Raw genomic sequence first — 72,089 nt, 5'->3', positions numbered from 1 at the left:
GTCCCCTTGCGCTGTGCAGTCTCGGCCGCCCATCACGCCAACATCGCGCATGCGCAGTACCTACACCTCGATGGCGGACTCGTGCAGCACCCTGTGCTGCTGCGTCGTCATGGTCTCGCTGATGCTGCTGCTGGTCGTGCTGCTGTTCCCGCGCAGTGGGCGCGCGCACCACCACGTCCCGTGCTGGACCCAGCCGTGCCTCGACTTCGTCGCCGCACTGGCGGCCTCCATCAACGCATCGCGGGACCCGTGCCAGGACTTCCACAGCTACGTCTGCGACCGCTGGCGACCCAGCTTCGGAGGTCGCTCCATGCTGGAAGACTCGGCCATCGCCTTCCGCAGAGACGTGGGCGAACGCGCCGCCAGGACTTCGCCGCCGCGACAGTTGCAGAACAGTTACGAGAAGGCGGTCATGCTCTACAAGAGCTGTCTAGCCGAGAGCGCACAAGGAATCGACGAGTTCAAGCGGTTCCTGCGCAAACGCTACTTGCCCTGGCCAAAGGTAGACAAGCGCGTAACCATGCTGGACGTGGCTCTGGACTTGTCTTTCCACTGGCACTTCCCAATCTTCTTCTATGTTTATCGCATTTCCTCCGTGCCAGAGCCATCGACGCCATCAGTATACAAGCGGCCCTCCGTGCGACTTGTCTTTACAGGCGGCTTCCTGGGACTGGGTCCGCGCCTTCTGCTTCAGGAACGCGAGCTGCGCAAGAACAACACCGAGCATATCTGCCGCTTGCGCGACGCCCTCAAAGAGCGTGGCGACAAGGAGTCTGAGGCGGTTTCCTGCAAGCACCTTGACGAACTTCAGCGAAGGGTTCTGAGTGGTTCGATGACCGGTGGCGATGAACCTTTCGGAGACAACGACGCGTCCTGGACTACGTACGACAGCCTGGACAGCTTTGCCGAAGAACTTACGCCGTCCGTCTCTGCACAGCGCTGGCTCGAGCTTTTAAGGAAATACATGCCCCACGGAGAGAGCTTCGGTGCTGCTGGGACTTCAATTGAAGTCCATAACAAGCTGTACATGCGCAAGCTGGAGAGGTTTCTCGGCTCGGACCAGCCTCAGACTGACATGCTTCGCGTCGCGGGTCTCTGCGTGGTCCAGGGCTTGGGTCGCTTCGCCAGCAATCGTCTTGCCACTCTCATCTACGGCGACGACCACGAACGTGCCCGGCGCCACCCGGACTTGTGCTACGCAGTCGTGGATCAGGTATTGCCGCACCAGCTGTCTGCACGCTACGTAGCACTCCTGCTCCACACCGAACGCGTCGCGAAGGCCACCGAAGTGTTCAGCGCGGTGAAATCTTTCGTCGTCAAATCTCTGCGCAATGCGGCCTGGTTCAACGCGGCCGTTTCCCCGAAAGCGGTCGAAACAATCAAGCAGAGCAACCTCACGTACGAGGCTGTGCTGAGCGGCGAAGTATCGGGCAAGGAGCTGCCTTCCAATGCAGCAGCCATGAGCTTGCCAGACTTGGGTGATGACTTCCTGGAAAACCTGAGCCTCATTCCGCACTCGTACTGGGACAGCAATCACCGGGACCTGTGGATGAAGGCGCGTCCGTCGGGCTCCGAGGCCGACGGCACCGTCCGGGCCGCGCTGTCTTCGACGACCGAGGTGCAACGGCGCTGGGAGGACCTCTGGCGACAGCACGAAGTGCCGCCGTTGGCGACGGCGTCTAGCCAAGACGTTGTTCTTCCAAACCTCTACATGCTGGAGTCCGTGTTCCCGACCGGCGCGTACGAGAGCGTCAACTACGGCGTCCTAGGCTCGTTGCTGGCGCGCAGGCTTCTGGCGGTGCTGCTGATGGCGCCTGCTGCCCACAGTGCACCCAGCCACCTGTCGTGGCCGGGCCACCTCGACGCGAACGATAGCGCCCCTTGCGTGTGGAAGGCCTTCTCGCGCGATGGGCGACAGAGCGACGGCACAGCGTACAGGGACCATCCCAGAGACATGGCGGCCATGCTGGTGGCTGTCGCGTCGCTGAAGCCTCTGTTCGACGCGCTGTCCGCGAGTCCCGGATACCCGGACTGGAGCCGCGGCTTCGAAGAGTACAGCGCCGATCAGCTCTTCTTTCTGGCGCTCTGCTTTCCTAGCTGCAGGTTGCGCCAGAACGAAACGGTGCCCGTCCGAGGCGGCCCCAGCCAAGCCGCGTGGTGCAACGTTCCGCTGGGCCTCTTTCACGTTTTCGGCGAGGCATTCCGCTGCTCGGCCGGCCAGACGATGAACCCTAGCTCCAAGTGCGCCGTGTGGTGAACGTGAAGTGTTTTCCAATTATGTTCCCTGTTTTGTGTTGATTGTTCTGCATCTTCTTACGCGCTTCATATTCATCTTATTGACACTCTTTCTTGTGCCGTATGTCAGCTCCATAGCCACCGCGTAGAAATCAAGGCAGTAACTTTCCACCGCTCACTTAGGAGTTGTTGTGTTTCAAATTTTATTGGTTGTTTTTGTAATTTGTAGGAGACTCAATAGCGCTTTCTGATTTCGTGCCCGCTGATCACTAAGGAAAAATACTGCACTCCATTGGTTACTGTTACGCGTTCGATGTGGCAGCACTAATAGCGCTAGTCATTGGTTCTTATTGTGTACATCACGTGTGGGCAGTGGCGTTCTATATTTAGCTTACGGATACGCACTTAGCTATTATGCCTTATCAGTTCGTATTTGCTGCAATGCATAGAACGTCAGAGTACCACAAACTGCATCGGCTACAGTTAGGCCGGATAACGACGTGCACTGTGTCTGAGACTTAGTCGTGGCTTTCTATAGCTTACAGTGAAAACTCATGAAAACTTTACATTGCCTTTTGATGGTGGTGTCTTTGTGTACTCGCAGTTGTAGACTGGAGAGTACGCATTCGCTATAGAATTAATATAAGAGTCTGTACTGGGTTTCCAACGTGAGAGTTTACTATAGTTGAATTTGTTAATATTAGTGACTGCAGAAGGAAAATAAAGCTTTTTGTATTCGTTGTGCGCAAACAATGAGCAGTGAAAGTGTTCGAGGTTCGTGTAAGTCAATGGCACTGTTTGGTCGGCGTCGCTCTACGGAAACATTGCCGTAACAGCTGCCGCGTATTTTCAATTCAGCGTTTCCGGGCAATAACCCGTTCAAGTTGCATAAAAGATTCAGCAATTCTTTGGTTGGGTAAGCGGAGACTGTGCCCAGCCTACATTGTGAATTTTTTTTACAGCGAAACTGTCTATGGCGAGGATCTGGAAAGTGTCCGAGAGGGTGTGGGCCGATCCTGGAGATAGTGCAGAAGGTGTCCAAGCTCAGTGGCACATATTCCTGTGGGCTCGGCGATCTCTAACGCGCCCTTGAATGATCCTTGTCACACGTGGGACCCAAAGAGGTCCCAGGTACAAGGTTAAGAACAGATGTTTTTGAAAAAAAAATTGTAACTTTTTCGAAAAGGCGTGTAAAAGAATTGTCGGCGCCAACCGCGCAAACGCGCTAGTGCTGCTGCTCGCGCGTTCGTCGTCGTCGTCGTCTTCCACGGCTGGCTCCGCTGTGCACACTATCATCATCAGCAATGACTCAAGCGTTGTCTTACACAGATGGCGCTGTTGCCGCTCATTATTGCAGCGTAGAATTTATCTTCTGCTGTCGTAACGGGGAGGCCGCGTTTACGGGGGTGTGAGCCATTGCTTAAGGGGGTAGCAGTCATTAATTACCTTTCGTAGTGGACACATTTAATAACAGAGGTGTTGCATGTACGTATATCGCCATGATGACCACAGATTAGGACAACAAATATGTTCGTACTTTTGTTGTATCTTCGGGGTCACCTCTGTGTCATGCGCTGAACATCTTCGCTGCTCATCCACCTTGGCAGAGAGGAATGGATCTCAATTTTTTTTAATGAATTTAATCGGACAAGTGAAACTTGTTGGTTTAGAGACACCAGTAACAGCGGGCTGCTTTCATCTGAGACCAACCGAGAAAAGAGACACCGCGCCACGACGGCATTCGAACGCGACGTAAAACCGCAGTCCTTATTCAGTGACAATGCACCTATCATGCATTGGTATTCCGTCTCTCTTTTCGCCTTTATTTTTGGCGAGAAATGTAACCGCATCAACATCATTTTTTGTAAGGTCTGTTGAAATGTGAACTTCGAAATGGGAACTGCTCACACACACATATATGAACAAAGGGAAAGCGAGGTGCTCGATTTTTGTTAATCACAGCCGTATATAAAAAGTAAACCGTGTTCCACATTCGGCCGCCGTGGCGCTCAGTGGCGCTGGCTAACACTCCTGAGGCTAGATCTAGTAAACACAAATACCCAAATGCGGGGGGGGGGGGGGGGGACTGATAGCCGCCGCCGTAGTACAAGTGGTAGTGCAACACACGCGTAATGCGGAGGTTGTGGGTTCGGCTCCCACCAACGGCAACACAATAATAAAAAAAAAGGAAACTAAAAGTGTACGAAACGATATCTTGCTGTTGCTGGCAGCCGAACACACAACCTACGCATAACGCGCGTATATCTACACACACACACACACACACACACACACACACACACACACACACACATATATATATATATATATATATATATATATATATATATATATATATATATATTTTTTTTTTCTTGTTCTCGACGTTCGTGACAGAACTAAATTATGCGTACCGCGCCTGGCCGCATGTTGACACGGCGATGACAATTACTCGAGCCTTATGCAGGCCAAATAGTGTGCGTCTGCCCTTGTGCTACCGTAAAGCCGCCGTGGATTATTCACTGGTCTGAAAGCCACGAGAAAAGGGAGCGATTTCTTCATATATTCGCGTGAACGAGATCATCCGCTCATATAGATATAGGTTCTTCTATACATTGGATCTGTCTTGTTTACCTGCGGTGTTTCTAAATCCGAACTTCTACGCTCGCCAACTTCCACCAATCGAACTCATTTAGTGGTACCGAACCAGCAGCGTTTAAACCCATTCAAATCGGTTGTGTAAAAAGATTAATGAAACCTCTAATCTTTCAACGCAGAATGTGAAGTCAGTGAAGCACAGGAGGAGGCAAGTGTAATACTCCCCTCCCCTCTTCCCACGATATATACGCCAGTGTATTCTTACTTTCATGAGGGAACATAATGCATTTGTGCAACACCATATTCTTAGCACCATTTGTGCTAAGAATATGGGGCTCCGGACAGGCCGCCATTGGAATACGAACCTGGCAACGTTTAACGCTAGAACGTTATCTAGTGAGGCGAGTCTAGCAGTGCTATTGGAGGAATTAGAGGGCAGTAAATGGATATAATAGGGCTCAGTGAAGTTAAAAGGCCAAAAGAAGCATATACAGTGCTAAAAAGCGGTCACGTCCTGTGCTACCGAGGCTTAGCGGAGAGACGAGAACTAGGAGTCGGATTCCTGATTAATAAGAATATAGCTGGTAACATACAGGAATTCTATAGCATTAACGAGAGGGTGGCAGGCCTTGTTGTGAAACTTAAGAAGAGGTACAAATTGAAGGGTGAACAGGTCTACGCCCCTACATCCAGTCATGATGACCAGGAAGTCGAAAGCTTCTATGAAGACGTGGAATCGTCGATGGGTAGAGTGAAAACTAAATACACTATACTAATGGGCGACTTTAATGCCAAGGTAGGCAAGAAGCAGGCTGGAGACAAGGCAGTGGGGGAATATGACATAGGCACGAGAAATAGCAGGGGAGAGTTATTAGTAGAGTTTGCGGAACAGAATAATATGCGGATAATGAATACCTTCTTCCGCAAACGGCATAGCCAAACGTGGACGTGGAGGAGCCCGAATGGTGAGACTAGAAATGAAATTGACTTCATACTCTGCGCTAACCCTGGCATCATACAAGATGTGGACGTGCTCGGCAAGGGGCGCTGCAGTGACCACAGGATGGTAAGAACTCGAATTAGCCTAGACCTGAGGAGGGAACGGAGGAAACTGGTGCATAAGAAGCCGATCAATGAGTTAGCGGTAAGAGGGAAAATAGAGGAATTCCAGATCAACCTACAGAACAGGTATTCGGCTTTAACCCAGGAAGGGGACCTTAGTGTTGAAGCAATAAACGACAATGTTGTGGGCATCATTAAGGAGTGTGCAGTGGAAGTCGGTGGTAACTCCGTCAGGCAGGATACTAGTAAACTACAATGTATGAAAGCCTCTAACCTTACAGCTAGAATAGAACTGGCAGACCTTTCGAAGTTAATTAACAAGCGTAAGACAGCTGACATAAGGAAGTATAATATGGACAGAATTGAACATGCTCTCAGGAACGGAGGAAGCCTAAAAGCAGTGAAGAAGAAACTAGGAACTAGGAACTAGGCATGCGTTAAGAGACAAAGCCGGTAATATCATTACTAATACGGATGAGATAGTTCAAGTGGCTGAGGAGTTCTATAGAGATTTATACAGTACCAGTGGCACCCACGACAGTAATGGAAGAGAAAATAGTCTAGAGGAATTCGATATCCCACAGGTAACGCCGGAAGAAGTAAAGAAAGCCTCGGGAGATATGCAAAGGGGGAAGGCAGCTGGGGAGGATCAGGTAACATCAGATTTGTTGAAGGATGGTGGGTAGATTGTTCTAGAGAAACTGGCCACCCTGTATACGCAATGCCTCATGACCTCGAGCGTACCAGAATCTTGGAAGAACGCTAACATAATCCTAATCCATAAGAAAGGGGATGCCAAAGACTTGAAAAATTATAGATTGATCAGCTTACTGTCAGTTGCCTACAAACTATTTACTAAAGTAATCGCAAATAGAATCAGGGACACCTTAGACTTCTGTCAAGCAAAGGACCAGGCAGGATTCCGTAAAGGCTACTCAACAATAGACCATATTCACACTATCAATCAGGTGATAGAGAAATGTGCGGAATATAACCGACCCTTATCTACAGCTTTCATTGATTACGAGAAAGCGTTTGATTCTGACGAAACTTCAGCAGTCATGTAGGGATTACGGAACCAGGGTGTAGACGAGCCATATGTAAACATACTGAAAGATATCTATAGCGGCTCCACAGCCACCATAGTCCTCCATAAAGAAAGCAACAAAATCCCAATAAAGAAAGGCGTCAGGCAGGGAGATACGATCTCTCCAATGCTATTCACAGCGTGTTTACAGGAGGTATTCAGAGACCTGGATTGGGAAGAATTGGGGATAAAATTTAATGGAGAATACCTTAGTAATTTGCGATTCGCTGATGATATTGCCTTGCTTAGTAACTCAGGGGAGCAATTGAACTGCCTGCTCACTGACCTGGAGAGGCAAAGCAGAAGAGTGGGTCTAAAAGTTAATCTGCAGAAAACTAAAGTAATGTTTAACAGTCTCGGAAGAGAACAGCAATTTACAATAAGTAGCGAGGCACTGGGAGTGGTAAGGGAATACATCTACTTAGGGCAGGTAGTGACGGCGGATCCGGATCATGAGACGGAAATAATCAGAAGAATAAGAATGGGCTGGGGTGCGTTTGGCAGGCATTCTCAGATCATGAACAGCAGGTTGCCATTATCCCTCAAGAGAAAAGTATATAATAGCTGTGTCTTACCAGTACTCACCTACGGGGCAGAAACCTGGAGGCTTACAAAAAGGGTTCTACTCAAATTGAGGACGACGCAACGAGCTATGGAAAGGAGAATGATGGGTGTAACGTTAAGGGATAAGAAAAGAGCAGATTGGGTGAGGGAACAAACGCGAGTTAATGACATCTTAGTTGAAATCAAGGAAAAGAAATGGATATGGGCAGGACATGTAACGAGGAGGGAAGATAACCGATGGTCATTAAGGGTTACGGACTGGATTCCAAGGGAAGGGAAGCGCAGCAGGTGGCGGCAGAAAGTTAGGTGGGCGGATGAGGTTAAGAAGTTTGCAGGGACAACATGGCCACAATTAGTACATGACCGGGGTTGTTGGAGAAGTATGGGAGAGGCCTTTGCCCTGCAGTGGGCGTAATCAGCTGATGTTTATGATGATGATATAGAACAACTGCCTGCGGCTTCCGAAAGGCAACCGGGAGCATTGTCAAATACGCGCACCCCTCCGTGGTGCGTGTGGTTTGCCTCGGCAAGGCCTTATGACACGCATCTTACTTTGGCTCGAAATCCCGGGGAAAAGCAAAACGTAGCATGCCTCCATTCAGGCAGGTATGGACAGAGTTCTGCAGTCTATACAGTGTTACACGGAACACGTTATGCCAAGAAAAAAGATTGCATGTGCATGAATACCACACGTACATGCCAGATTTTACCTGTTTCTTTAAACGGGCTTTAGTGCATTCAGTACATTTAGTGGATCCAGAATGTAGCGAGCGCAGCGTTCAATGAGGATATCGGCCCTGGTCGAAAGCCCAAAGGACACAGAGGCCGATCCGGTGGACAGACGTCTAGCGTCTGTCGATGCATCAGTCATACACAGAGTGACTGAAAGAAAGTAGTTGAAATATCAGAACGGTTGGCCTGAGCTTGAGGAGGAGGAGGAGGTTCTGATGAAAGGAAAGGAGAAGAGGTCAGCCTGGAGAGCCTGGAGAGCCTGGAGAGCCTGCTACTCCTCACAGAGGTAAGGATGGTTGGAAGATACAGGCAAACAGAGACAGGTAGGTGGCAGATGACTATGATATACGTATGTAGCACGGTTAGCTAATATATACATGTCCAATACGCGTACGTACACTTTGTTGACTCACTATAATTCTCTTCGTTTCTCTACTCATCCGTGGACTTCTGCGATTAGATATCTTTTTCTATTTTATTCCATTGCGACGCTCGGGGCGTTTGTGTCACATTCACGCAGCACGTTGTCTTCGTCGCGCATAAGCGCGGTGCCGTAAACTCGCCACTGCCCTTGGCGATCGTCCATAGCAGTTTCGCGCACATCGTGACAGTCATATATGAACCCCACATGACGGGACGAAACAAGAGAATGAAACACGCACACGTAATGGGGATTATTTGGCGTTAAAGCGCATGAATCGCTTGCATCTATGACCAAAGTAGTGGACGCTAGAAGACACTATGTGCTCATTAATGTGCAGTGGGAAGAACACAAGCGGTTCAAAAAGGAAACGATTAACTGTTATACGAACGCTTCTTGTCACGGACATCCACTCACAAGGGTTACACGTGCATATACATATTATACCTTTGAGAATTAGATTCTGTGGAAGTGCTTCCACATATCTACGAGTTGGCGCGCATTGATGAGTAACGCGGAGACTGCACGAACTGACGAAAGTCAGTTAAGCACACGTAATGTTAACACCTCATGCCCCCATTTGATCTTCAAGTTTACTTTAGCCAAGCGTGAGAGCTAAGTGCCAGATTCCCACGGCGGCCGCATTTCGATGGGGGCGAAATGCGAAAACACCCGTGTACTTAGATTTAGGTGCACGTTAAAGAACCCCAGGTGGTCAAAATTTCCGGAGTCCTTCACTACAGCGTGCCTCATAATCAGAAAGTGGTTTTGGCACGTAAAACCCCATAATTTTTTTTAAAGTGCCAGATTCGGCTCTGTAGTACTTTTCACCTTGCCTGAGCGAGAACGCAACCAGTCAGTGAACCTTCCGAGATGCGCTATTGTTCTTGCATCCTGCGTCGAAAGCTGCCCGCGAGATGATCATTGCTGCTAAATACAGCTCGGGAGCCAGAGGGCCGACTGCGAACCATAAAGCCGAAGGATACGAAGGGTTTGTAACCGCGACCTGTTTTCTCCCGGCTAGGGTCATTAGTGCCTCATGAAAAGCGACGAGCCCCGTCATTTTCGCGCTTTCCGGCTCGAGCGCTGTGCTTTGCGAGCTCCCGAGCCATTGTCCTGCAAGCAACGAGTGAAGCTCGCCGTGTTGCGCAGTTGCTTGTAGACAAGCTGAAGTTAACTTTTGGAGATCTGACGCCGACCCGGTTCGCTCGCAGCTCACGTGCTATGCGCTCTGACGCTCGCACGCCTTCGTGGGGCGAAATTAGAAAAAAAAAAACGATGTGAAAAACAGTATCCTGTATCGAAATTGATCCGCTTACACGCTGCTCAGTACACAGTACTGTGCCGTTCTGCACACAACGCGAAACAAAAAATAAAAGAACGGAGCTGTGCTACTTGGCCACCGAGACAGAGAGTCTGAAGCTCTAAGGCTCGAAACTCTAGAACGCAGAGTTTGAAACCCTACGCATGCCGCTACCCCGTCGTATCCGACAGATGTCGTTCGGGTTACGAGAACCACGAGAGACGTATTGACAAGTAGCCATTTTCCTTCCGCCACGCTTACTCTCGATGCAACGAAAGCGCAAGTTGCTATTGCCTCAGAGATTTTAAGCGCGTGCTGAAGATCTTGGAAGCCATGCTCGAAATTCGCCGCGGTAGTGTAGTGGTTTTGGCGTTGCGCTGCTAAGCACGAGGTCGCGGGATCGAATCCCGGCTGCGGCGGCCACATTTCGGTGGGGGCGAAGTGCAAGAACGCCCGTGTACCGTGCATTAGGTGCACGTTGAAGAACGCCAGGTGGTCTAACTTAATCCCGAGTCCCCCACTATGGCTCGCCTCCTAATCAAGTCCTGGTTTGGGCATGCAAAATCACGACCGACCGACCGACCCTGGAAATAGAGTGAAGTACCCATTAATGCTAATCGAATTAATATTGTACCCATCGAATGGCGTGCGACGGTATAGATAGTGGTGACATGCTTTGATACTGCGCTTCAGTGTAATCTATAATGATGGAGCTCTGCATTATTTTATGTGTTGATTTGATGAAGTTTCCATTTATTTCGAAGGGTACCGGAGTGGATACGAAGCGTCTCCACCAGACGTCGCGTTATAGTGCCCGCGAATAAGCTTAAACACACCCAAAAGTTAAGAACGTGCCTTTTCATTAGGCGAACTTGCGCCCAAAACATAAAACAACGCTCGAATTACAAACATAGCCTTGAACATAGTCGTCGGTCGTCGAGTATAAAACTATGGGTGAAGCACTGTTAATACTTGACTCGCCATATACGTTCCAGACTAACCCCTATTAGTCGCACCCATTTGAGAACGCAAAACGCTATTCGGATCGTGCGCTATTTGGTTAGACAGGTCACGGTCAAGATGGAATAGACGACAGCGCCCAAAAATTACGGATACAGTGGAAGTTTATTATTTCGTGTGCGATGCAGAGCATTTTACTTACTAGAATCGTTTACTTATTACAGTTAAAGACTGGGCCTGTCGGTATAGCATACTAGAAGTCGGATTGCGTAACATTTTGACGGGACACACAGAAGAAAAATAAAAACAAAGTGTTGCGCAATCCAAGTTCTAGTACCCGTTTATTTATTTTTGTTTCGTTTATTTCTGTTTTTCTTTCTAGTTTTCTTGAGCCACCGTACCGCCCAATTCTTTGCCGATTCGCCAGAGCGGGTAGCCTCATTTCACAGAGTAACAATCAACCAACCAATACGATGAAGCGAGAGAAAAGGCTGTTTTTTTGGCAGCTTGGCGAAGCTGCGAACCACTGTAAGTTGGACAGTAGAGGCGCACCTTGCGTCGAACGATAACCTCGATAACAACTGATAACATTTGATAGTGGTTGTACGCCATCTCATACCCCTTTTTCTCTTCCCTTCTCTTTATCCCCGCACAACGCAGCAGGCAAAAGGAGTCAGCTTCATTCTAGAGACGATCGAGCATATAAGCGCGCCCCACGTAAAAAAAGTAAAGCCGGGATTTTATTAACAGTTGGGCATGGTCAACCCGCCTCCACGCGCGCGCAACCTTCCCTCCCGAAAAAGGGGGCGGGAGTCCAGACGGTAGGTGTGGCGTGAAAGCGCTGGGAAATGTGTTTTCGCGAGAACGTTTTTCTATGGTCACGTGACTCGGAGACCGGAGGTGACACGTTGGCGGGAAACTCTTAGAACTAACTCATTCCGACAACTTGGATTGTCGCGAATCTCGCCAGCCATTCTTGCTTTTGGGGCGACTTCACTGGGATCCAGCCACAGGGATGGTTTTCTCGCAGTTTACAGCTTTATTGGAGAGACATAAAAAGTACTTTGCTGAATTCTTAATATTATCAATTATTTCTATTACTTCAGTTATTTATGCGAAATTATTTGATCTCGAAGTTCTTAACAACATATTTCTTTATTTCTAAATCACATTTATTTCTTCCCACGCTCTACTATTCCCGTTTAGATTTGTTGTAACTCTAAACATACCGGAAACCACGTTCTTCTTGGCCAATCCCCCACAGTGGGTACGCGCGAGTGCTTGAAATACAAGACAAGGCCAGACGTCGGCTGGAGTGATCGGAGGAAGACGGACTGACGAAAAATTCCCTCACATACTTATTCAGCCGTAATCATAAGTGACTCCAGCCGTAATCATAACCGCTGCGGGAATCGGCCGTGCTCGAGCGTCTGCAAGCGTTACTGCACTGCCTACGCCTTCCGGATTTCTCGTCCGGATAAAGAGAAGCAACCGGTGAACTTTTTCTTTCCGCAGTTTTGATGAGATCAACTTGGACCCTCTGGTTAACGTTATACAATTGCCAGGACGGCGTCAAGCCACTAGCTTGTGTTTTGAGCTCGTGCGATTTCTTGCATGCCCTCGGTTTGCACTTGCATGCCACGAACCCTTTTCGTAAATCGATGTTGAGATGTTGTGGACACAACGCCACTACGCTGTTTGACACTGCTTTGATTTCTGTTTTATAAAGTTTTTTTTGTGTGTGTGTCATAAGTTGAAGCTGTATTTGTTCATTGCTGGCAACGAGGCAACACCTCGGCCTGTTAGTAAAACACGGACCACCTCGCTACAAACAAAAGCAAAAGCCACCGACGAAAGTTGTCAGAACTTCCCAATATCATCAAACAATTCAAATAAAATCATTCGGGCAAGTGTACGCCGGGAAGTTTCGTGCAATCGCATGTCAGAATATTCGGCATAGTGGGCGTTAGTTTCCGCCTTAAGCCCAGCATTGACGCAGTACATTTAGCCACACAAACATTAAGTTGCAATGAGTGGCCGCATGCAGTGCTTTACGCTACGTTTCACGTCGTCTTGTAATATTTTAATAATAATAATAATAATAATAATAATAATAATAATAATAATAATAATAATAATAATAATAATAATAATAATAATAATAATAATAATAATAATAATAATCAGCCTGCTTACGCTCACTGCAGGGTAAAAATTAAGGCCTCTCCCATGCTTCTCCAACTACCCCGGTCATGTACTAATTGTGGCCTTGTCGTCCCTGCAAACTTCTCAATCTCATCCGCCCACCTAACTTTCTGCCGACCCTTGCTACGCTTCCCTTCCCTTGGAATCCAGGTCCGTAACCCTTAATGACCGTCGGTTATCTTCCCTCCTCATTACATGTCCTACCCATGCCCATTTCTTTTTCTTGACTTCAACTAAGATGTAATTAACTCGCGTTTTTTCCCTCACCCAATCTGCTCTTTTCTTATCCCTTAACGTTACACCCATCATTCTTCTTTCCATAGCTCGTTGCGTCGTCTTCAATTTAAGTAGAGCCCTTTTCGTAAACCTCCAGGCTTCTGCCCCGTACGTGAGTACTGGTAAGACACACCTATTATACACTTTTCTCTTGAGGGATAATGGCAACCTGCTGTTCATGACCTGAGAATGCCTGCCAAACGCACCCCAGCCCATTCTTAGTCTTCTGATTATTTCAGTCTCATGATCCGGATCCGTGGTCACTACCTGCCCTAAGTAGATGTATTCCCTTACCACTTCCAGTGCCTCGCTACCTATCGTAAACTGCTGTTCTCTTTCGAGACTGTTAAGCATTACTTTAGTTTTGCGCAGATTAATTTTTAGACCCACCCTTCTGCTTTGCCTCACCAGGTCAGTGAGCATGCATTGCAATTGGTCCCCTGAGTTACTAAGCAACGCAATATCAGCGAATCTCAAGTTACTAAGGTATTCTCCATTAACTCTTATCCCCAATTCTTCCCACTCCAGGTCTCTGAATACCTCCTGTAAACGCACTGAGAATAGCATTGGAGAGACCGCATCTCCCTGCCTGACGCCTTTCTTTATTGGGATTTTGTTGCGTTCTTTATGGAGGACTACGGTGGCTGTGGAGCCGCTATAGATATCTTTCAGTATTTTTACATATGGCTCGTCTACACCCTGATTCCGTAATGCCTCCATGACTGCTGAGGTTTCAACCGAATCAAACGCTTTTTCGTAATCAATGAAAGCTATATATAAGGGTTGGCTATATTCCGCACATGTCTCTATCACTTGATTGATAGTGTGAATATGGTCTATTGTTGAGTAGCCTTTACGGAATCTTGCCTGGTCCTTTCGTTGACAGAAGTCTAAGGTGTTCCTGATTCTATTTGCGATTACCTTAGTAAATATTTTGTAGGCCACGGACAGTAAGCTGATCGGTCTATAATTTTTCAAGTCTTTGGCGTCCCCTTTGTTATGGATTAGGATTATGTTAGCGTTCTTTCAAGATTCCGGTACGCTCGAGGTCATGAGGCATTGTGTATACAGTGCGGCCAGTTTTTCTAGAACAATGTGCCCACCATCCTTCAACAAATCTGCTGTTACCTGATCCTCTCCAGTTGCCTTCCCCCTTTGCATAGCTCCCAAGGCGTTCTTTACTTCTTCCGACGTTACTTGTGGGATGTCAAATTCCTTTAGGCTATTGTCACTCACATTATCGTCGTGGGTGCTACTGGTACTGTATAAATATCTATAGAACTCTTCAGCCACTTGAACTATCTCATCCATATTAGTAATGATATTGCCGGCTTTTTCTTTTAACGCATACATCTGATTCTTGCCAATTCCTAGTTTCTTCTTCACTGCCTTTAAGCTTCCTCCGTTCCTGAGAGCATGTTGGATTCTATCCATATTATAGTTCTTTATGTCAGCTGTCTTACGCTTGTTGATTAACTTCGAAAGTTCAGCCAGTTCTGTTCTAGCTGTAGGGTTAGAGGCTTTTATACATTGGCGTTTCTTGACCAGATCTGTCGCCTCCTGCGACAGCTTACTGTATCCTGTCTAACGGAATTGCCACCGAATTCTATTGTACATTCCTTAATGATGCATATAAGATCGTCGTTCATTGTTTCAACACTAAGGTCCTCTTCCTTAGTTAAAGCCGAATACCTGTTCTGCAGCTTGATCGAGAATTCCCTTATTTTCCCTCTTACCACTAACTCATTGGTCGGCTTCTTATGTACGAGTTTGTTCCGTTCCTTCCTCAAGTCTAGGCTAATTCGAGTTCTTACCATCCTATGGTCACTGCAGCGCACCTTGCCGAGCACGCCCACGTCTTGTATGATGCCTGGGTAAGCGCAGAGTATAAAGTCTATTTCATTTCTAGTTTCGTCATTCGGGCTCCTCCACATCCATTTTCGCTATCCCGCTTGCGGAAGAAGGTATTGATTATCCGCATATTATTCTGTTCTGCAAACTCTACTAATAATTCTCCCCTGCTATTCCTAGGGCCAATGCCATATTCCCCCACTGACTTGTCTCCGGCCTGCTTCTTGCCTACCCTGGCATTAAAGTCGCCCATTAGTATAGTGTATTTAGTTTTGACTTTGCCCATCGCCGATTCCACGTCCTCGTAGAAGCTTTCGACTTTCTTGTTACCATGACTGGATGTAGGGGCGTCGACCTGTATGACCTTCAATTTGTACCTGTTATAAAGTTTCACAACAAGACCTGCTACCCTCTCGTAAATGATATAGAATTCCGGTATGTTAGCAGCTATATTTTTATAAATCAGGAATCCGACTCCTAGTTCTCGTCTCTCCGCTAAGCCCCGGTAGCACAAGACGTGCCCGCTCTTTAGCAATGCATATGCTTCATTTTTCCTCTTAACTTCACTGAGCCCTATTATACCCCATTTACTGCCCTCTAATTCCTCCAATAGCACTGCTAGACTCTCCTCACTAGATAACGTTCCAGCGTTAAGCGTTGCCAGGTCCAGATTCCAATGGCGGCCTGTCCTTATCCAGGGATTCTAACACCCTCTGCTTCGTCACACGTCTGACCGCCGCCGTGGTCAGTTGCTTCGTAGCTGCTGGGGACTGAGGGCCGGGGTTTGATTGTTGTATTCATATAGAAGGTTGTGGCCAAGTACTGCACCAGGGTGGCCAATCCTGCTTTGGTGAGGGAGCGCTTTACTGGTTTTGGTCACCGGGATCGGGCCACACTCCAGGCCTGTTTATGCAATTTTATTAACGCGCGGATTTTTTTTTAATCCGGTGGATAATTGCGCGGCACCGGGGATTCGAGCCATGGTCCTCTTGCACGCGAGGCGGATACTCTACTTCTACCCCACAGCTGCACCCTATTTTAGTCAGGCACATGCATAATGTGGAGACATAGGGAACAACCCGGACCTTATTTCGAAACAATCGATTTAATATCCAATTCTTCCTCTGGGACTACTACCGTCGATAACGACGGCGTGTGAGCCAATGGCGAAGGCACTGACTAGCCCAATATCTGGCCGCAGGTTTGGAACTCTGAAGTAGTATGCAGTGGTGCCATGGTACTGCATGTGACGCAAAAAGTGCTTTTGCAAATTCCGCTCGGGCTGCAGATTTCGTTTGTCCGCTTGGAATCGCAAATGCTCAATTCAGCTTGTTAAGATATGTGTGCAATCGTAAGTGGCGTCTACTGAGCCGCGTTACCATGTCTGTCGGGATTGTTTACACTGATAAAACTTCCGTAAACGCAAGGTGCTGAGGGTATATGTTAGCAATTTATGCGCAAATTATGAGTACTATCATGGTGTCCCATGCTTTGCGAAGGTGCGTAGATATGATAATTATTTGCTATAGGCCTAATCATACTTTGATCGACGACTGATGGAAGATTCTTTGTTTTATTCAAGAAGCATGTGAGTCGCGCATCAGTCTGCCCTCAGTGATATTAATGCACAGTTAGGTGTAATAATATTACAACAGAGTAATATTTTCTAAGAGCTCGCACAAGTTGCGCTTCACTGTCTCCATGTTTATTCAATTTTCTTTACTATATTTTTTTCTCCTGTCGGCACTTACCGCTTCGGAGTGGTTGGGTGGTTCCTTCTTACGTGGCAGGTAATTACTCAGGTAATTGGCATATGATCTGAATTGAAATACGTGTTTTTTTTTTTGTAATAGAGCTGTAGCTGCGAGGACCGTTTAGCACAAATTATTTGTAGACTCGGAACTCTGCCAGGTCAACTGCCAAAAACCGGCCTCGGCCGGCGTTATTCAACATGCCATACGCATGCCACAGTGGGCACAAATTCCGTTTATAGGAACCCTCGAAACTCAAAATTTAAAGAATAAAACTTAAGGGAGTAGTGAGGGAAGCGTGACTTCGCCAAGTGTTACGCCGGCATAGTCCCAGTTGTTGAAACAATCAGGCGATATTATAGGATAGACGTGTAGGCCTCACTGAAATGAACAAATAAATGTGACCTAAAGGTGCTTTACTTTGCCTACAGTTGGTTCAAGCTCTTGGATCAACGTCGGGTGCAAAGAGGCTTCGAAGCACGTGGCTGGCTCGGGCTTCTGCCAGTCATCCACTGAGTACGGGCTCGAAAGAAGTGATTATCTACCCGACTCCGTTCCTTATAGATGCATTACATTATTACCACTTCGAAAGAATTACCCTTCAGGTTATTTTTTAAAAGAAAACATTATATACTATGCGGTCTTTTGGTTACCGTTATCGTCAACATATTTCGAGAGATTATTTCTCAAGGGCCCTCACTCTGGGATCTCGAAACTGGTGTGATCCTGGAAATACATTTCGGACCGAGACGTCTTGAAAAATCACCGGCATACAATTCCTAAATTGCAATATGTGCAGTAAAGTAATTCATTATGAAGTTAATTATTCAATTTCTGTTAGTTATATGCGTTTCGATTTCTAATGCTGGTAATGTCCGCCGCTTGGAATAATTCATTTCAACGACAAGAATTATGCTATCTTCCACACGCAGTTTTTAATAAGACGGTAAAACTTGAAAAGGATCCCCCCGCATATGTATGACATTACAAAGAATATCGACTTAGCGGGGACGAAGGCGTGAGCAGTCGTGTTTGTGACGCCACTCTGTGGCTCCATTTCCACTGAGTGGCCCACGCGTAGAGCTAGAGAGGACACAAAGCTTTTAGCCAGTAACTGCCTGAATTCTACTCAGATGTTGGTGTAAAGCGCCAGCAGAGAGCTGTTCGTCCGCAGGCAGATCTTTTTCATAATTTTTCCTTGTATGGGAACACTCATGCGACAAAGAAACCTTTCTACCGCGTTGTCTCATGACAATAACTCACGAGACAATGTCTGACAGCGTTGAGGCTGTTATCCGTGTCTTGACCAACCATGTTTTCCTCAAAAAGTAGCACGTTTTACGGACAAGCCAGAAACTCCCTAATTACGAGCACTGTCTGTTTCGTGTTTGTGTTTGTAGTCAGCATCATGTTCAAACAGGAGCGCAAGACTACCCGACAGTCAGTTCTTCATAAGATATCTATCAGCACTCCGGAAATCGCGTTTATGCGATCCACACCACAGGCACGTCTTCGAAGCTCCTGGCAAGCAGCCCTGCAAGGTCATCGTGATGGTTCAAGTGGCTGAAGGTCATCCGGCCCAAGCGTGTGGCCTTTAGTCGCTCTTCCCATTTCTTAAGGGTTCGACTGCGGCATCCTTCATGCCATCGAGGTCCTGTCGAACGGGGTGATTGGGCTTGGCGAGGTAAGTCTTGATGTAGAAGTTGATGAACAAACAGAGTATCAGGAACGTCTGCAGATTCCCCACGATGATGAGTTTCCTTGGGAAGCCGCAGTCGACGAACAGCGGAACGGACATGTGAATGATTATGATCACGAACTGCACGATCTGCATGGTCGTCAGGTACTTCTTCCACCAGAGGTACTTCCGCACACCGGGCCCTAGCGTGGCGAGGAAGTAGTACGAGTACATGATGACGTGGACGAACACGTTCAGGCACATGCCCAGCGCGGGCTGGCCCTCGGGCGCGAACAGCGTGAAGAACCAGACGTTCCCTACCACGATGGTGTGGTGGATCACGTGCAGGTGGGTGATGTGGGTGAACTTCTTGCGCAGCACGAAGAAGACGGTGTCCAGGAGGTCCATGTAGCGTGACACCGTGTACACGTAACCCGTGCGGTAGTACTCGCGCATTTCGTCGGTCATGTGACCGGTGATGCCCTGGCACCAGAGGTTGTAATGGCCGCCGGGCAGGTAGGTGAACTGAAGCACTACGTAGAGGAACCGCAGGTTGATGAGCACCAAAGCCAAGTTGTAAACGCGCACGATGTTGAGGATGCGGAACGGCTCCCGATTCTTCATCAAGCGCGGGCCGGCCACCTTGACGAAGTAGAGGTAGGCGGCCACCAGCGTCACGACGAAGAGTGGGTCCATGACGAGTGGGTAGTCCCGCGTCCTAGGGTCGCCCATCTGCCGGATCTCGTGCGACAGCGTGATGGGGTTTAAGCTGAACTTCATGGCGGCACGCTTGGCTTCGTTGGTGCCGGTGTTGGAGCTCGGAAGGATTCTGCGTGAGTCAGCACACAAATAGGCTCTTATTGGCGATGTATCGAAAAAAAAAATGCAGTACGAAATCTCCTGAAAATGCATTTATCGACGAGCATACCATTGTGGCGCTGTTAAACTTTGGTGACAGGCAAATTACAAAGAAAAAAAAAGCGACTATTAAGAAAATGATAAAGCAACGAAGGCTGCCGCAGATGAAAATGTTAGCGTGAAGTAAAAAAATGGGGCTGAAAAAACCTACGCCAAACGAAAGTGAAAACACAGCGCTTAAGCATTACAAGAATACACTAAAGATTGCCAAAGATACTTGCTACTGTTACTCGCCATACATGTTTTCCACCAAAGCTGCTATTATCAGCATAACTTTAGACAACTGAAGTGTGTAAGACCATCGCTTCTGTCGCCAGCCTTTCTGCCGTGCGTGTCTGGCGGTGTGGAAAGAAGCTATTTACGTGCTTTAACCAGCTCAGATTGACCCGAAGCTAATCGCGTTTAAAGCTTACCGCATTACAAAGAGCCATGGCACTTCAGTTCATGCACTGAGGTTTTCTTTCTTCCTTTCGCTATGAAACCAAATGGCAGGCACGATCAGCCACGCATAAATGAGGGTAATGAGCGACCATTCAACGGAGATCAATCACCGAGCCACAATGCCACTGCCAGGACCACCACGATACGCGCATTAAACGCGTCTTTTAGACACTTTAGATATATTTATATCAAGCTGCCACGCGACCAGAAAGGTTGTTACGAGCCACCCGTACGTGCAGTGGCTGCAGCCACCCCCTGCACAGGTGTACATGCATCGCCGTACTTTCAGCCGCGACAATGGTTACACGAAGACATAACGCGATTCCGTTCCTGGAATACTGCCAACGTCAAGAGCCAGCCTCGCTCGTGAGAAGGAACTGTAATTTTTGTTTCACGTTTCCGCGCTATTAGTTTCAACTGGACGTTGAACACGATGGGCTCTGGGTCTCTGTCGCTACGTACTGGAGTAATTCTTTGAAGCAAAACTCCTCGACTGACTGGTTGATTGATTTGTTGGTTGATTGGGTTTGACTTCACAAAGCGAATACACACACTGTGAGAGACGCCGTAGCGGAGAACTGCTGATAAATATTCACTATCTGTGGTTTTTTGGCGTGTGCCGAAAATTTAAGTGCGCCAGCTCTTTTGCATTTCGGAATGCGGTCGCCGTGGCCGTGAGAACCTCATACCCAGGGTCAGAATACCATTTAACCACTTGGCCATCACGGATGGTTATTAAGAGATAATTTAACGTTCGTTTCACTGCTTCTGCTCGTGGCCAGTCTGTGCCTCAGCGAGTTTAATCGTGTAAGGCGTGCTTTGGTTTCCTGTACGTTGTGTTTCACTGCATGGTTCACGGGCACGCTGGCCTAGCTTTGTCCTAGCTTTCCTACCGCCCTTGTTCTTGTATTCTGCGCAGCACGTTACTTGTTCTGCACCACGTGTTACCTTCTGCAGTTCGTGTGCAGTTCTGACGCTTTTGTTGTTATATACCGTGCGTCCCACGTTAGTTGTGCCAAAATTGAAGAAAAGAAGAAAATATGCAAGCGCCAGCAGAACAGAACCAATGTGATGTTTGCCGTCGCTTGGAGCAAGTCAGACTAGTTTGTGTGTATTTCGGCTATTTACTTATTTAGTTTCAATAACAAATCAATTTCTAAATTAAGTATTATATCCAGAGCAAGAGTGTCGATAAAAAAATTGTAGACCATCCCGAAAAAATCCTGATTCAACGTTCTGTTGCTCAGTACGCCCAACATAAAAGCTTTGCCCACCCTGAAAGAACCTCGCGAAAGCCAGAGAAAAAGTGTTTCGCTTGGAAAAAACGTTTATGTAGCGCGTACTGATCAAGAGAAATCCGCATCGGGAATTTTTCAGGATGGTCTACAATTTTCCCATCGGCACTTTTGCTCTGAATATATTACTCGACAAGTTGAAAAGGTAATAATAATTAATTATGAATTAAGCGAAATGCAAAAAATATTCCGACTTGCTCCAAGCGACGGCAAACAACGTTACCTTGATTCTGTAGATCTACGCCTCGCTTGTATATTTCAACATTTTGGCAAAACTTACGTGGGACACATGGTATCTGTTCCAATGTCTTCAATGTGTTCTCGATTTTCTTGCATGTTGCATTTTCTAGTGGAAGTACAGCAGCTAAAAAAAAATTCCTGTCAAGAGCAAGAAAGGCTCCTCTTAATTAAAGCTCTCCTCCTGCATAGTATTGCAATGCTAGAACATATATAAATTTAAAGAAATGAACAGGACGTACACTTGATATGGTCTCCAGCAAAGTGAACACCTAATTATAATACCAACATCGATTACTATACTCAAATTAAACAAGGTGCGCGCAGTAATCTTTTACAGATTGATATCTAGTCCGTGATACCAGCTGCCAGTTTTCTTCAAAACGCATACTTCGTGAAATTCTGTGATATTGAATGCCACAGATTTTGGCGTGACGTTTAGGAGTGGATCGCACTGTGAAGTACTAGACGTGTTCATATAGTTGCACATGTACTACGCACGTGCTATCCCCACGTATACTATCACGCATACACCACGCAAATGAAACTGGTGCCCCGAAGTCGTGGGAAATGAAATAGAAAAACGGAAATAATGCGAACTTCGACGTATGCTTCCACCGAGAAAACAAAAGAAAACAAGAAATCTTGCTTTCGACGCAGGCGTCGCGCATTTCTGATTGGTAAATAACCCTTCGGAAGAAATCTAGAAAAGAAAAAAAAAAGACTTGTCGCTTCGAGTTACACACCTACCTAGGCTCAAGATGCCGAGAAGCGTTGAGGTGACCGGGCTCGCTTAGCCGCCGCTCCGTTGCCTGCCCCGCTACTGCTGAGTGAGCGCTGTCGCTGCGGTTTTCGCGAATGGAAGGAGCGTCGACGTGAGGGAGAAGAACGTCTCCAGCGAAGGAGGAACGAGAGGAAACGTCTTACGACGTCTCGCACTTTGTCCGTTTTTCTCGGTGCGAGCCCTCAATTAACGCACTAGCACCACGGACTCGGATGAGCCGGTTGGTGCGGGGTTAAGCGAGCGACCATTGTTGTCTGTCACCGGACACCCACCGCCCCTGCGAACCTTCAAAAGGAAGACCGACGAGGGCTGCCACTCACTCCATTAGAGCGGCGAAAACACGGGGAAGGTGAGAGATGGAAATTCAAAACGACGAGCAAAACGAGAACAAGGTAAAAGCTGGAGCCAACGTTTCGACAAGTGGGCTTGTATTCTTTCAAGGCGACATAGGCTTTCCTCGGCACAGTATATTGTCACGTTGTAGCGCGACGGTGAAGCAAGCAGCAAAACTGGAAATGATGAAACTAGCGTTTTGTTGGGCGAATTTGTGCCCTGAAGAACAGGCTACACTCAAAGAACGGCGACAGTGACGAACGCAGTCGGCGATCGTCGAAAATCTGATCAGCGGGTCAAGCGCGTCGGCTTTTGTACACCAGTCGTCGAACGTTCCAGAGGAATTGCTGCTGCCCGCCTGTCTTCCAGAAAGTTTTACACCATTCGCGTCGCGCATACATGCAATCAGATTACACAAGGTTCGGTGACAACAGTCAGCGGATAGAACCATCGATAACATTCCAGAAACTTCCGATACATGCAGGTGCGTCCTACACTGCGCGATAACATACGTTAAGACGCGGCATGGTTGCTTAGTGGCTATGGTGTTGGGCTGCTAAGCACGAGGTCGCGGGACCGAATCCCGGCCACGGCGGCCGCATTTCGATGGGGCGAAAACACCCGTGTACTTAGATTTAGGTGCACGTTAACGAACCCTAGATAGTCGAAATTCCAGGACTCCCCCCCCCCCCCCCCCCCCCAACTACGGCGTGCCTGATAATCACAAAGTGGTTTTGGCGCGTAAAATCCAATAATTTAGTTTTAATATTTTAACATTGATTAGGCGGTGAAACATGGTCACTCGATAAACTAGTGCAGGGGTCAATATATAGGTAAGCTTCTTCTAAAGAGGAGAGGGGGTAAGGCGGTTGGGTGTGCTAGGGCGAGGGTGTAGAATTGAAAAAAAAGGTCCGCTATTCACACGGCCGGGGTCAGCCGGCCGTGTGATTTTTCGTGGAAGGGGCTTGGACTACGGGTGAGGTGGGGGGGGGGGGGCGGGGAAGAGGGGCTAGGGAAGGGGGGTACAAAGGGTATGATTTCATCAGGTTTGCTTTAAGTGGTCCCATGAATATGCTGCTATTGGGCTTCGCATGATGCTGCTGTAGTATGAAGTTGGGCTGAGTCGAGTTTTCTGTAATCGGTGCAGTTGCTCAGCTGTTTGGAGGTCTCATTTCTGTACTTTTATATAGGCCATATTACATTTACTGCCGCCTTTGTCTGTTGGTTTTGTTACATTATTACTTCTTTCCGCGAGTTCTTTACGAATTTGGTGCTGAGCGGGGGACAAATCGGGATGTACGTACGTTGGCTTTATATGCTTGTATCCCGTTTCTTTTTTTTTGTATTGCGCATTCAACGGTGTGCGGTGTGCCGTATTCAAGTTGTGCACGAGGAAGTGACAATAGTGAGGGGGCTCCTCACTATATATTTGCTGCACTATAATGACGTGGCATCAGCAGCCAATACAAAAACCTGCCTTATAGCCTCTTCCCGACCGTGATTCATGGTACCATCGAAAAAGTGAGGTTGCGAGGGCGTGGTCCTCGATTCGAGCCACGTGTACGTTCGTAGGTTTTCTTCTTTGAATTATTGCTTTTCTTCGATTTTTTTTATTATTGCTGTTCTAGGTAGTTTATAGCTGTATGTATATATGTGTATATATATGTATATATACATACATATATATATATATATATATATATATATATATATATATATATATATATATATATATATATATATATATATATATATATATATATATATTTTTGTGTTTATATTACTCTGTTGATCCTAAACGGTTTCTGCTTAGAAAGTTGTATAGTTATTGTTGTATTTAATGCACGTATGTTTGCAATGTATGCTATGTACGTCTAATCCACGCTATTGATATGTGTGTATACTATCTGTATGTTATATGCTACCACACTGTTGAGCAATGTATGGGTGACAGGGCCTTAGTCAGGCAGACAATGTACTGCCTTTAGCCTTGCCATCCAAGAACTTCACTGTGTCTGAATCAATGCTGAATAAAAAAAAATGTGTATATTTAGTGATGTGCTCTAGCTCGCTAACAAAAACTATCATTTAGTTTCTATAGTGCTGTTAAAGGTGCATTAATCTTTCCTATAAAGGCATTCTGTACTGGCATCTATGCAGTCTTTTACATCTGCATATACCGCAGTGCGGTAGCAAAAAGCTGTGCAATCTGTGTATTCACTTGCATGAGCTGGTTCTTGTTCATCTAATGTAAAATACTTGTGGAAAAGTATTAGACTATTTCTGTGGTCTTGTATTACAATTCTGCAGCCATTTATCTTGTTTGTAAAACACGAACATTTAAAATATATGCGAACAAGACAGTGCAAGGACGAGCACTTGCTTTCAGCTGCTGTGGTTAATGTTGAAATATCAATTTACGTAGGTAAAAAACTCATAAGCCTCCATGTTTTCTTTTTCCTGTTTCTCTATGAGATGTTCACGCTTTACACACGATATGTTACGTAGGAAGACACCGACGAAAAGCTATTTACAAGTATATTTACAAGGCAATACGCCGCAGTTGGCCAAGAGCCAACAGCCCGCGCTAGCTTCCAATCGTCGTCGTCGTCTTGTTACTGCTTGGCTCTTCGTCATTGGAAATACTATCCCGTAGCAATATCATGCAAGAACCAGCCCAATCAGTTACGCAGTGGAGCCACCTATTGTGCATGTCAGTTCCAATGGCTTGTTGGAATCTAACAGGGGCCGGCTGCTTTCTTTACATTTCTTTTGTGCAGAGGCATATGAGCACTTTGTGTCAAAAATGACGAGAACTGTGGATACAGAGGCAAGGAGGCTGAAGGACCTGAACAAGCACCGGGCCACGATGCTTCGGGATGGAAAATAAAGATGGTTTGTGTTAATTGCATGCCCTAAAAAGTGTCCTCTTCGTCTCAGAGCTGGCACATCGGCCGACTCATGTGTGATCAAAATTAACTCGCTGTAATGTTGGCAGAAGATGTTACTGTGTGCAACTTCATCAAAAATATTGCATGAGCAAAAGAACTCGTTCAACAGAAATGAAAACACTTGTGGAATGTAGCTAAACTAGAATGGTGTCATTTTGCATAGCTGAACGAGAACATTTTCATAGAGCATAGACAAACGAGAATGATATCGCTGAGCGTAGCCGTGCGAGAACTATCTCGTCTAGCATAGCTATGCGAGAATAACCTCGTTTAACATACCCACACGAGAACGATCTCGCTTAATGTAGCCATATGAGAATCTAGTTCAGTGACGATTTCCACTCATACACATGTGACATACGACGTCGTTGAGCCTTCGGAGCAATAAAAGCGTCCAGAAGTTTTCGTGAAATTCTCGTACATAATTTTCGATAGGGTAGGAACGAAAAAAAAAACTCAGTGCCCTTCCACTCTGTGAATAAGGATGACCAGGGAAACTGTGTATGTGGGCCCCTTGATGGTCAACTGCAGGCACCTCCGCCGCTGATCGGGCCGGCATTGCACTATCTTCGGTATCGGCCCAGGTATGCGAAGTGCTTAACGCCTGCTCCTTCTCCGCCGTGAATCGGGCCAGCATTGCACTATCTTCGGTATCGGCCCAGGTATGCGAAGTGCTTAACGCCTGCTCCTTCTCCGCCGTGAATCGGGCCTGCATTGCACTATCTTCGGTATCGGCCCAGGTATGCGACGTGCTTAACGCCTGCTCCTTCTCCGCCGTGAATCGGGCCTGCATTGCACTATCTTCGGGATCGGCCCAGGTATGCGAAGTGCTTAACGCCTGCTCCTTCTCCGCCGTGAATCGGGCCTGCATTGCACTATCTTCGGTATCGGCCCAGGTATGCGACGTGCTTAACGCCTGCTCCTTCTCCGCCGTGAATCGGGCCTGCATTGCACTATCTTCGGTATCGGCCCAGGTATGCGACGTGCTTACCGCCTGCTCCTTCTCCGCCGTGAATCGGGCCTGCATTGCACTATCTTCGGTATCGGCCCAGGTATGCGACGTGCTAAACGCCTGCTCCTTCTCCGCCGTGAATCGGGCTTGCATTGCACTATCTTCGGTATCGGCCCAGGTATGCGACGTGCTTAACGCCTGCTCCTTCTCCGCCGTGAATCGGGCCAGCATTGCACTATCTTCGGGATCGGCCCAGGTATGCGAAGCGCTTAACGCCTGCTCCTTCTCCACCGTGAATCGGGCCTGCATTGCACTATCTTCGGTATCGGCCCAGGTATGCGACGTGCTTAACGCCTGCTCCTTCTCCGCCGTGAATCGGGCCTGCATTGCACTATCTTCGGTATCGGCCCAGGTATGCGACGTGCTTACCGCCTGCTCCTTCTCCGCCGTGAATCGGGCCTGCATTGCACTATCTTCGGTATCGGCCCAGGTATGCGACGTGCTAAACGCCTGCTCCTTCTCCGCCGTGAATCGGGCTTGCATTGCACTATCTTCGGTATCGGCCCAGGTATGCGACGTGCTTAACGCCTGCTCCTTCTCCGCCGTGAATCGGGCCAGCATTGCACTATCTTCGGTATCGGCCCAGGTATGCGACGTGCTAAACGCCTGCTCCTTCTCCGCCGTGAATCGGGCTTGCATTGCACTATCTTCGGGATCGGCCCAGGTATGGGAAGCCCAAGATCGAGGCATGCGTGCTGCTCCCTGAACGAGGGCCCGAAAATCATGACGTCGCCTGCATAGCCCTTGCATCCTTCCACTTCAAACCACGTAATATGTTGTACATGAAACGCTTGAAAGTTGAAGACGGATTACACAACCCGAAAGGGTATTCACATTAAATTCAAGAAGCCTATCTGGTGTTACAAAGGCCGCGTTCTCCTCGTCTGCTTTGTGTGTACGCGTGTTGTTGACTAAGAACTAAGACGGATGCTCTGAAATGAACTCATACAGGAACTCCAGCAAACGGACACGGGAATCCGGACCGGGCATCCGAAACCATACCCTCAATATCCGGGAGCTCCGAACGAGATACTTGATGCACCCATCACGTATGCGGAGGTATACGCGGCAGCACAGGGCTTCAAGAAAAACATGGCACCGGGTCCCGACGGGATCACCAACGCCATCTTGAGAAACCTAAGCGATGAAACCCTGCGAGCCTTTACAAAGCAGCTGAACGAAGAAATATGGGCACCGGGCGGAACATTACCCGAGCAATGGACTACAGCTCACATATTCCTTATACCCAAACCAGGAAAACTGCGCAGGCTCGATCAATTACGACCGATCTCGCTTACGTCTTGCCTAGGCAAGCTTCTTGAGCGAATTGTACTCACTCGAATGGAACAACACATGGAAGAACATGGACTACACCCCAATTGCATGTACGGATTTCGGAAAGGCATGTCAGCACAGGATGTGTTCCTCCTCCTCAAGGAAGAGGTCCTCAACCCACAGCCGGGCAGCAACAACAACATACTCCTAGCCCTTGACGTAGAAAAAGCATTTGATAATATTGTTACACACGAGGTGTTTTAATGCAGAACCAGATGAATCTGGTTGATAGGCGCGGTTGTTGAAGAGCGGTCTCCCGGCAGCTTGGCTCACGTCGTTGTCTTCTGCCGCTTCAGAGGAACAGTTTAGCGCCCACAGCCCCGCGCATCCATTGGTCACTGAGACCACGCAGTGCGGAACTAATACGTTTTTCTTGAGGCAGTTCCGATGTACAGGTTCCACTGCAGCATCGAACGAGACAGGAATCGGAGATGAACAGGCGACGGCAACACGGATCGCGGATAAGGCGGGCACAACTGTATCCTCAGACACGCACAGCACACTCTCCGGGCAAGCTTCACCTTCAAAGAGCACAGGTGAAACACTGGTGTCGACACTGAGTTCTCCCGTCCGGCAATCAACATTCGCACCACACAACTGCAAAAAGTCGATCCCCAGAATCACGTCATGCGAGGAGCGAGGAAGAACAGTAAATTCTGCATTAAAAACTTTCCCACCCAAAGACACATCCATGTTACACACACCAACCGGGTATAATGCTTCACCACTGACTCCACGGAAACTTGTGCACTGGTCCCAACGAAACATAACCTTGCGTCCCAGAAGGCCTTTAAACCCCACACTCATGACCGAGACAGTTGCTCCCGTGTCGACTAAAGCCATTGTGGAGACCCCATCAATCAGTACATGAACCTTATTCTTTAGCATGAAAATAGTTGGAGGCAGTTGAGTCGGCAGCACACATTTTCCAGCGACCTCACCTCCATCGGCCGTGCTGGCTAGTTTCCCGGCGGGGGCGACACGAAACGGCGCCGAGGCGATGGTGACGTGAATCGCGGCCGAGGGGATGGTGATCGGGAGGCTCGGAAGGCTGCTGGTGGCGTCAGAGTACGGTCGGAGGCAGGGGAGCGGTAGCGGTTCCGGGTTCTTTCTGCTCCAAAGTAGGTCTCCTGGGCGGTGCATCGGTCCTCTCGAAAGTGGCTTCCTGAAGAGGAGTCTCCTGGCCACTGAGCGCGCAGTGTACGACCGCTAGACCGCGTAGTCGGCGCTGACGATCCGTAGTTTGATGCTCGGCGTCGGCTACAGTACCTAGCTATATGGCCAGGCATGCCGCAGCAGTAACACACTGGCGAAGGGCGAACTTCAGAATGCGGATTGAAGTAATCTGCCGAAGACATCGGTTGAGGGTAACGAGGCTCTTCCCCTTGAAAGTCGTAGGTAGCGGCGAGTCTTCGTGGACGAAAGTTGCGTGGGCGTGGATCAAAGCGTTGAGGGGGCGAATCATTGCGTGGTGGTTCGGTCGTAATGTAATGCGGTTCGTCTCTGGAGCCGATAAGATCCGCGACGTTCACCGAGTGGTTCCAAGTAGCCGAAGGGGGTTCCCGAAAAGTGTCTCGGAAAACGGAGGAGCTGCAACGAGGCGCCGCATAACGTGCCTGTTCGTCATGTCGCTGGAGCTCCTCGCGGACTATCTGGCGGATGGCGGACGAAAGGTCTGGGAGCAGAGGACTCGTGTCAACACTTGCTACAGTCGTTACATTGGCCAGCCGTCCAAACTTTGGTGTAATTCGGCGAGTCTTCAGCGCCTCGAACGTACGGCAGTGCCGTATCAGTTCTGATACAGTGTGCAAGTTCTCTTTACCAATGAGGAAGTTGTACACGTCTTCCGCTATTCCTTTTACCACGTGCCCCACTTTATCTTCCTCTGTCATTTGAGGGTTGACGGTGCGGCACAGCTTCAAAATTTCTTCGATGTAGGTAGTGCAAGTCTCGCCGGGTACCTGAGCTCTCTGGGCTAATGTGAGTTCCGCACGTTTCCTCTTTGCGTCCGAGTCACCGAAACACTTTTTGATTTCCTCAACGAAGCGTGTCCAAGTAGTTAGAATGTCCGCGTGGTTGTCGTACCATACCAACGCCGTGCCGGCCAAGAAGAAAACAACGTTCCTAAGCTGACTGGCAGCGTTCCAGTTATTGTATTGGCTTACCCTTTCGTAATGGGTTAGCCACTCATCCACATCTTCCTCTGCCTTCGCCGAGAACGTGCGTGGCTCTCGGTAGTGCTGGATAGGGACTGGGCTCGCCGAGGCACTGCTGGTGAGGGTATTTTGCTCTGTGGCCATGACTGAGCGCGACGGCGAAAGTCCGGCGAGGCGACGGCTTCGGCGTCGCTCTTGTGCTGGTGGCTCCGTTGTAGGTCGTGGGAGTTACCCCGCACCTCCACCAAATGTTACACACGAGGTGTTTTAATGCAGAACCAGATGAATCTGGTTGATAGGCGCGGTTGTTGAAGAGCGGTCTCCCGGCAGCTTGGCTCACGTCGTTCTCTTCTTTCTTTCATCTGGTTGTTTGCGCGGCAGGCGTGGTTCATGACAGCTTGTGACAATATAGCACACGAAACCATCCTAGACGGCCTCGCCGCCATAGGATGCGGAGAGCGAGTATACCATTATGTCGTGGCTTTTCTCAGCCACCGCAAAGCTCGCATCGGCATAGCAGGCGTACAATCGGGCATATATGATCTACCGCAGAAGGGTACTCCGCAAGGGTCAATATTATCTCCTTTCCTCTTCAACATCGGACTTAGAAAACTTGCTTTACAACTGGAAAACATCCCAAAACTCGGATGTGCCTTCTATGCCGACGATATCACTCTATGGGCAACCAAGGGTTCATACGGCGACAGAGAAAACACGTTACTCACAGCTATCGGATACATCGAGTCATACCTAACCACAGCAGGAATGAGGTGTGCCCCACACAAGTCGGAGTACCTTCAAGTCCGGCCTAAGCAAACTAAGGAACATCGAGCCCCGCCAATACATCTCGAGATTGCCGGGCAACCTATAAAGCGCGTCCCGACCGCACGCATGCTAGGTATGCACATCCAGGAGAACAACGGCATAAAGCTAACCTCAGAGAAATTAAATCACGTTATAAGAAGCACCGCATCACTCATCGCCAGAGTAGCGCGCAGCAAAGATGGTTTCACAGAGGACGAAACCTTAAGACTGGTACAAGCCCTCGTCATCAGCCGTGTCACGTACGCGCTACCGTATCAAGTCAAGCGCAAACGCGAGACAGAACGCATGGACACTCTTATAAGAACCGCGTACAAAACGGCCTTACAGCTACCGTCAAGCACAAGCACAAAGAAATTACTAGCGCTAGGCGTATACAACACCTTTGAGGAGCTAGCAAGTGCCACGCTCATAGCGCAGAGGAAGCGCCTCAACAAGACTCAACAGGGAAGACACCTTCTTCAACGGCTAGGGTACCCGCTGACACCTCAGTACTGCAAAGAAGAAACACAACTCTTGCCTAACCACATTAGACAGAACATTGTAGTAGACCCTATCCCCAAGAACATGCACCCCACCCACAATCAGCTTGCTCGGATGTTGCACAAACGTTGTTTCAGAGACCCGGATACGTACTACACGGACGCTAGCCCGTATCCCTCGTCGCCACGTTGCGGGCTCAAATACACACTCGCCGTTGTCAATCAGGGGAACCTGGTCGCCTCAGCCTCCATCCGCGCCACATGCAGCGCAGCAGCAGAAGCAGCAGCAATCGCTCTCGCATTTCGCGACGCTGAGAGCAAGGGAAGGTCCGCCCTTGCCCTTACTGACTCACAAGCGGCTTGTCGTTTATACCTGAATGGAACACTCCCTATACAAGCCATTCGAATCCTGGGTCGCACACTACAATGGTCCCACGGTATCGTCTGGTGCCCCGGGCACGAAGGCCTGCGGGGCAACGAAGAGGCGGACTGCGCAGCTCGAGGTCTCACTAGCCGAGCGGCAGACCACACCGTTCTTCAGCCCCCGACAGACCGACGAGCGACCCACGAGTTATTAACGACAGGTCAACAAATACTGCAGGACCAACGGCTCGGAAGAACGCAATACGCTCCCCCACACAAAGCTCTCAATAAACTCCAGGCAAGGGACTGGCGCCGCCTGCAAACTAACACATACCCACACTTGTCTCGTCTACACGCAATCTACCCAGACAGTTATACGTCCCGAACATGTCCCTGGTGTAGCAACCACACAGCGACACTCGCGCACATAACACACGAATGCACCGACCGTCCGGACGACGCAATTTCGCCACGAGTCACAACACACACATTCACTACGCGGTCTTGGGAGGCGAGACTCTCCGAACTGGACCTGGGAAGCCAACTGGCGACCCTCGACCAGGCCCGGCGAGCCGCGATCGCCAGTGGAGCCCTGTCAGAGGGAACCAACCAGGAATAAACCGCGCAACGGTTTCTGCAACAATAAAGTTCCTCCTCCTCCTCCTCCTCCTCCTCCTCTGAAATCGTTATTTCGGAAAATTAATTATCCGCACTTTTTGCCCTGTTTATCTGGTTCCCAGTGGGGGAAATGCACGCGTCCCGCTGTTTATACCAACACTATAGAAAACATGAGTGCAGCCATCTTCGCGCATGTCATATCGCTTCCAATGTCTTAACTACACTTTGTTTCATGTCGAAGCATGTGCCCACTTTGACTGTGGGGTGGTATACCACAAAGGATTGCAGGAGTACTTCGTTGGTGCTGCACACACACACACACACACACACACACACACACACACACACACACACACACACACACACACACACACACACACACACACACACACACACACACACACACACACACACACACACACACACACACACACACACACACACACACACACACACACACACACACACACACACACACACACACACACACACACAAACAAGCGCGCACACGCGCGCGTGCGCGGAGGCAGAACGAGCGCCTTTACCAAATGTTTTATTAGGGCTTCAAAATATCCTTTATCAGCTTTTCTCAGCTGGTTACGCCTATTCGGTTGTCATTGCAGTGGTCGAGGCCTTACAACGACAAGGGTTTCGCATAACGTGATGAAGAACACGGTTGCCGGCAGGTCTAAGGCGCCTGCGGTGTTGTCATCACCGAACAAGCTCGCCCGCCTACGCCCACGCATCTCTTTGACTCGGGAAGGAAAAAGATGGTCGTGGAAATAACCACAATGCACGTAACTGCGAGTCGGCCTAGTTGGAACAGATTCATCTTAAAACTTTTTGTGCGCAAGAAAACAGGGACGAAGAATAGTAGCAACACAAGGACGAGCGCTTTCTCTGGTACACTCCTGGCAATGTCCCTTGTAAGTGCTAACTTGTCGACGATGTCGATCCTTGGTTCCACGCAGAACTTTGTCCCCAACTTGAATACCTGTTGATGCCGTTCTTCCACCGTTGCGCCCCCTAGTATTAGAAGACGTCCCTGTGGAACTTCCCCTTTCTTCTTCGGCAATTTTCGACGAACATCGGTCCATATAGCCTCAGTCACAATATTTGCCTGTCTGCACCAGTCCCGAAGAGCGCTCGTCCTTGTGTTGCTCCTGTTCTTCGTCCCTGCTTGTCTGCGCACAAAAAGTTTTAATACAATACACGTTTCGTTGATTGTGCCGTATAGGTGTGGTATATCGCATACACCAATCTTGTGGCAAGTCCTACGTCGCGAAAACTGACCGACGGGCAAATGGCCTTGCACGGGAACATGCATTATCTGTCAGAAATAGAGGAGGTGCGCATTTGACTGGGCATAGTGGTACTTGCAGACGCGATCCGCTCTTCTCAGACATACAGATTATAGGTAGAAGTAAGAAGACGTCGCTAGAGACAAATTGGGAGACTGCCACATGAAGAAATACGGAGATGGCTGCATCAGTGACATAGTGACATCGGTGGTCTTGTATCATTCAGAAAGCACCTTGTTGGGATTTGTACCGTGAAACCATTATCAGTCTCCTTTAATCTTTTTTCACCCAATTGTGTTCCTGCGGTTCTGCGCCTGTCTTCGAATTCTTGTGCACTATGAAAGTGATATTGAATGCTTAATAAAACAGTCGGTAGGGGCTCACGCTCTGCCGCCTTCGTCTGTGTATGTGTTAATTTGAGCCCCTATTCTAATAGCTGCACTTAAAGATGCCTGAGAGTGCCACATCGGCACTGTAAAAGGGGCACCGAGATGGTTGCGATGCTTGGGGGAACAGCGCGAAAAAAAGGAGATTGCTTTGAGACGGAACAAGATAAGGAACCAGGCGTAGTTCACACGTTGGAGGCGATTTTCATGTGGGTGTCAAAAGATAGCTTGACTCATCTTATGTAGCCCTGATGGAAAATGTGGAACGCGTGCATGCCACTTACTGGAGAGCATGCAGAAAGATATAAAAGCACCGATTAACAATTTTGAGAAATCAGAGAGCCACTCTCAGCCTTTATTGAGCAACCCACAAATCTGTACAGGGAATGCGTTACGTGTGCTTGCCGTTGTCAGACGCAGCGATAGTGTCATTGCACATGCACCTGTATTCTCGCCACCGCTGTGGTGCTTCTGTGGGAGCGCGCCGGGCGCGGCGGCTGCGCCTGTCTAGTGCTTCGTGTGACGCTTCGTCTCTGGTTTTAAGGTGCGGCCTCACGAGTGCACGATCCGACGCTTCAGCGCGATGACGGCCCCGTGTCGCAGAAAATCCGGCATCGGCGTCCCCCGAGAAAGAAAGAGAAATTCGAACCACGCATACCCAACCGCACAGGCCCTCCCTGTGGCGCAAGGAAGTTATTGAATTGAATTTCTCATGGTAAAATACGCACAAAAATCATAAAGTACGACTATAGACACAACCTGCAGACATGATAGCGTGGGACTGTAATTTGAATATACGTGAAAACATCATTATGTTACGGGAAAAACAAAAATAAAACACACAAGATTTGCGCGCGCAAATCTCGAAGGCCATAAAGCGGTGTGCCCGGTTACTTGCAAAACCTCCAGATTGCGCTCGCCTCCGCCGCACGTGGGGGCTTACTTTCGGGAATGCGGTCCTGTGCTTAAGGGCGGAGGTTCAGTCGAGACTAGAAGTAAATCAGACAGCTGCTGGAAGTTTAGCACTAGCCGCCCACGGGAAAACCACAAACGAGGCAGTACAGGGGTACATGGGCTGGGCATAGTTCGAAGCACGGGAAGCTCACAGTAAAGTCCTATACGAAAAACACCTGAGGAAATTGGACGATCACAGGTGGGCAGCTAAGGTATTGAAATACCTATGCAGTGGCGTAGCCAGAAATTTTGTTCGGGGGGGGCTACACCACTGGCCCTATATATATATATATATATATATATATATATATATATATATATATATATATATATGTAGCTGCACGTTGCAGCTCAGCCTCCTCCTTAGAGGCAGCTTTAGCTCGGGTGCTCCTATTTAAGTACATGTAGAAGGGGAATTCGTTTTTCCCTGCAACCACTTCACCAAATTTGAGGAGGTTTGTGGCATTTAAAATAAAAAGTTTAATTCTAGTGACTACGCTTCGAATTTTTCATTTAGGAGGTCAATTATTTATTAAAAATTGGCCACATTTTCAGGAAACGAAACTATCAAGTTTAAAACTCCGTGACTCAAGAATGAAAAATGATATCACAATTCTGTGAATAGCATCTAATAGTACATCTACAGCGGACAAAATAGATATGTTACACATTAATCTCAAAAAAATTTAGTATTGTGGAAATACGGCTTTTGCAAAACCCTTGTACACAACGTAACCAATTCACGTAAGATACAAATTGACACAGCAAACTTGTCCGCTTTGACTGTTATAATAAATGCCGTTTACAGAACCACAATATCTGTTCTTCATGCATAGCTATTAGTTTGTAAACGCCGTGCTTCAATTTTTTCAAACTTTCGAATTTTCCAAAATATTTTAAACAAAATTTACGCCCTAAATCGAAGTTGTGTTGCCAGCAGACACTAGGATTTAACTTTCTCTCTCAACTGCAACCAATTTCAATAAAAGCGATTAGCAGGATTATCTCAGAAAAGCGTTTCTGCGTTTTACAAGTATTTGAATAGGCCGCGTCGGATTGGGCCCGAGCTAAAGCTTCCTCTTAAACAATTTATCGAGGGATCAAATACATGAATAATAACTGCATTGTCATTGCCAAAGATGCTGCAAACGAATTCTTGAAAGCTACGCTCTGTAAATACAAGTAAAATACGTATTTTTTTCATAAAATATTATACTCGTATGTGCCAAAAATTGTGCCCAACATAACTGACACCAATGCTTCCATGTTTTTTGTCTATTTATTAAGTAAAGAAAATATTACACGAACTTTAAAACTAATCAGTTCGAAACCAGGAAAGCAGTGCATGCCGCTGATATGAAAAATTAAAAGGCAATGAACTGAACAAGTTGAAGACAAATATCTTAATGAAACTTTGTCATTCAAGAACCGTGCTAATTACATGCTTGTATATATGCAATGGCCAGTGAAAAATCTCAATGACGCTGTCATTTGTTCCTATGTATTACGCAGGAGTAGCTGTCCCTTGTCGTGTATCGTGAGTAATTGCACCGAAGTTATAGTCGCGAGAGAGAGCACGTATAAAAAGCCGGAGTTCTGCAAGATATATGAGGGCAAGTTAAATGAATGAGCCAACAACGGGGTACTTTATTTAGAAGTAGTCTTCATGAGAATTTAGACATTTGTCCTATTCACTAACGAGTTGCGTGATTCCCGTCTTATAAAACTCCTTGGGTTAATGCTTCAAAAAGTCTGTATCTGGTTCCCTTGAGCTCTTTTTTCGGTTGCCCCAAAATGTAGAAGTCGCAAGGTGACAGGTCTGAGCTGTATGGCAGATGTTGCAGCGTTTCCCACTTGAACTTTGCCAGTTTTGTATTAACCACATAAGCGACGTGGGGACAGGCATTGTCGTGGAACAAGATGACCCCATTCGTCAATTTTCCACGTTGTTCGTTCTTGATTGCGACACGCTGCAGTTCTGGCGTTTCACAATATCGGAAACAATTGATAGCCTCTCAAGATTTAGCAAATTCTGTCAGTAATGGACCCTGTCGATCGACAAAAAAAGTCAACAACACCTTTCCAGCGGAAATGATGGCCTTTACGTTCTTTGGGCGTGGTAAATTCGAATGTTTCCGCTGTAAGCTTTGCCGTCGTGTTTCAGGCTCGTATTAGTGGCACCAAGGTTCGTCCCCGATCACAGTTGCAAACAAGAAGTCGTCATGCTCATTGTGATACCCGATCAGATGAGTCAAGGCAGCGCGAAACTTCTCCGTCTTCTCGCGATGGATAAAAATCTTGGGGATCCTTGCGCACCAAAGAGGCGATAACCGAGAAGCTCATGAATTACGGCGGGAACCGAACCATGACTGATGTTCAGACGGTCTGCCAGTTCATCGATGCTTATCCTCCGTTCTTGTTTCAGCAGCTCATGAACCTTTGAAATTGTGTGGGGGGTGATTGCACGATGGTTTTGGCCCGGTCTTGGAATGTCTTTGCAACGTCCTTTGAACCGTTTGCTCCAACGCTTCACAGTGGTCAATGAAATGCAGTGTTCAACGTACACGGCAGTCATATGGTGATTATTTCTGTTTTGGAAATACCTTCAGCTGTCAAAAACTTCGCGAAACCGAGTTGTTCAACTTTTGAAGTGTCCATTAGGTGACGCAACCATATTCAACCCAGTGTATGAGGGCATTAAAGAACATTTATCTTCACACCTGCGTGTCACTTTTGTAAATGAGACATGCCGTTCTCCTACGCGCATGCTTCGCAGATAATGAACCGACCCATTATTGCGCGGTTAGGGTAGGCTCACTTTCATTTGACTTGCCCTCGTACATTAGAAATGCAAAGATACAATGGGATAGGCAAATGCGAAAATACGGCTTGATAAAGGAAAAAAAAGTGTCACTGGAAACAAAGTTCACTGCATGTATACACAAAACCTCGCAACAAGATATTTAAGTATACGTATAAGTCTCCAATGAGTTTATGTATGTAACTGTATAAGCTAACTGTATATAATGCGTCTAATAACTGTATAACTGTAATAACTGTATAATGCGTATATAATACTGTAATAAAGAAGTAACTGTATATAATGCCTCAAACAAGGCAAATAAACATGCTGCACAATCATAGATTCACAGAATCCTAGATTCCGCCCCCATTCCATCCACTCCCCCCGATGTATTGCGCGCGACAGAAGGCGGCGCGCTTGCTCCCCGCTTTTCTCCTTTGCGCACACAAGACTGAGCCACCATCGTCGGCTCACCCATTCCAACTCCCCTCCTACGCTTTCACTCGCACATACAGTATGCAGCGCGTGGTCACGATGTTATCACCCTTGGACTTTATACGAAACATGAGGGCGATGGCAGGAATGCGCCTGGAGTGTCCATATAATTGCTTTCGCAATAATATTGTCACGTAGTGGTGACGGCGGTCGCAGGGACGATGAGGACGGACAAAGGTTTGCCAAAAGAAGACTGTTTATTGGGCTGACTTGCGCCCACAATGCCCTGAACTACCCGGCGACGGCGAGGCGACCAGCGTGCTCGGCGGTCGTCGAACAGAATGCCCGCCGCCGTCGTGTGCGCTCAATTTAAAGCGCGTCTTGGCGCGTCTCAACTGGGTGCGTCTTGCGTCTGATGGCGGCAGCGCGTCTTGCGTTGCGTGGCGCGTCTCAACTGGGCGCGCCTTGCGTCGCATGGCGGCAGACTTGAAGAGTGAGCAAGCACTGCATAGATTCGCGGCAATATAATAAACGTATCCGGCAACTGAAGCGTCCCGTCGCCCATTACTTTCCGCAAAAGAAGTATCAAAATCGAACTTTCACCATGCGACAATTCGCTGCGCCGCAACAATGTATTTTTTTTTCTGTGAGGCGGAGGCACCGAAATGAAAAAAAAAACGCATAGGAAAGCATCTTGGCCAGAATCTAATGCCTACTTCGGGCACCTAATGGGGCTACGGAAGGAATACCGAAGAAAACATGAGACGCTTGGTCCACTGAGAACCATACGCATACTGCTCAGTATCCCAGACTTTCCGGAAAGGTTCCGCTCAAGCAATGCGGTGCAATCCTTCGAGTCCCCACAGTGATGGCGGCGAGCGACCATTGTTTTTTTTTTTCTCGTCTGCTAGCCAGAAAGCGTCCAAAACTCTGTCCGGTGAAAATCCACTCGGCCAGAGCAAACCGAACGCGCACCGAAGTGTACCGCACGGTGGTCGGGGCCATACGAGAAAAATGTATGCGCTCTGGTTGGCTCTGGCAGCCCGCGGGTAGGGTAGCGAGAACAAAAAAAAAATTGAAGAAGCTCAATGTGTCCTCGCGAATAAAAGTCAAAGTAGAAAAAATAAATAAGAACGTATTTACTTTGGCTGGCTTTAGTGTCTTGACATGGATGTTCTGGCTTAGGTTAAAAAAAATGTTGATATTTTTTTATGTGACGTGATGGCACAAATGAACCACCCCAACGCTTCGTCTCATTGGACCTCGCTGCCTGCTTTGTCAACTCGTCTGCTAGTGTGTTGATTTGGCTTGTCTCGTTGTATGTTCCGATGTAAGACTTTAGAAAAGTCAATAGACCTTTGGCGTCAAATGTTTATAACAACATTAAACCCACAAAGTTCCGCAATTGAAAATCTAAAGCACAACTTTGGAAATGTCAATGCACCCTTCACATCAAGAGCTTATGAGATTTATAGCCATAAGGTTTCGCAATTGATATCCATGCGCTCTATAGATTCCGTGGCCTCAGTGAGATGCCGCGGCGAGCCCGCTCACCATTGCGCCCTTGAAACTTTGTGCTCGGATGGGACTGCTTGGCGTTATGTGACTCCCGGTGTATGGGTGTTGCCACGAAATCCAGCCCGAGTTTGCAATCTTCGCGGTTAAATGTCTTTTCGAGCGTCAAAAAGACATTCTAGACAAAATCCAGAGTGATTTCCGGCGCCGGGTGTCGCTTTGGTCGGCGCTGCATGGACAGCACGAAAAAATTTCGGGGGGGGCTGAAGCCCCATAAGCCCCCCCCCTGGCTACGCCCCTGTACCTATGTAGAAAGAGCATTGACTCACGATGGCGGAAAAGAACTAAGAAGCTAACCAGTAAGTATGCCAGACACGATGACGAAGAAAGACAGAGCATTAAATGACAGGTTAAGAACGCGGAAGGTGAAAATTTCATAAATTCAATGGAAAAGAAGCATAGTGTGGAATTACATCGATACTCGAAACAGCAGATCAGGAAGGGAACTTTTTATGATGACTCAAGAGGCAGTGCCCTGTTCTTTGAAGCTAGGTCAGGATGTCTTAGAACGCGCAGCTATAAAAGAAATATAACGAAGAAGAAGACACATGTACTGTGTGGGGTAAATCAGTAGAAACAATAGAACACCTCATACAGCTAGGACAACAGGCGGCCCTTGTAGACGCTGCCTGGGTCAAAGGCAAAGAGGCCTACACGGCCGTGGTGGTCGACAACCGGGGCGAGGTACGGGACCCCGTCACCATCTTCACTAAGGATTCCACGGTGGCGGAGCAAGCCGCGATTGCTGTAGCCATCAGGAACTGTAAATGGTCTTTCATCTATAGTGATAACAAAGCAGCAATCAAGAGCTTTGACAAAGGCTATGTCGCTGGGACTGCGGCTAAAATTATCGACAAGGTCGAAACTATCAAAACTGAAATCCGATGGTTTCCTGCACGTATGGGACAAGTGGACGAGACTCGGCCCAACCTCAACAAGGTGACGAACGACCTGGCACGAGGACTTGCTTGCCGTGCCGGTCAGAACCGAACCGACGCCCACTACCATTCCGGGGAGCATAAAGATCACTTACTAGCTTACAACGACATCACTAAATATTACTACTTGGGGCGTAGGCAATTCCCACTGCCACACGTAAAATTGAACAGGGCTCAGGCAGTCACGCTACGTTTACTGCAAACCGGCACGTACCCCTCTCCGCATTTCATAAATAATATTCACCCTGAAAGAGAAATTAGGAAAGAATGTAACGTGTGCGATGGCACCATTGACATCAGAGACATGCTGGCGGGCTGTCCCGCGACTCTCGCCGACCCCGAAAAAAATGGCTTTACTGGCACAAGATGATATCAAGCTCTTCATATCAAGATCAACTATGGGCTGTCCAGAGGGTCCACGATGACGCCATAAGGCTTGGCCTGGCGGTGCCGACGTGGATGCGGCCCGCCTCGGTCTGAAAAGACCGGGCTTCAGGACTCCAATAAATTTTTGTGAATGAATAAATGAAATACTAAAACGAGATAGTATCCATCCCGATGTCGATGCGGGCACAGTCATGCTTCCTGAGTCCCTAGGATTCATAGATAACAATAGTCATTTAAATAAATATACGGTGGAAATCAGCAAAACGTGATTGAAGGATTGGTGCCTCAAAAAAGAAGGTGACATAAGGTTAAAAGTGCAGGAACAAGTATTTAAAGAAAGTGGCGAATTTTAATAACTTACAAGACAGTTAAACAAAAATAAAAAGCTGAGCATGGTGGCAACAGCCATCACCCCGTTTCAAAGGGGACACTCCTACCTTCCATCCAATCCATCCATCGTGGGAAGTGGGAAACCGACAATCGACTATTGATTACTGTCTGATAACAGAAGGAATTAACGATACGCTGAGAGAAATGGTCATTGACGAGGCAGGGTATAGCAGCATAGGGAGTGACCATAAACGCACCATTTTGAAAATGGTATATGTAGTTGGGACAGATAGCAAGGAGCGCAAAATGTCCGGTCCAAATTGGAACGCTGAACAAATAACAAATATAGTCACAAGAGTCGAGGAAGAACTTAGCAAATGGCCAAGCAAAGAGTGGGAATATATTGAGCTTCTAACTGTAATAACGACAGAAATACGACAAGAGAAGCAACATGCTCGTTGAAAAGGAAAAAAGAAACCAAAAAGCTGGTGAAACAGGGAGGTACAGGAAGATATCGCCGAACGACAGAAAGCATACCGAGAGCGAAGGCGGGCAAAAAAGAAAAAGAAAGAAGCGCAGTTGCCGCAGGATGAAGTAGCCGGAAAATGGGAAATATGGCGGGAGAAAATATCTGTGGTTCAAATGCTGGTTCAAATACTGGTTGAAGCAAAGACAAAAGCTTAAAGTGATTGTTGGTGGTCAGAAATAGGCGAGAAAAAAAAAGCCGGACCTAGAATATTTCGGAACCACATAAACTTGTTAGGCCGGAAGTCTGTCACAGTACAACAATATCCTAGACGAAGATAGAAACAAACTGGAAGGGGACGCGGCATTAAGTTACATCCGGAAGATAACAGCCGAATCTTTCCAAGGCAATGACGAGGTTGTGTATGAGGAAAAAAAGAGCATGAGGAGAACCAGATAGAAAAGGAGCTGGTGCTGACAAATTTCAACTGGAAGAAAGCCGAAAAGAAAATTTATAAGCGCACAGCCACAGGGCTAGACGAGGTTCCCGTTAGGCTGATTAATGAACTAGGACCAAAAATTAAGGAATCTCTGTTGAAAACAGTAGAAAAAAAGTTAAACAGACGAATACCAGACAAATGGCGACAAAGTAGAATGAATTTAATTTATAAAGGTAGGGGGAGAAAGACAGAATTCACTCGTATAAACCGTTGACCATATGTAGGCTAGCAATGCAGGCAATTAAATTAAAGCTGCAAGCATGGCACAGAATAATGGCATTTTGGAAGAACTTCAGAATGACTTCAGAATAGGTAGACGTTAGGATGATAACTTATTTGTCCTTGCTCAGGGTACTAAAATATCTAGAGTAGAAAGGAGACCGTTATATGTGGCCTTTTTAGACATTGCAGGAACGTATCACAACGTAGACCACAACATTTTGCGCGGTATTCTGGAAGGCAAAGGCGTAGGCGACGATTGTCTACAGCTTTTGAGAGATATTTACCTAGAAAATACCGTTTGCGTTGAATGGGAAGGGATGAGGAGCGAGGAGAAAGTTCGTATCAAAGACTGAGGCATGGGTGCCCTTTATCCCCACTACTGTTTATGATATAGATGGTGACGATGGAAAGGGTGCTAGAAGGAAGTAATATCGTGTTTAATCTCTTATACAAATAGGCAAATACAGTAGTAGAGCAGAAGTTTCCAGGTTTGTTTTATGCGGACGACAGCGTGTTGGTAGCTAAAAAGCAAAGTGATTTGCAACCTCTGGCTCTCAGTGGACAGGAAGGCGAGAATTTAGGTCTGAAGTGTAGCGTTAAAAGAACAGATGTTATGGCATTCAATGAAAACAGTGAACAGACAGTGTCAATACAGGGCCAGGAAATACCTCGGGTAAAAGAACATAAATACCTTGGTACATGGATAAATGAAGGCAGTAGATATATGGAAACAGAAAAAAACAATAACAGTAAAGGGGAAGAGAAATGCGGCTATAATGAAACGCAAAGCGCTATGGTGATACAATAGGTACGATGTGCTACGGGGTATGTGGAAAGGTGTAATGGTTCCAGGACTTACATTTGGAAATGCGGTTGTTTGCTTGAAATCAGGGGTACAATCAGGACTCGATGGCAACCAAAGGTCAGTGGGAGGCCTCGCATAGGGGCTTCACGGGAAGACTACAAATGAAACTGTGCAGGGTGATATGGGCTGGAGAAGCTTTGAAGTCTCACAGTAAAATTGATTATGAAGAACGACAGAGAAATATGGAAGAAGGCAAATGGGCTGGGAGAGTGTTAAGATATTTTTACAGGAATAACTCTGATTCACAGTGGAGGAAAAGAACTAGGATGCTTACCAGTAAGTCTGCGACCGGTAAGGTGAGCAACACAGCCACAAAGAACGTCAAGCAGAAAGTCAGAGAGGCTAAGATAATCTCACGGGTGGCGGCAATTGAAAAGAAACCAGCTATGAGTAATTACTTACGAGGAAAAAACGAAATCAGGAAAGAAAAAAATTTATGATAACTCAAAGGGAAGCTCATTACTTTTCGAAGCGAGATCGGGATGCCTTAGAACACGCACCTATAAAGCGAGATATAAGAAGGAAGAAGAAGCATGTGCTTGCTGCGGTAAAGCTAGGGAAACGATTGAGCCCGTTTTATTGGAATGTGAAGATATCTGCACAGCGGTCGATTTAGGCACCTCTGACCTCCTTGAAGTTCTTGTGTTCAGCGAGAGCAGGTGGAAAGTAAACATTATTGAAACGACAAACAACGGAGGCGTACAAAAACAAAGTTCACAAAAGGGGTTCAGAAAGTTTGGTGATGGGAATTCATCGTCTCTTTTTTTTTCGTTTTTTTTTTCTTGTTTAGCATAGGGTGGACATTAGGCAATATAGTAACGAGAGCTCGATGGTGCAACCCACCAGCCCGTTCCAAAGGGGACGCTCATAGCATCCATCTATCCATCCACCCATCCATCCGTCCATCCACTTACTCATCTATCCACCCATCCATCAAGTAAACATTACAGTTACGCAAACTGCAGTTGGCGGGAAGCGTGAGATGCAGTCAGGGATCTTTGAATACTATAGCGTTCCATTCTTAAAGGCGACGCTTAAGCGTCTTCCAAATTTTTTCGCGTGCCATCGGGATCGGGCTCACTATTAGTGATCTGGTTCGCCGCCACAATGGCGGGATCTGAGCTCGCCGCCTGCGTTGTTCCCGATGCCTCTTTGTGCGTCGCACGTTCGGGTAACACATTTTCCGCTATATGAAACCCTTTGCACTTGACTTTCCATCGATTATGTCTCAATGATTTTGAGCTGTTTCATAATTAAAACGTTAACCGCGGCAATTGATGGTACTCGAGATCTTTCTGCCCAACCGGTATTTTGCAAAAAAATTTTTTTTTTGTACCAGGGCTTTGCAGTTTGTTTAAGGTTAACGTAGCCCGGAACAATCAGAAGGAGTGGATTCAAAGAGGACGCGCTGGCTGTATAATCAGGGACCAGACTTAGCTCTCCCTATTTTGGGTCATATCCTTCTTGCATGGGTTACAGCTTCGCGTGCGCCTTACACGTGCGTGCGCCTGCGTGCGTGCGTGTGACTATACGGCTTTCAGCGTTCTTGCTTCGTAGAAACAAAAAAAATATCACTGGCAAGGTTCTTTCTTTTTTGATTATGGGGTTTTACGTGCCAAAACCACTTTCTGATTATGAGGCACGCCGTAGTGGAGCACTCCGGAAATTTCGACCACCTGGGATTCTTTAACGAGTACCTAAATCTAAGTACACGGGTGTTTCCGCATTTCGCCCTCATCGAAATGCGGCCGCCGTGGCCGGGATTCGATCCCGCGACCTCGCGCTCAGCAGCCTAACACCATAGCCACTGAGCAACCACGGCGGGTTGGGGCAAAATTCTAGAATCGTTGTTAATTCTAAAGTTTGCTTCACTGCAGTGTAATTGTGTTACTTGTGAAGCATGCACAGCATATGGAAACGGGCCATTATGACGTGGCCTAGTATGTGTTTCTTAATTATACACGCGTGCACCCACCGTCTCCTCTCACATACGAGCACAGAGACATCTCATGAATGTGCTGTAAGCCATTCAAAGCTGTTTCTGACGTTGCAGTGTGTACTGCGGCGACAAGCAGAGCCCTAAATGTAAGAAAGTAATATTTTGCTTATCAAACCAACATTCATGCAGTTCATGTTTTTTTTTTGAAATTTCGAATTGTTTCTACAGCAATAGCTACGCGCTCGCAAGTTTGGCGGCAGAAGGGCTGAAAACACCACAGCCACTACCTAAATATTGGGCTCGTACCGTGACAGCAGTGGGTGAGAGCGCAAATGTGTAACTATGCGCCGTGATAATGGCTCGTTTAAACTCCTAATATGCTTCAACGCGTAGCAGTGCTATGGTGCGGCAAAGCTAACTTAAGAGACCCGGAATATGCTGTTTTTTTCAGATCTTTGCCAATCACTGGAATTATTATTTGTGTCGTACCATGTCATGTGCACTCGGTCACTGCCGTAAAAATTGCGCTGGTACACTGGTCAAAATAAGCTGCAAAGCTTGTAGTAGGTGCCTTATTTGTGATCGCAGTCAGGACTGCTTGTCGTTTATCAATGAATGGCTGTTTTTTTTTCATCTGTAGTTGCAAATCTCTCTTTAGCTGACTCAATGCTCTCTTACTCGACATCCTTATTGTCTGCTGGTGCTTCCTGTATGACAGACCTCATCATTATCTTCAGCGTAAGTCAGTGCACTGTAGCCCTCTATAGTTCTTGCAGTGCTCTATAAATGGGTTAAGATCAGGGGTTACTTCACGGAAAAATATCTAGTTTGTAGCCTACAAGCGCTTAATTTTTGTAGTGATCTACAATACGCTGCCGCCGTTACTTCCAGTTTCTCAGCATAAGTGTTGCAGAGCTGTACAGTTTACTTCTGCTACTACTTAGTTTCATTAAGCCCTACAAAACTTAGAAAAACACTCTAGGTAGTCAGTGTCAACTTCGGTGGGGCTGCATAAGAACTCACAAATTAAGTATGTTGTGTCTCCATTTTTCAGTATTCCTTACATGAATAAGCAGTCGTTACAATGGTTAGGTTACAGCTTGCTTTCCTGATCCACAAATGTATTTGAGCCAGCATTCAATAAGTGATGCCTTCTGAAACGTTCTCTGTGTTATGTAGTTTCTTTACAGTAAATTACTGTACGTCGTCAACACGGATTCTAATATCGATTATTTGTGTGCACTGCAGTGGGTATGCTTTGTCGCAACGTTTGACAAAACATCGGCTAAGGCTTCCATACAAGAAGAATCTTTAATTTGGCTTTGCTAACATGGTTTCGCGCCTGCTGAATAAATCCTCCCAGGTAAGTTGCGTCGACTGCTTTTGGAGCGCAGTTCCTAGGCGCCCGTTCCTGCAGCTAGTGCCGGCTTTGTCCTTCGTAACCGAGCGAACGAACGCAGCGAAGGATAAACGCGAATGCGGAGCGCAGCAGAAGATCAAAGACGGCAATAGAGAAGAGAGCGTGAGGAGGAAAGTGGAGGAGGAGGGCATAGGAAGAAAAAGTGTAGTGCCACGCAAGACGGGCTTTGCGGCGACGATGGCTACGAGATGGCGCCAGAGTAGCGCGCGCCGTCTCTATGGAAACAAAGCGCTGCGTGAGCGAAGGTCCGCCTGCGGCGGCTGATGTGAATGGTACCCACGCGTCACTCACGCGCCACAGCTCACCATCTGCCGATTATCGAGGCAGTCGCGCCACATTTCGATCCGTTTGCAACGTGCCACTCGAGACAGATTGTCGGCGCCATCCAATATACCGCGAAGTGAGAACACGTATACAGTTGCGCTCAAATTTCGCATTAGGGAATGTCGCAATCGTCGGCGAATTTTTTTTAAAGCCTTATTGTGAGGGGATCGCACAATGTTGTGCGGAAGTACATGCGTGTGCGTGTAAGACAGGTATGATGCTGCAGGTTCCTACATCATGTCAAGATCCTCTGCAAAATTTTGTCATAGCTGTATTTTATCTGTGCTACCTTTTGTCATATATTTCAAAAATATTAATTAGATATATCATAATTTAGTGACTTATTTACCTTCGCTCTTTAATTTGGCTGCCACGTTCGACCTTCCGCAAGGTGTGCGTTTCTGTGTGAAATTATTCAGCCTGGGTCATTACTTGAGTACAGGATTTTGAGTGTAGTAATTTCTTAATGGCTAGTTACATAGATGCTCAGGGGTACCCGAGGCAATACATGCAATGATAATTTCGCAATCTCTACAAATATTTTTGGACTTTGGGGGGGAGGGAATTCTCGCTTGAGTACGTCATGAGGTATGCTCTACTCTTGTATGCCGTATCATCCAGCGTCGCGCTTTGCTGTTGTGATGGACTTCAGCCAATTACTGTCGGCTGAAGATAATTTGAAGAAAAGTGATTTACCCAGAATACAGCTCAAGAAGTATTGATTTGTGATGCTTGGTCACCAGTAATTTGCGTGGTACCAGCTTGCCCTATACTATGTCATGTTTAAGTATGAACGAAAGTTGACAGCTTGAAAGGGCAAAACGTCGAGCTCACTTTCGGCTTAACAATGCGAAGCGTGAAAGACAGTATGCCATTTTATAAATTTATTAGTGCCTCTTTAGCAACAAAACTCCGTATATATTACTGGGAAGGCACTTCCCTGTCTGACTATCCTATGCATTTGAATTACTATTTGCCAGAAAATATACCAGTTTTAAACATCATCATATAGCTACCTTAGACGCCCAGTACTTTAAGAGAAAAGAGGGCCTAAATTTGTTCGTAGTGCGAGTCAAACTTCTTGCTTGGCACTTATTGCTAACTGAAGTTTCAATATGCACAGTTTGTTTTCCTGAATTTTTTATTTGTGTGCAGATTTTCCTTGCTTGTTTCTACGCGAACCTTCACACGTGACCGACGACAGGAAGCTTTTGTGGCTAGCCACTGCCCTCCTACGAAGTAAACATATTCTGGGCAGCCTGGCCGGCTATGGTTCCGGCAGCAGACACCTTAAAGATGCATGTGTGGCCACCTTTGCTGCTATTTGTCACCATTGTTTTACATGCTCTGCATTTTTTCTAATCTACTAGGCAATAGAGTTTGAATATGGAACTTGGTGTGAAGCAGATGTCTTGCTGCATTTCAGCCTGCATTCATGCTTTGTGCACTGCACAGCATGAAGAGATCAGCTGGGGTGCCGTCGGAGATCGGTTCGAAACGCGCGCTCAGTTTGCGTTCAGTTTTGCCTCACGCGATTGGCCGAAGCCGCGCCGAGTCGTCGGCCGCCGGACGCTGCTGACTTTCCGTCATCGGTAAGAGAACAGTCGACTGAAACACGCACAGCAGTTAACGGGGCGCGATTGCATGTTTGTACACAAAAAGCGCACTTTCGTGATACGGCGGGGCTTTCATAAACACAGCCCAAAGGTTCGCGCCTACAACACTTTTTCCCGTTCGCCAGTCAACAATGCCACCAGACAGTTTTAAAAAAAAAATCAAGGCCCACGACTAAGTCATGGACAGAACCCAAGCTACAGTCTACAATAAAAACCCCGACAGCATGCAACAACTCTCCATTCACTCCGTAAAACGCACTGACACGGTCCCAGCAAAACGTAACTTTTCCTCCTATATAGGAGGCATTTAAACGCAAGACTCATCGCTGTAACGGTTGCTTCCGTACCCACTAAGGCCATTGTTGAAACACTGTCAATTAGTGCAAACACGTTATTCTTAAGCACACAAATGAGTGGAGGTATATCGAAGATTTTCTAGCGAGCTCACCTCCGGCGGCCGCGTTGACTAGTATTCCGGAGTTGGTGACGGACAGCGACGCGGCAGAGACGGTGACCGGCTTACGCCAGGAGCATGTGATGGCGTCAAGCTGCGATCGGAGGCCGGGGAACGATTCCGCAGCGTCCCCGGGAGCTGGTGAGAAATGCTTCCGGGAAATGTGTGCGAGGGCGAGTGTGCGTGACGGAAAGTGGAACGCGTGGCCGGCCAGACGTCGTGGATCGGTCGTAACTCGGTGGTTGGCGGCGATTGCAGAACCCCGCAATGTGGCCCACGCCACCGCAGCCGTAGCACAAAGGACGACCGACGAACTGTTGCTCAAAGCGCTCAGCCGTGGGAGGTCGTTGAACAGAGTAAAAGGTGGCTCAGCCTGCTGAGCACGCAAAGGAATTGTCGGCCTCCGTGTCAATCGCCCGGGGTGTACCCCGCATCGCTGTTCGTACACATATATGCCCTGACGTGGCCGCGACGCTCCTCCCGGGTTCACTTCCGTGGCGCACACCGACGGTCGCCAAGGAGAGCGTCGTGTGTTGCGAGGAATAGGCATGTTGTCGCAGGCCAGTCATTTCGCGTCACAGCAGTTTTTCGCGCTCTATCTGACGGACAGCAGACGAAAGGTCGGCGGACGGGCTTGCATAGACGCTGGTAAAGGTTGTCGCGTTTGCCGGCAGTACAAATTTTGGCGCAACGCGACGTGTTTTCGTCTCAAATGTACGGCAATCAAGTACGACATCTGAGAAGGAATCGAGGTGTTCCCTGCCTGTAAAGAAATTGCAGACATCTTTTGTAAATTCCTTAAAAAGATGTCATGCTCGGTCTTCCTAAAACATCCTAAAATCTACTATCTTGCCAGTTTGAGGCTTTCTTCTATATATATATATATATATATATATATATATATATATATATATATATATATATAGTGGATGTTTCTCCAAGAGTTTGAACACTTTGAGCTACTGTTCGCTCCTCGTGTTTCCTTTTGCCATTGGAGTCGCCAGGACAATTCTCAACTTCCCCAACAAAGCGCTCCCATGTCGTTAACGAATCTTCGTGGTTTTTGTACTATATCAGCGTTGTATCAGTCTAATGCAATACATCGTTTTCAAGCTGGGTGACGGAGTACTAAAGGTTGTAGCGTCACAACCTAGCGTAGTGCGTGAGCCACTTGTTAACATCCTCGCCTGCTCTTCCTGTGAAGGAGCGTGATTGTATAACGTGCTGCGCAGGTACACCTGGCGCTGGCCTCTGTCCATCTTCGTCCAGAGACACGGTGAAAGTTGTCGGCGAGATGCGGGTAAGACATGCTGGCTCCAGCAACGTTCAAGCGGTTGCGACTCCGTGGTACGCTGTGCCGTATATCGTGCCTCCACTACCCGATTACGTCCACGAGCGGCGTTATTTGAAATGCCACGTAAAGGTTGCCATGACAGTCTCGATAAACTGAGTGCTGCTGTTGTTGTTGTTGTTGTTATTGCTGCTGCCTCAAAACATGGGTCATATCTACGAAGGGGTTTGATTTGGTTTGGTTTTCCTCCAATCATGGCGCACATACAGTGCGGGGCATTGGACAAGATTTAGATGGCATTAGGAAACTTTCGTTAATACTAAAAAAAATTGTAAAATTGTCAGGAGGAAATGAATAAGAATAACGTATGAAGAACTTAAGAAAACCTTACTGAACCAACTATAAGTTCCTCCACAGCTGAGCAAACATCGCTGTGGCAGTTTCCAGGCAAGGATGCTCCTAGAGAAAGAATATTTAGAATGGAAAAACCTAAACCAAGCTGTGTAAGCCTTGATTGTTAAGTGTTTGTCCTTAAATAAGGAAAACGGCAACAGAATAAGAAAAAATAATATATGCTTTCATCTTATCCACAGATTGAGCACAGAGGGGAGGGCGCCAGACCAGCCTTGTGACGATATAAATTTAAAACTGGTATTCGACAGTGTAATCGGGTAAAAATTACTTCAGTTTTTCTGGTGCGGAAGGAATTTTTCTGCAAAGGGAATAGGAGGTGTCGATATTCTGAAAAATTGGCTATAGCTGCGTTCAAAAAGTCGTTAACTATTGCATATCTCGTGAATATAGCTTTAGTTCGGTAAGCTAATGTAGGAAGTAATTATTGTACAGGGCCATTGGGCGCCGCTCTCGCGAGAATGTCAGCCATTTCGTTCATGAACAATCTCTTATGCCCAGGCATCCAAACCAATCTAAGTAAACTTATGTGGGCAAACAATAAAAAGTGAAATGTGCGTAAAAGGTTAGTTCCACTATTTGAGGTGAGATATGAGCACAAAGATAAATAATCTGTTATTATGGATACCGCCGATATCGATTAATTTAGTTTGCGTACGGCTAACCAGAAATTCAGCCAGAAATACGGATAAGAAGTAGAGAATCCTGATTGCGATTGACCAGTCTAAAGCAGGTCATTGGTGATTGCGTCTGCCACAATGACCGTATTTCTAGCTAATCTCACTAAATGGTCTTGTAATAGGCCATTTAATGCATTATGAGAGAGAAGTATTGCGGTGTTTGGGTAGATGTCACCATAGATGATTTCTAGACTCGCACATCACAAATAGGTGCCACTTCCGCGATACGTATACTTAAGGGATTGATCAATGTCCGTAAAAAAAGTACCTGTGGTGTATGAAGCTAAGACCAGTGCACCCCGAAGAATATTGCAAGCTGAAGAAATATTATGTTTTCCAATCTTGTAATAGCGGATTCACACAAATTTAGGAATGTTTGTTCCATCAGCAAACCAAATCTACACGATATTGTCACATAGTAGTGACGGTGAAGAACGCAGTAACAATACTGTGAATGGCGAAACTAACTGTTATTGGGCGAACCTGTGCCCACAAAAATAGGCTACACTTAAAACACAGCGATTGCGGCGAGCACAGTCGGCGATCGTCGAAATCTGATCAGCCGGGTCAAGCGCGTCGGCCTTTATACATCAGTCAAAGAAGGTTCCACAGTAATCGCTGATGCCCGCGTATCTTCCAGAAAGTTTTACACCATTCGCGTCACGCATGTATGGAATCGGATTACACAACGTTCGGTGACAGCAGACAGCAGTAAGAACGATCGATAAAGTTCAAGAAACTTCCGATACATGCAGGCGCGTCCTGCACTGTGCGATAACATTTGTTAGGTGGTGAAACATGGTCACCCGATAAAGATAAACGAGTGCACGGGTTAATATTGAGAGCAACCCGACTTCTTGATGTAATGCGTCATTGGGGGGCAGCAACTTTCGGTAATACGCACAACAATCGCAGGGCTTCCCGCTCAAGCAGGACAAAAGGGGGCATAATTTATAAGCTGGCGCACCAGAAAATAGTACGCCTCCAAATTCTTAAATGGGCCGCACATACGTTTTATATATCATTAGAAGTGGGTCTCTGGGCATCCTCGACCGAATAATAAAGTTTTACCATACCATACCATACCATCCTCGACCGAATGTTGCATAGTTTACTTAGCATGTCAACTGCTCTGGATAGCACGTCTCAAAGAAAAAACTAGGAGGTTCTGATCTTTCCGGGAGACCCACGGGATGTTTTGTCTTATCTGGGTTCTGTATTGCTTTGTTATTTTTTATGCTTTCTCATCTTATGCACCCCTTTCCCACATCCCCTGTACAGGGTGCGTAGACCACCGCAGGTATTCTCCGGTTAACCTCCCTGTACTTGTACTCTTGTACTTTGATATTGTTGGCGCGTGCGAAAATTGGCTGGCGGTAAAGATTCGCTTCCTAGCCACGGAGGCCACATTTCGACCAGGCGAAATTGGGCACGGCGAAAAGTGGGCACGGCGAAACCGAAGGGATCATGCCGCTCATCAAACGATTTATGCTCCTTCCCCAGGTTTTGCTGTTTGTGAGCGCCGTTTCATCGACTACAGCAAATTCGTCGACAGTGCTCCCAGTGTGTGACGTGGACGACAGCCGCTCCTCTTTTCCTCACTTCCTATCTGCCGACCTACATCTGCGCATGTTCCATACTGCGCACGCCAAACCACCGCCTGTGACCACATCGGATTGGGATATAAAAGACAGTCCGCACCATTTCTTCGTCAGTGGGCACGGCGAAACCGAAGGGATCATGCCGCTCATCAAACGATTTATGCTCCTTCCCCAGGTTTTGCTGTTTGTGAGCGCCGTTTCATCGACTACAGCAAATTCGTCGACAGTGCTCCCAGTGTGTGACGTGGACGACAGCCGCTCCTCTTTTCCTCACTTCCTATCTGCCGACCTACATCTGCGCATGTTCCATACTGCGCACGCCAAACCACCGCCTGTGACCACATCGGATTGGGATATAAAAGACAGTCCGCACCATTTCTTCGTCAGTGGGCACGGCGAAACCGAAGGGATCATGCCGCTCATCAAACGATTTATGCTCCTTCCCCAGGTTAGTTTGTCTGTTTCTACATTCCGCAGTAGCGATATTACATTGGTGGTTTTGCCGTGCCCACGGACATGCTTGTCAATTGCTTACGACTGTTTCTGTGTGTGTAAATTGCTTGTCTGTGGAGACATTGAAGAAAACCCAGGACCCACAGTTGAACAAATGTTTGAAAGCCTTCAGTCAGGGCAAGCAAGCATATTAACTGAGCTAACTGGTATTCGGGAGCGTCTTACATCGAATGAACAAGCCGTCGCCACTCTTAATACACGATTGAATGCAATCGATAAGCTACTGCTAGAAATTAGCAGAAAAACCTCCCAAATTCAAACACTAGAAGACAAAATTCGGTCTTTAGATCAAGTAGTTATGAAACAGAACGAAAAAATAGCTGACCTTGAAGACCGCAGTCGCCGATCAAACTTGATTGTTTTTGGCGTCAAAGAGCAAGACGATGAAGATGATAAAACGTTACGAAAATCGGTCATTGATGATATCTTTTCAAACAAACTGCAGCAATCATGCAAATCTATCGCGCGTATTCATCGTCTTGGAAGACAGCCAGGAAAAAGACCAGTTATCGTATATTTCCAAGACTTTTTGGAAAAAGAGGCCGTTTTTCGAAACGTGCGTAAGCTTAAGGGTAGTGGCATATCTATCCAGAATGATTACAGCAGGGAAACTCTGAGAAAACGAAAACTTCTTTGGGAAACTGTCAAACGGGATGTCGAAAATGGAAAACGTGCTTTTCTTATCAATGACAAACTGAAATTTGATGGCTGCGTTTATGCTTGGGATGACAGCACATCTCAACGAGTTGTCGTGAGCCGCGAAAACAAGACTTCTAGTAATGCGTGACAGAACACGTGCGCCATTTCTAAAATCTTGCGAGTGCTAAATTTCAATGCCAGAAGTATAATAAATAAGGTAGAACAACTTGAATGCCTTCTTTTCAGATACGACCCCCATATCGCAATTATCACAGAAACCTGGCTGCATGATGGCGTTAGCAACGAAATACTGGTATCACCATCACATAAGATTTACCGTCGGGACCGTGGATCGAGGGGAGGAGGTATTGCGATTATTCTAAAAAGCACGTTTTCAGCAGAAATACTTCCTCAGATCGAAAACCATGAGAGTCTGTTTTTGAAAGTTAATTGTTGGGGACATGTAGTTCTGGTATGTGCGGTTTATAGGTCACCATCATCCCCTCCCGAATTCTTGTCCTCGCTGCGTGACTATATGACTGTGCTGAAACCCCGGAAAATTATAATGGCGGGCGATTTCAACTTACCCGCAGTTAATTGGCTGCACAGGCCCGAGATGCAGCTGGCCGATAGCCCTCTTCTTGACATAATGTTTGCATGTGACATGAAACAAGTTGTGCTTGAAAACACGCGTGTCAATGCTGATACTGGTTCAATTTTAGATCTTGTATTTCTTAGCAAAAATATGACAGAGCTCGATGTCCGAGTGGAGGAGGGCATATCGGACCACAAGCTTGTGCTGGTCAGTAGTAGGCTTGATAGTTGCGAAAGGCAGCATGTTAAGCCCTGCAAAACTGTTAAAGACTTTATTAATGCCAATGATCAATCTATCCTTGATGAACTTTGGAAGCTGGTTGACAACTTACCAAAAACTGATGTTACTTCACTATGGCATGCGTTTGTGACCTGCGTTAACTACTGTATTGATGCCTTCGTGCCGACAAAACGTATTAAACCACAACGAAGAAACCCATGGATTGACAGAAAAATTCTTCATATAAAACGCAGATTAAAACGCGCCAAAAAACGCCGGAACAAAAATTCTGAAGTTATTAGCCACCTACAAATCCAGCTTTCAGACGCATTGTCTTTTGCCCGTCAAAAATATTTTTCCACTACTTTGCCTAATTACATAAAAACCAGTCCCGATAAATTTTGGCGATATCTTAGCAGCGCAAACACACATTTGCAAGAAATAAGGCAACGCGACATTGTGATCACCGATCCTCGGGAAATATCTAACATAATGAATGAATATTTCCATTCTGTGTTCACCCGCGCTGATAGAGCCATGGAGGCTCCTTCTTCTCTGTGCCAAGTGTCGGACTTTATATCTTTTGAAGGCGTGTTTTCCTTATTGCTTAATGTTAAAGAAAAATCTTCTGGGGGACCGGATGGCATACCAAATTCTTTTCTTCGCCGTTACGCCGAGCCTGTTGCACACATCTTAACAGCTGTTTTTTCTTTATCTATGACCACAGCGATTTTACCTGATGACTGGCGTGTGGCTCGTGTCATTGCAGTTCACAAGAAGGGTGATCGCCTAAGCATTGAAAACTATCGTCCCATTTCGTTGACATCCACGTGCTGTAAAACACTAGAACACATCATCGCTCATTATATAACTAATTTTCTTGAAAGTAATAACTTGCTCTCCCCATTTCAGCATGGCTTTCGAAAGAAACTGTCGACATCTACGCAACTTTTAACAACTATTCACGAAATCGCTCTAACGCTTGATTCTTCCGGACAAGTTGATCTTATCTTCCTTGATTTCAGTAAAGCGTTTGATCGCGTCCCTCATGGTAAACTTCTTGAAAAACTTACTAAGCTCGGCCTTCCTGCATTTATCATCAATTGGATAAGAGCCTACCTTTCAAACCGTAGCCAGTTCGTAGACGTTAACGGCCATGCTTCTACTGTATTACCAGTCCCGTCCGGAGTACCTCAAGGAAGCGTACTCGGCCCGATCCTTTTCCTAATCTATGTTAATGATATAACTAGCACAATTCATCCACACGTTAACATCAGATTGTTCGCAGATGATTGTCTTGTCTTTAAAGAGATTACTTGCCGTGATGATCAAGTTCACTTAAACACTAGCTTAGCCAGACTTCATGAATGGTGCACGACCTGGTCTATGACCCTAAATGCTGACAAAACTGTCTTACTTCGTGTCACGAACAAAAAGCAACCTATCGCATTTCCATATTGCATCAATAGTACACAAATAAAGGAAGTCTCTGAATATAAATATCTAGGCGTAACGATTACCAACACTCTATCGTGGTCGAAACACATTGCGAACGTTTGTGCATCTGCCTCTCGAAAGCTTGGCTTTCTGCGTCATAAACTGAAAACAGCACCTTCAAATTTAAAACTTCTAGCATACAGAACTTATATATTGCCAAAACTAGAATACGCCTCAATAGTATGGGACCCGTATTACATGAAGGATAAGCATAAGCTTGAAATGGTTCAGAGGCGAGCAGTACGGTTCATTTTTAACAAGTTTAGGTCTACTGATTCACCGTCAAAACTAATGACCGAAAACAATATCCCTACCTTAGAAGCACGAAGAACTGTGGCGCGACTAAAATTTCTTTTCACGATGTACGACAAGTCGCTTGAATTTAATGGACGAACATACATTCAACCTTACCTGTCACGCGCGTCTCGACACCGTCACGCTCACAACTTGCTCCCTTTCCGTGCACGCACTAACCTCTTTAAAAATTCATTCTTTCCTCGTACAGTTGTTCAGTGGAATGATCTACCCTCAGAAATTTTCTCTGCTGATAATTTTGAGCAGGCACTACTCATGTATTTTGCACAATGATATGGAATGTTATTTTTTCCCCTCTTTTATTCATGTTATCGCCTATGCAAGTGCATTTTGTTCTGACAAGAACTTGTTATTTTGATGTGATATTGACTATCCAAGTGCATTTTTATTATAGTATGAATATCGTCCTTTGCAATACAAAAATGCCAACTTGTTACTTTTTTTCTTCGCTCTTTTCCTTTCCCTGTTCCATATGTCTAGCACAAGAGCATATATTATTCTTGTCCTACATGAGTGTTTGCGGAAATACGCCCACCTGCTTGGTCTGTATAGACTGCAGTATGTACAAAATAAATAAATAAATAAAAACGCCCGTGCACTTAGATTTGGGTGCACGATAAAGAACCCCAGATGAACAAAATTACACCGGAGTGCCCCACTATAAGGCGTTCCTTATAATCAAATTGTCGTTATGGCGCGTGAAACCCCAGGCTTTCTGTTGATTCGCTGGCGTAGCATTCTCCATGAAAACCTTCGGCGGTGGTTCTTGCATGAGCCGTTTGTACGCTAGAGACCGCACAACCATTGTATTTTGAGATGCAAGTGCAGCGGCTGCCTCAAAAACTGTGGCCACCCTGTACGGAATGCTTCTTGAGGGAGGACGTTGAGGCTACACCTAGGCCTCTACATAAAAATGATTCTGGTGACAGGCCGCTGTCTGGTCATGGTAGAGTGAAACATGGCCTCTGAAACTACCAGACCACGGAAGAAGGAAAATTCCTTCCTTCCTTCCATGCGCGAGACCCGGTTGCCGCCTCGCTTTAAACGCACTTCAATTATGCGGTTTAGCCGCCTGCCGACAGATGGCAAAACAATCTCGCTGGCCTACTTTGAGAACACGACGTCGCGGTATTGTTGGTATTGTCGGCCGGCTTTGCGGCGTGTCTGTGCGAAATAATACAGTGGAAAAAGCACGATAATGTGGAAATGTTGAGCAAATGGGGTCAGGCGTCTACAAACAACAGGCGAGCTATGAAATTCGCTTTAGTTGTGGGCTCCTGAATAATTCTGACCATGTGAGATTATTTAGCTGCGCACACAAAGTGCGGCACTCAAACGTTTTCGCACACTGCCCTCATCGGACTACGACTGACTCATCGGAGAGTGAAACCCAATACCCTGTGCACAGCAGGGCAGCGTCAGAATGCTGCGTGTTAGATTCATAGGCGGTATGGGTAAAAAGTTGTAAAGGCAAGGCGCAGAAGACCAGGACTGAAGAAGGACACAAACGACAGGGCCGGCGCCGGTCCTGTCATTTGTGTCCTTCCTCAGTCCTGGTCTTTTGCGCCTCGCCTTTACTCATTCAAGCATGAACCAACTAGCCCAAGCGAGAGTTTTACATGAGTAAAAAACAATTGAGTGGCTGTGACATTTGGGCGTGATTGGTTGATGGAAAGCCCAGAGGTACAGCCTGCTGCAAAAATGCCGCTGTAGCCGTCTGTAAACGTCACCGAAAGTTTTACGATTAACTTATTGCATTGCAGTAATACTTACAATATTTCACGATATTATACTATACTATATTTTCTTTTCATTTAATGTTAGCATAAAACGCATGGTCAAATGCGATAAGTTTGCCACGAGCAAAGTTCGCCAGTACTCTTCAGTGGACTTGAAATTAGTGCCAACAAAGTTCCTTTACTGCCAGGCTTCGTTGCTTTATCTAGTGACTGCAGAGACGCTGATAACGCTTGCCTAGCACGCAAATGCACAGCTGTGGCGCCGGGCGCACATTCTCGTGGTAACTATACAGCATATGTGAGAACGACGCTTAGGACGAAGAACGATAAACTCCTCAAGTCATTGGCCTCGAGGCGAGAGAAAAAGAAATAATCTTTTCTTAAAAAGAAACCACATTCATCTGAGCGTTGTGACTGATCGGCAGCTTTGAAAGTTATAAAAATAGGTGACACATGCAAACCGTTGAAAGCAGAGTTCTCATTCAGGTGAAGTGCCACGTACCAGCACTACCCATGGTCGAAGCGAGCAAGTGCAATGCTGTTAACGCCGGCTGCACGTGATGCTCGGTTGAGCTTGTGGCCAACGAGCGTGCCCCGAATTTTCCCTCCTTCGAGTCAGCGAAAAATATCTGCCGTCTTTGTGACAGCGTTTGAGCGGACCGAGATGGACGAGCAGACGAATCAAAATTTACTCAGTCACGTCAATAGGATAGAATAATTCACTTATGCATCATTGTGTATTATCTGCCTACAGTCTTCGCGCAATAATACACCAACGTTGTTCCGAAGTGCTTGCTCCTTTGCAGCGCAGAGAAGTTTCGCCCTGGCTTGTATCAATGCCTTAAACTTGAGAATAAGCCATCTGGGTGTCCTCGACGTAGGTCGCCTCTTACGAATATCTCTTCGTCTGCTCGGATAAAACGACTAACGGACTGCGAACCATCGCACCGGTTGCCTGCGTTTTGAGTACTGCTTCAAACAGCGTTCGCGTATGTTGTGTAACTCTACCAGCTTAGTCGGTAATCGCATGCAACATATTTTGACTCGACTAAGAGGAGCACGGGTATCTGGCAGCGCAGATATCGAGCGGCGATAAGAAATGTGGCTTGAACGTGCTTCACATGGTTGCCATATTGTAAGCGTGGGATAATGCTGCCCAACATCTAAGTGCAGCCCGCTTCAGGTAGATTGATTGTTTCATCGATGAGGTTTGTTGCTCCAAGTCAACACATCGACTATGAGGGACGTCGCCCTTGAGAACTCTGTGTAAATTTTGATCAGCAGGGTTTATTCGTAAACGCAGCCAAAGACGTGAGCAGGAGCAGTTTTGCATTGCGCCACCATCCAAGCATGGCAACTGCGGCAACCGCGATAGGGAAACGAACCCTAAACCTCGTGCTCACCGGCCAGCAGAACACTTCGGCCACTTAGTCGCCGCGACGCGTGCACGCAAAGCCCTTCTTCACCAAACAACAACATCAACAACAACAACAACAACAACAACAACAAGGAAAAAAGAGAAGATCAACGAATCCACCAAACGTCTCATGGAGGTTGAGTAAAGAACGTGCTCCAAACGAGGCAAACAACCGGCAAATCCACATGTGCTTGTCACGTATTGCTTACACATTCTCGCGTCTATATGCTGTGTCGTATACATTTGAGCGTAACAGCATTTAGGCGTTAAGAAGTGGCGACATCAACAGCTCGGGCCAAGAAGCGTGCGCTTGTGCCTCCAGCGTGGCGAAATCGGTTTGCGCGACTGCTCTCCACACCGACTTCGTAACACGCGGGCCGCGCAACGGCGGTGACCGCACCGTAATCCGCCTTCGAGCGCGAATCTACTGGAGCGCCTCGTCGCCGCGTCCGTGCCGCCTGCGGTCGAGCGTTGGCCAACGGCACGTGCCCCATTTCACTGGAGCGTCGTAGCCAGCACCCGCCGAATTCATCACTACAAATGTGAGCGGCGCCTTCGCCTGGCTAACGAAAAAAACTAAAACTACCATACATCGATGGGTGGTGTGCACGGATCCCTTAGGAGGTGCTGCGAAACTGCGGCTACGAGGTTGTTGTTATCGTCTGCCACTCGGTTGCCGTTTGTTGAATAATGCCAACGTAAAGGATGCGCGCTATACCGAAGGGCATTATATCTCCAAATCTACAATTAAAATAAAGATATAAGCAGCGAAGAGCTATTGAACGAAAACAGTGATAAGGACGCAGAAGAAAGAAATACTGTAACTATCGTAGCAAAGAAAAAAAAAGAAAGCTACATGACAGAAACAAAAGACGGACATAGCACGTTTGTTTCATTCTCCAGAATTTAATATTAACTTGTTTTTGTTTCCTCTATGTGAACTTTAGAACTGCTGTCACCACAGTTTTTTCTTTTCTGCATTCTTTGTTTGAAGCTATATTTTCCGGCGCATCTTTGATTGAAGAGAATAGGAGTAGCTGGCGCCGTCTAACAGGTACCAAGGTCCCACTGAATGCGGTTAGCAACCTTTTTAAAAATCTTGGCAAGCAAACTAACGTCGTGGAGCTCATGTAGCTAAGGCGATACCTTGTGCAGCCTGCCATTTCTGACTTCATGTACTTGACGTGCACGGAACACGTTCTCCAATATGTGAAAATCGAACTTGTAGCGAAGCGCATTTTAAAAGCACGACAGCACACGGGTAATAAACAAAAAAAAGGGCACGTAGAGATGGGGGTTTTGGTGCCTTTAACGGAGGATTGACAAACACACAAGAAAAAACAAGGAGGTTAATCAGGCTAAAGTCCGATTGCCTACTCTACGTGGACTTAGGTTGATAAAAGGAGAGAGTGTGAACATTTATTTCGAGAATTAGCGTGAATTCTTCTTTCTTTTCCCAGGGTGGGCGGCTCCCTTAGACCACAAAGCCGTTGGCGATTGCTGATTCCCGTGCCTGGTTTGCCAGCTTGCGCTGGCCTTCCAAAACGGAAAGAGAGAGAGAGAAAGATAAAGAAAGAACAGACCAAATGTACGAAAAAAGATAGGGTTTGTCTCATTGTTTCGTCTGAGTATCTTTGTGTACCGTATTCATCTAGTGGCACTGGTATGCGTCTCAGATATTGGTACTTGCTATGAGATTAAGAAGTTTGCAGGGACGACATGGCCACAATTAGTACATGACAGGAGTTGCTGGAGAAGTATGGGAGAAGCCTTTGCCCTGCAGTGGGCGTAGCCAGGCTGATGATGATGATGATGATGATGATGATGATGACCGCCGTTACACCTGTTATGTCCTCGTTTAGCCATGCGTTTTGTCACGTTCCTCCATTTTGTGCCATTTAGTCCAGGCGGAGTGTCACCTGCAGACGTCCTTCAGAGAGAGAGAGAGAGAGAGAGAGAGAGAAGAAAAAGAACCTACTATTCAATGGTAAAAATAGATTACTTTCATGGGGGAGCCCTAGTCGAGAGCCCCACTGGCCGCCCGTCCAACCTGGTCCATCAGCGAATGCTGGTCGGCCAGATCAGAGCTGGACACTCGCGTCTCTCACTGCTTCAATGCATGCGTTGTGCTGCAAAATCTGTGATTTTCAGGTGTCGGGGATGTTTTGAGCAGCCACAGGTAATGAATATGTTGGCATATGCGTGTACGAAACGTTTTCATCTCACGCTAGATGCCAGAGAGGGCCCATGCATTTAGATAGTATTCGAAACTGCACTAAACGTGCTCAATGTGCAGTTGTTAGTAACGTACAGTCGCGGACAGAATAAAATGGACCACGGGATCTCCGAAAACGTTATATTTCCGAGCAGCCTGTAGCAGTAACCAGTAAAACTGCCCACGACAACGTTGTTAGCATATTCTAGTCGAGGTCCAAAATGCAAATACCAGATTGCGTTGTGAGGTTACGGAGATATTAAGCTTTTTCTTAGATTTCATGGTCCATAATATTCTGTCCGCGACTGTACCTCATAATATAAAACAAGCCATCGTTTACTACACACGAAATAGCCCCGCTAAATAACCTGCTTCTAAGCTAGTAACGTAAATATCCAGGAAAATATCTGCAGAGATTCCACAGCTACCTTAATTCTGTACAAGAGACGTAGGAAGATACCTATAAAGAAAGGGGTCAGACATGGAGACACAATCTCTCCAATACTATTCACTGCGAGCTTGGAATAAGTATTCAAGCTATTAAACTGGGAAGGCTTAGGAGTAAGGATCGACGATGAATATCTGAGCAACCTTCGGTTTGCCGATGGCATTGTTCTATTCAGCAACAATTCAGACGAGTTACAACGGATGATTGAGGACCTTAACAGAGAGAGTGCAAGAGTGGGTTGGAGATCATTATGCACAAGACAAAGTTTATGATGAATAGCCAGGCAAGAGAACAAGAGTTCAGGATCGCCAGTCAGCCTCTAGAGTCTGTGAAGGAGTACGTTTACCTAGGTCAATTAATCACAGTGAACCTCGGCCATCAGAAGCAAATTCACAGAAGAATAAAAAAAGGCTGGATCGCATACGGTAGACATTGTCAGCTCCTGACTGGAAGCTTACCATTATTATTGAAAAGGAAGGTGGATAATCAGTGCATTTTACCGGTGCTGACATATGGGGCAGAGACTTGGAGACTGACAAAAAAGCTTGAGAGCAAGTTAAGAACCACACTAAGAGCGATGGAACGAAGAATTCTAGGCATAACCTTGAGAGACAAAAAGAGAGCCGTTTGGATCAGAGAGCAAACGGGTATAGCCGATATTGTAATTGACATTAGGAGAAAAAAAATGGAGCTCGACAGGTCATGTAATGCGCAGGTTAGATAAACGTTGGACCACTAGGGTTACAGAATGGGTACCAAGAGAAGGGAAACGCAATCCAGGACGACAGAAGAGTAGGTGGAGCGATGAAATTAGTAAATTCGCGGGCGCTCGTTGGAATCGGTTGGCGCAGGACAGGGGTAATTGAGATCGCAGGGGGAGGCCTTCGTCCACCAGTGGGCATAAAATGGGATGATGATGATGATGATGATGATGATGATGATGATGATGATGATCCAGTAAAGAAAGGTTCCGTGCGTCAACGTCTTTTTAGCGGGAGATTGATTGAGGCATAGCGGGACAAGTGATCGATTTAAAGGCCGAAAGAATAGGTTGGATTGCCTAGTTTAGTTAAAGGTAAACCCGCCTGACAGCATTAAGTTGGGTTCAGATTACTGTCGCTAGCTCCTAACCAGCAGCGGGCGACGAGTGTGCTCCGGATCATGCTCGTTTCGCCTCTGCAAGACGAAGTCAGTGACATCATTATTAGATTTATTGATTGTTTCCTCTTTCCGTCTCATTACATCAAGAGCTCGAATTGATCCTCCAGTTTGTTAAAGATGGAGAGAAAGAAATGTTACAGGCCTGCGCGGCACACGCAGCACACTGACAGCGTAAGCTGGAGGAGCGGCTCCGTATAGGAGCTCTGTTTTCGCATCGCGCACCAGAGGGTCTTCGCGTCGCTTCCACGAGAACGATCTCAACTGTCCGCACGACAACATTCAGTCCTGAAGAAACAACGAGAGCTCACGTAGCAGGGGTGTACGTTATACCAGGAGCGTCCACTTTACATGATTGCTGCAGCCATAACCAACTGAGTTGATGTAACGCCCTGGGAAAAGCATGCCGCAATCAATGAAACACTGTTTCGACTGCGCACGGTCAATAAGCACGACCGAAGCACTCCACGGGCTTTTTGCCTCTAGCAAGATGGCGGCAACCGGCTTCACTTTTGGAGGGCCACCTCGACTCCAGAAGTCTAAGTATATAACCTTTTTGGTCCAGCAATGGACGTAAATATGGTAAGGATGATGACCATGATACTAATGATGATAATGATGATGATCACGCTTTTTAGATCTATTCTTGGCAGCTTGGGGATAATCATACTAATGACAGACTCTAAAAATATGTGGAGTAGCCAGGTATTTTCGAAGCTCGGAGAGAGAGAGAATTTATTATAGGAAAGGCAGAGAGGTCGGACTGCGCTCTAGTAGGTATGCTCTGGCCTGCTACTTTGCGCAGGGGAAAAAAAGGAAACGGGACAAAACAGTGACGAAAGAGGACGATGAGGGCAGGAGGAAGGGATGCATATTTACAATAAGCGCGTAACGCTGCGGTTTCCTTAAAGCCTTGAGTCTGGTAGGGTGCTCATCAAATAGTCCATAACAACCTTTGCAGCTGCTGTTGCTGCTGTGCTGTCAAGCGTTTCGGACAAAACAAAACTTGCAGACGATGTTTGCTAGCGTAGAAGCCAGCGTGAGCGTAGTTCCATTGTGAGAGGGCTGTCGCAAAACAGATGTTGTAGACACTCCGACACCTGGCAGTGTTCAAAGTTCGGGCTGTCCGCGCGGCCGATAAGATTCACGTAGCGTCGAGTGAAGGCGATATACGCCCATGCGGATCAGGTGAAGCGTACATTTGCTTGCCCTAGCTTGACCTTAGCTCCAAGCCAACTTTTCCACAGCATGCAGCCTCATCACATCAGGTACACTCGCTCAGTGTATCTTGTTCGTGCATCCGAAAGTGTATAATAGTAATTACGCAGAAAGAACTCGCAGGTGAATAACATCTGTTGTCCCGCATCAGTGTCCTGGGACATGCGCCTAATAGTTAACGTATCATAGACGATGCAAAATAGCACGTGTCGCTGAGTGGTTCGCTCTGGAAAAAGAACACGCAGCTAACAGGGGAGAAAAACACAAAACACCGCCTTTCTCATGTGTTGGAAAGTGCAATGTTTCGAAGGAAGGGTGTCACAGGTGTATAGAGAAACGAACCGTCGCCTCAGCGTAATTTCTGACGCACCGTAGCCAGTGAGCGTGCGAAAGAATAAAAGTTAGAATAATTCAAAAAGACACCGTCATTTCTTTCCTTTACAGTTTTTACAATCGTTTTCCAAAAGTGGCTTTGAAGGTTATTTCGTCAAGGTTGCGGTCAAAAGTGATCGATCCCAGACGTGGACGCATGCTGTCTATAACACCGAGTGGAAACCTATTCGCTGACTGCAGGCTCGAACAATCACTCACTGTTCAGCAATGTACACAACACAGTTATCAGTGAAGCGCCGATAGTAACGAGAGAGATTCGCTACGAAGCACATACCTGGTGCATATTTCATTTCTTACACGACCGAGGTTTGTGTAGTGTACGGACGCCAGAAAATAATGAGAAGGAGAGAAAAACTTGGTTTCTATGGTTTCTTTGTTGCTCGTTGTACCAAACATTGCGTCATTGCGCCTAATGAGGGCGACAACGATTAGTTCGGGCATTGCCAAAGCGGACATTGTCACAATTCTGCACCAGAACTCGCTATCTCTCTTCCTCGGCACAATATTTCGTTCGTTGAGCAATAACGAAGAAAACCGGGGAGCTGTGTTTTTCTTTAGTAAAACTATGTAAAAGACAACAGACACGGAGGTCAAAAAAATGTATGGTAATGCAACTGTGTCTCATTATGTTGTTGTTAAAGTACATAACTAGAAAAAAAAAGGAAAATAAAAGAAAGCGAAAAGAAAAGGTCAACTTACCATGGGTGGGAACCGAGCCCACCTGCTGCAAGAAGTTGTCCGTTTTTCCACCTTCAATCTCGTTTTCTTTGATAATTACATATTTCGAATAAAAAACGCAGACACCACAATACTTTCCACGCACAAAAATCAGACTACGAGGGAGATTATTGAGGCCTTCTATATCAGGAAAAAAGGGTCGCGTTGTGTAAGCATGCCATCGATAAATTTACATGATAGTGAATTTGAATTTTTAAGCCGCTTCATAGCGTAGCATTAAATTAACTGGTTTTGCGTGTTTCTTGCCTGCGCACTGATAATGACGCCATAGATGGGAGAGCACGTGGTTATGGGTTGTGTACATAAGTGTATGTATGCCTTTGAATAAAGTTAGTTGTGAGTTCAGCGCTGTCCTGTGTGTTCCTGCCTTCTGTCATCGTCTTTTTGCGCTGCCCCTTCAATATGTTCTACCTTCTCAATTCTTTATTCGGGCTTCGTACGGCTGTTGTACTTTCAGGGTGTGTGCCGCGCGCTCGCGCGTCTACGTGCGCTCGTATATAGCTTCTCAATGCGCTTACTATGCGTGTATCTCATGTCGAGGACGTCAAAATTAGCTGTCGAGAAAACGGGGCCGAAGAACAGAAGGCAATGAGGGGAGAGATAACGGCGCTGACTCACAGCGGGTTGTTAGTCAGCGCAGCTGTCTGTCACTTTCTTACGTTTTCTGCTCGAGTTGTGAAGCAACCAACCCAAGTGCTTCTGCAGGTCACATTAGGAACAATGGTGAGCTCAAAAGTGTCGACTGTCGCAAGTTAAACTTTGTCCAGCATTGTGGGAAAGCAGAAATATCAGCAACTACTCTGCGCAGGTGCTCGCCCCGAGAGTAATATCACGCATCACAGGTGCGATGGCTTGTTGAAACTCAGATCAACATTCATTCGCAATCGCCAAAGCAAGCGATTGTGTGCTACAAGCAGCTGTTCCTAACGAACTTCGAGTTGCGAATGTGCCAGAGAACATCTTGCTTTTCTATGCCTTCTTCAGCGACCGTTTCATTCGAGTTCGACTAGACAGTGTTCTGAACAAAGAGACCATAATTTCTTCAGCTATTACACATTGCCTTGGCTGAGCTTCCACGGCCACCAAATAGAAGGACGCCAGCAAGATTGCAATATACAAGGATACTTGCCATCTGGGAGTGAAGGAAGCAGAACAAACTCTATTACGTATAACGAAGTAACTGCTTCAAGCTCACTTGCATGGCAACATTTGGCTTCTCATTTGCTCTCTGAAAAGTAGAGTTTTCGCCCTTTTTCCTGAAACAGGGCTACTTACCGAAGTTCAACATCGGAAGACGTCCTATTTGATGTGATATCAGCGCTCGTTTCCGGGTTGTAATTTTAGGTAGCACGCCATCGCGTTCACGAGCTGTGGACTACGTCGCAGCGTCTTCCTCGGAAAGACTTTGTCAACTTCAGTGCATCACTGCCGTGAACAAAGGATGACGATCCAAATCACGTAGTGCTGGGGCTGCGCTCGCAACTTGTATTTAGTCTGATGCTGTGAAAACTGCCGTTGATATGGCAGTCGGAAAGCTAACACGAGCTTTTAGGAGCAACTCAACGTCAGAGGAGAGGTATACGTCGCTGAGACTTGAGTGTTTCTAAATCAAGCATCAAGTAGAAGAGTGACGAGTGAGTCTAATTGTCTCCTTGCCCGTCTGCGGACCTCTTAGGCGTCGCTTAAACAGCTCCCCTAACTGAGCGAGTTCGAGTGGTTCTAATTCCTATCCTGCACTGATCAGCCTACACGGGCTCGGCTTTCGGCACCACAAACGGAGACAACGAGCCGACCCATGCTCGCCCTGTGAGAATGGTTGCTTGCGACTTCACGGTTATTCGGCTGCCTTCGAAATTATCTGTAAGCTTCTGTGGAGCGCCTCCCTCATTGGTGCTGCAGGTTGCCGGGAATTCCGCAGCATCTCCATCGTAAGACGTGCTGCACCATAGACACGTGCTGCGCACTGAGGTGCTGACTCATCCACAGCGTAAATATGCAAACAACTCGTGCGCCTCCGGGCCGGCGGCTGGCTGGAGACGATGGCCTGAGGTGACGGCCGGCGGTTATACTTGCGACCGAAGGCGCGAAGCTTATTGTTTGTTTTGTTACGAAAGTTTAATAAATAGTTCCTTTTTCTTCATGTATAACATTGCTTTCCGCCAGGCGTGAATGGAAGGCGGGTACTAGTAAGGCCGAGTTCGCAACGAGATTTACTCCGACGGCCGGTTTCAGTGCGTCCACACGAGAGAGAAAATGCGGATTTTCCGCTTCGGATTTCGTGTCAACGACAAAGGTATCGCTGTACAGCAATAATCGTAAGGAACGCCATTAGACGCTCGGTGTGTACAGAAGTCACCTCTCCCGCGGAGCCCCACTGGGCTGAACTTACAGCCATGATGAGGGCTGTGCAGCCACCACGCCGTGCCATTTCAAACGCACTTATAGAATATTGCAAGCAGGCGCTCTTCCTGGCAACTTACAGAAACAGTTCACGAATGCCTCAGAAAACAGACAGAAATCATCTGAGTACCTGGGCACGTGGTGCTAACAGGAAATTAATGGGCTGATCAGCTCACCCGAGAAACGCTACTCCGGGCGCCGGATGTCGCCGATTCGATCTAGACACTGTTAGAACACGCGCACCTCATATTAACGCCGCATGAAGAGGCCAGACAAATCTTTCCTGAAATGTTCACAATACTACAGCGAAGACAGTGCACACTTATAAGGCAAGCATAAAGCAACACTCTACACGCAGATATGCTAGACCGTACCGTATTTGGGGCTCAGCAGAGTCACCACCTCCAAATGTGAACACTGCAGACAACACCCCAAGAAGAAGCACACTATCTGGCCCTCTTTCCTTCAAAAATCCAAACTCTCCCTGCCCCCTCCCTCTCCCCCCCCCCCCCCACCTCCGCCAGCACCGGGTGGCTAAACAAAGCCTTCAATACACAAAATCAAAGATTCCCTGCATCGTTCATCGAATTCGTACTTGCGAAAGCAGCATGCGAGGCCCCCTGTACGTATATAGGGGCTCCGATAATCTCCTAAAACTTCCATAAAGCTTTCTCCCTCTCCCTCATGATTCGAAGAGGGAAGAGGAAAGAACGCACAGTGGACGAGTAGCAGCAGCATGAATGAACGAGGAAGCGACGACGGCCGCTCTGTTCTTAGTAAAACGCCCGGGGCGGCCCCTGTGTGTCAGCCGAGTTCTCGGCGTTGATTCTCAGTCGAAGGCAGTTTGTGGCGCGCGGCACACCGCAGCACGCGCGCCGCGGCCGCCCTGGTTGTGCGCTGGCGCCGCGACGGCAGCGGCGGAGTCTCGCGTAACCTGGAAAAGGTGCGCCCTATCGGCACCGGCGATCTGCTGCAGCCCCTGGCACCCGACCGTCGCCTTGTGGTGTGGCAGCTCAGGAATTGGCGATCTCGAAGGGAGAGGGTGGGGGGGGGGGGGCGCGAACGGCATACAAAGCGGGTTATTGCCAACCGGCTTCCATCTTCCCCTCTTGCTCGCCAGTCCGTGTGTTACGTGCACTATGGTGGCGTAAGTGCGCGTTGCCGATAAGCGCGATTACAAATGGACGATATGCGCTTTCGAAATTATGTAAAATGGATACGAACGTCCCATTGTATAACAGAGTAGGAGGACCGGGATGAGTTATACGTACACATACATAGCCTTGCAGCGGCATGCTGCCAGATCCTCCGGTTGACGCGCGTGGGGCTAAGCTCGTGACGACGTAAAATATGTCGTAAGCAGGACGCATATCACTAACCTATCGTGGAAACCACATGCGTAAGTGTACAAATCTACATTGGTCATTACGCCACATGTTCATTAGGCAAAGAGTAACCGGTTCGATATCAGCGGCTATCTATACTTCTATTACGTAAAAAAGAGGATTGCACAAAGGCAAAACTATGCGCAGGAGAGGACGCAGAATGCTTGACTGTATAACGTCTGACTCAACGCACGTTTTAAATTTGTCGTCAATTTGTTAAAGCTTCGAGGCCGCGCTATGGCGGCTCACTTATTATTCTTCCGCGTCTACCTTCAAGAGTACGCCACTTGCGTTAAATTCCTTGTATCTCACTATGTATTCCTATAATGAACCGCCGCGGTAACACAGTGGCTATCACGCTTGGCTGCAGAGCGCCAGGTCCAGGGTTCGGTTCCCGGCATCCGCATTTCTATTGGGAGGAAATGCAAAAAAAAAAAAGAAGAAGAAAGAAAACATTCGTTTACACTTAGATTTAGGTGTACATCACAGTATGTCAGGAAGTCAAAATCAACCCAAAGGCCTCAACTATGCGGCGTTCCTCATTGCGCAGTTGTATCATACAACTTAAAAATCTAAATAAATTACTAACAAGCTCAAGAACGAGACATTTTGGTTATCAATTTCAACGTATTAAACAAAGGCACCGGAAAACTTTTTACTTCTCCCTTTGATATAAGCCGGTAACTATATAGCAGCTAAAAAAAAAAAAAGCGATAGGCGGTCGCGCTAGCTCGCCTTTATGGCAGTGTTCACTTTTCCTCATTTCGGCTCCGCAGCTAATGAGACTTCTAAATAACATTTTCAGTGCAATGCTCAATAAACGGCATGTGCATCAACTGTATGCATACTGTATGTTTCTTATGTCAATTAGAAGAAGACATATATTCACCTTGTAATAAAGTAGATGTCAACATACTTTATTTCTTTTCCCTTTGCCTTTTTTTTTCGAGCCTCATTTTCATTGACAAACATGTCTGACCAGATGCACACCGCTGTCAACTTTCTCACCCCTGACTCCGGCTATATGAATCATCAACCTGACACCACCGTCTCCTTGCTAGAGTTTGCAGAGCGCTGCAGGAGATAAACGGATCGGGGTAACGTAGCGCCTTTCTCATGCGTTTGCTGCGTGACAAGATGGCGCTCACAAGGACTTCAGCGTCATGCCCTGTCGGATGTAGCCTGTCGCGCAGCACGTGGACTTGGGGGTGGTTTACGCCAGTTTCCGATCAGCCCTACTATTGACTATGGAAGCCGCTGTTTGAGCTCAGGCGATAATTACGACTCCTTTGGTCATACGTATACGAGGTGTGTTCAAATAGAAACCGAAACTTTCGAAATATCACGCCGACCGACAGAGGGAGCGCGCTGCGGCTATCGAGCACACGTAGCGGCAGGTTTCGGCAACCAACTGCCATTTGCCACGTTTCTCTCCCACGGTTACTTGGCGAGCTACAGCTGCTGAAGTAAGCACGCACACAAGCCGTTCGTCGCACTAGTGCCAAAGTGACAATGAAAGAGCTTGGAGAGCAACATGCGTGTGAAATTTTGCTACAAACTACGCAAAACATTCACAGAGACATTGCAATTGGCTAAGCATACGGGGAGGGCTGTAAGAGTCGCACGCAGTACTTTGAGTTGTTTAAGCGCTTTGAACACGGCGGAATGTCAGTCAGTGACGATTCCGAGCCTGGACAACCTTCCACACCAACAGCTGGTGACCACGTCAAGAGAGTTCGTGCTCTGATTTGTGTGAATCGTCGTTTAATTGTTCGAGAAGTTGTTGACGAAGTGGGCATCAGCGTAGGATCATGCCATTAAATTTTGAGTGAC

General features: G+C 47.0%; 2 protein-coding genes across 4 annotated transcripts in view; one reads left to right on the top strand and one right to left on the bottom strand.

Annotated features, from left to right (window-relative positions):
- The window catches only part of LOC135911731 (kell blood group glycoprotein-like), an 8,154-nt gene extending 5,059 nt beyond the window's left edge, over nt 1-3,095 (top strand). The window contains exon 2 of the mRNA XM_065444080.2: nt 20-3,095. Coding sequence (XP_065300152.2) covers nt 20-2,257 — 2,238 coding nt within the window. The 3' untranslated portion in view covers nt 2,258-3,095. The remainder of the gene's footprint in view (nt 1-19) is intronic.
- Nucleotides 3,096-17,003: 13,908 nt separating this feature from the next.
- On the bottom strand, nt 17,004-49,494 carry LOC135911708 (very long chain fatty acid elongase AAEL008004-like). Of its 3 annotated transcripts, none has more exons than XM_065444061.2 (2): nt 49,379-49,494; nt 17,004-19,552 (listed from the first exon to the last, which is right to left on the bottom strand). In XM_065444061.2, the coding sequence occupies exon 2, from the start codon at nt 19,501-19,503 to the stop codon at nt 18,640-18,642; it is 864 nt and encodes a 287-aa protein (XP_065300133.2). In that variant the 5' UTR covers nt 19,504-19,552; nt 49,379-49,494; the 3' UTR covers nt 17,004-18,639. The 3 variants fall into 3 exon arrangements, with proteins under 3 accessions (XP_065300133.2, XP_070394542.1, XP_070394541.1); XM_070538441.1 differs by lacking the exon at nt 49,379-49,494 and adding an exon at nt 22,365-22,429; XM_070538440.1 differs by lacking the exon at nt 49,379-49,494 and adding an exon at nt 20,055-20,194.
- Between the last annotated feature and the right edge of the window lie 22,595 nt (nt 49,495-72,089).

The sequence above is a fragment of the Dermacentor albipictus genome, chromosome 5 (genome assembly GCF_038994185.2).
Source record: "Dermacentor albipictus isolate Rhodes 1998 colony chromosome 5, USDA_Dalb.pri_finalv2, whole genome shotgun sequence".
NCBI classification, from domain to species: Eukaryota; Metazoa; Arthropoda; class Arachnida; order Ixodida; family Ixodidae; genus Dermacentor; species Dermacentor albipictus.
Note: the sequence above shows the minus strand (reverse complement) of the source record. Positions and strands in the feature narration are given on the sequence as shown.